This window comes from Electrona antarctica (genome assembly GCF_951216825.1).
Source record: "Electrona antarctica genome assembly, chromosome: 13".
NCBI classification, from domain to species: domain Eukaryota; kingdom Metazoa; phylum Chordata; class Actinopteri; order Myctophiformes; family Myctophidae; genus Electrona; species Electrona antarctica.
The window spans coordinates 36,249,084-36,321,172 of NC_136794.1; the positions used below are offsets into that span (position 1 = coordinate 36,249,084).

General features: G+C 46.1%; 4 protein-coding genes across 4 annotated transcripts in view; all 4 read right to left on the reverse strand.

Moving 5' to 3' along the window:
• Window positions 1-1,489: 1,489 nt before the first annotated feature.
• kiaa2012 (KIAA2012 ortholog) lies at window positions 1,490-36,537 on the reverse strand (the record flags this gene model as incomplete). The annotated part of the gene is made up of 23 exons (XM_079517766.1): window positions 1,490-2,045; window positions 8,877-9,096; window positions 10,361-10,533; window positions 12,138-12,340; window positions 12,593-12,927; window positions 14,886-15,023; window positions 15,185-15,350; window positions 15,887-16,325; window positions 16,648-16,879; window positions 24,914-24,947; window positions 25,128-25,216; window positions 25,484-25,624; window positions 26,734-26,841; window positions 26,957-27,108; window positions 28,141-28,214; window positions 28,459-28,517; window positions 28,990-29,269; window positions 30,304-30,419; window positions 31,225-31,301; window positions 32,103-32,253; window positions 32,614-32,935; window positions 34,025-34,174; window positions 36,499-36,537. 23 exons carry the CDS (start codon window positions 36,535-36,537, stop codon window positions 1,889-1,891), a joined length of 3,855 nt encoding a protein of 1,284 aa, XP_079373892.1. The 3' UTR covers window positions 1,490-1,888.
• Window positions 36,538-39,328: 2,791 nt separating this feature from the next.
• On the reverse strand, window positions 39,329-42,391 carry LOC306934945 (ubiquitin-like modifier-activating enzyme 1; the record flags this gene model as incomplete). Its single annotated transcript, XM_079517767.1, has 1 exon — window positions 39,329-42,391. One exon carries the CDS (start codon window positions 42,389-42,391, stop codon window positions 39,329-39,331), a length of 3,063 nt encoding a protein of 1,020 aa, XP_079373893.1.
• A 3,343-nt stretch (window positions 42,392-45,734) lies between these two features.
• LOC306934946 (NBAS subunit of NRZ tethering complex-like) lies at window positions 45,735-52,967 on the reverse strand (the record flags this gene model as incomplete). Its single annotated transcript, XM_079517768.1, has 1 exon — window positions 45,735-52,967. One exon carries the CDS (start codon window positions 52,965-52,967, stop codon window positions 45,735-45,737), a length of 7,233 nt encoding a protein of 2,410 aa, XP_079373894.1.
• Window positions 52,968-68,699: 15,732 nt separating this feature from the next.
• LOC306935079 (uncharacterized protein) overlaps window positions 68,700-72,089 on the reverse strand; it is a 6,019-nt gene continuing 2,629 nt past the window's right edge. The window contains exons 2-6 of the mRNA XM_079517928.1: window positions 71,774-72,089; window positions 71,248-71,474; window positions 70,632-70,934; window positions 69,789-69,934; window positions 68,700-69,279 (exon numbers count right to left, since the gene is read on the reverse strand). The exon at window positions 71,774-72,089 is cut by the window's right edge and continues 403 nt beyond it. Of these exons, the coding sequence (XP_079374054.1) occupies window positions 69,130-69,279; window positions 69,789-69,934; window positions 70,632-70,934; window positions 71,248-71,474; window positions 71,774-72,089 (1,142 nt within the window). The 3' untranslated portion in view covers window positions 68,700-69,129. The remainder of the gene's footprint in view (window positions 69,280-69,788; window positions 69,935-70,631; window positions 70,935-71,247; window positions 71,475-71,773) is intronic.

The following is a 72,089-nucleotide window of genomic DNA, read 5'->3' on the forward strand; positions in this document are numbered from 1 at the left end:
AGTTAGAGTTAAAATTTCAACATTTCAGGTTAAAATCTCTCTTTTTATGACGGATGCTAATTATGATTTAGACAATATTTCTAAGTTCAAATTAAATAGATTGATAGAAGATGACATACACAGAATAAATATTAGCATATATTTGTATTGTATTTTTGTAGGTGAAATAGGTTATAGATTAACTAGGCTATAAACCCCACACCCCACAGTACAAGGTAGGAAAATGTGCCAAGTGCCCATTTAATGGGGATCAATAGCCAATTTAAATCGGCAACAACCTTTTAGGGCACATACAGTATACAGTGTAAGTACTCTAGTATGAGACACACACACACACACACACAGGTCAAATGTAAACTATATCTCTTGTTGTATTGTTCCACAGAGAGCAGTTGAGACGAATAATCATCTATAATTTATTCTGACCCCTCCCGAAAAGGCCTACCTGTCCTGAACCCTTATCCATAATTCATACATTATGGAATTAGTATGGACTTAGATGGTTCGTCTCAACTGCACTGCTACAATGATAAGGACTTGTCTTTTCTCAACACAAAAACCTCTATTTTTTAGTTTTATTATACTTTTTCATAAAGTAAAGTAACAAGTAACTAGTTACTTTTTAATAGTAACTTGCCCAACACTGGTCCCGACCCACTGTTTGGGAACCCCTGGTCTACTACAGTACAGGGTCCATGGGGTCAAGTAAAGTAAAGTTTTAGACCACGACACAGTCGGGTTAGGGTTTTTGACATTAGGCTTAGTGAGAGGGTTTGTGAGGTTGGGGTTAGGGTTCAGAAATACATTTATCAGTTCTGTATTTCTATCAGAAATGCATTAATCAGATGTTAATTATGTCAGAAAGGCAGTTACCATTGTGGTCCAAAAGTAAACAAACTATGTATCGTTTACGACCGTCAGTCAGTGATATTTGATAGTCTGTTTCTAGTGAAAATTAAACTAATTCAGCAGTAGTAACATTAGCGTCAGTTGATTCTTACAATTTAGGCATTTGGCAGACGCTCTTAATCCAGAGGGATTTACAATAAGCAAGAACAAAAAAGCATGGCAATACATCACATACATAAAAGTAGTTATCATGAAACATGCGTAAGCTAAGAACGTAACAGTGGAATATCTATATAATGAAACTATACATATAAACTATACATACTATATATATATACTATAAAGTGCTATGACTACATAAAAGGCAATTCTAGTGCTGTCTACGTAGCATGCTATAAGTCTGTGTAAAATGCTATCAAAGTCTATTCTTCATATCCATATGAGTGAAAGTGTGAAACGGCCTGGATGATATGTTTATTTTTCAAACACAGTTCTTATATGAGGCGATCTAAAATCCCCTATGGGGATTACAATGCAAATAAAAAGTAAATAAAAGCGCCCTCTACCGATATTGACGTCAGACTTCTGTGCTCTATAGTATTAACCTCGTGTCACCAGGCTATGAATTCTGCCATTCATAGTAGGCTACTGATTCTGTATTGTAATTTCCTGCCAGATGACTACAAATCATTGACTACAACATGACAAAAGTTACCATCCGCTCCCGACCGGATCATAAACCCGAAATGGAATGCTGCCCAGGCTACTATAGAGGGTATGCACATGCATAAAGTGAATGGCAAATCGAGTGGCAAAGTGAGTTTAATGTTGTTTAACGTCATTTAATGCAAGCAGATTTCTGTTTGGATGTATGGGCTGTCAAGGCCAGAAAATATTTTTTTGCCACTCAGTAGGCGTTCCCGCAGAACTTCCGGGTTTGATGATGATGTCACATGCATACCCTCTATAGTATGCATGTCAGAAGCAGTTGAGGGCTGATTTCACCCCGCTGCGCTGTAACAGTACAGGGTCCATGGGGTCAGGGGTCAAGGTCAGGGGTCATTCCTAGCAGCTGTAACAGTGCATAGTAGGAGTAGATCCAGGGTCTGGAGATGTCCTGCGTTGTGTCCAGTCCCTCTGCCTCCACCAGCACACTACGTCTGAAGCACAACTGCTGCTCCAACAGCGCCCTCTGTCTGCAGGAGAGAGACATAACACCGTTGACACTTAAATGAGTAGTTCAACCAAAAAAGTTGTGTAAGGAACTTTAGGTGTATAAGTGAGTTGACTGGGTGAATGGATTAATTTGGAGCATGTATAGCTGCCTTTACTGTGAAAAGTCCACCAGTACTCTCTGATAGATAAATTCTGACATGTTGTTTACACGTCATGTCAAGTTGGCCACTCCATCATATTCTGTTGCTCAACACATATAGAACTTGGGCCCAGTCCGTGTTCCATATAGGTCATATTTGGTCATCTTGCCCTTTTTATCATTTTACTCTTAGCCTACTGCCTGTTTACTCCGGGTTGTTCTCCTTATCCTATTTATGTCATGTCACCATCCACGTGCCTAATCATCTCAGCCCTATATTATCCTTTATATTATTTTATCATATTTATATTATGGATTTCCTGACGCCACATTCAGATTTTATATCATATATCTTGTTGACTCCTTATTCGGTCTCCATACTGTCTGTCCCCAGGCAAGTTAACTCGCATACTGTGAGGCCTATTTTGATTTGAGACATGTATTTGACCTTGGTGCCCAGTGAGAAAGTAGATAGCCGGCCATTTCTCTGTTAAAGAGTTCACAGCTATCAGGGAAAGAATGTTATCTTCAGGTTGCCATAGCAACGCCAGCGTCCACGCTTTCCCGGTCTATGGTCATCAATGACGGAACCAAGGAAGATGTCACGATACCAGTCTCATCATCCATGTGCTGGTCCAATGAGTGCTCGACAACGAGCACCACCGTGGGATATTGCGGAAATGAACAATCTATTGAGCCAATGAACGTTTATCAACAACTGACGTCAGATGCAGTATAAGCCAGGAAGATGCTGTGAAGAGGGGGAGTTCGGATCCATATTGGAACAATTGAATACTCTAAATTATAGTGATGTATTGTACTATTATTATTATTATCTGAACCATGTAGCACATTCTCTATGTAAATTGACTTTATTACCTACTAAAAATTACAGTTAAAACCTTAAACTTCCTCTCAGAACTTTATTTCGTCTGTCTCCAATTCGTTTTTAAGGTATCCTTCTATTTTTTATGGTAGAGTGACTGTCATTCAAGATTTAAAGGGCTACTCACTCATTTTTAAGGTAAATACAGCACGGTATTTGGTCTCCCTGCTGGGTTATTGAAGGTATATATATATTTACAGTCCTTTCTAATTAGCATTACAGAATAGATATAATTTATTTTTATCCATTAATACGATCCTTGGGGTCGCCGGAATTTTATTTCCATCAATTGGTCGATCGAGCCGGATTCAGAACCCTGCAAGTGTTAATCACTAGACAGGGGGACAGAAAAAAGAATCAGTTTTTTTCCAAATTTACAGTTTTTTTCCCCCCATTTTTTTTCCCCCATTATAATTCTTTTTTTAATTAGACATTTGTGTTGCCTCGTTTGAAGAGCTGCTCTCCATCTTGACTCCTTCGACGTGAACAACAATATATTTATTTAGCGCTGTGGCATAGCGTAGCTTTTGCTTTTTACTAGATAGTTTAATGATTATTATGATTCATTTATCTCGTTCCCCTCCTCAGCTGAGACGATTTTTTCCCTGTCCGACTGTTTTAATTTACGCTTTTCTTATCTACATTTGTTTTGTGTCTCCCATTACACTCCCGTTAGCGTGCGCTTACTTTGTAATGCATGTCAGTGCAGTCTCAGTGTGCGTGTGTGCGTGCGTGTCTCTCCCTCCCTGTCCATCCATGCCCTCCTGAATGTGATGTGCGTGTGTGTGCGTGCGTGTCCCCCTCCCAGTCTGTGCTGTGGGAACGCCATCTTGTTTTATAACTTCAGAAGTGTATTAGGAATAGTTATTTTTACAGTTTTTACTGCATTTACATTTTTTTATCATTGCCTTAAGATTACATCTGGATATTTTTCATAATATTACATGTAACATTAGGTACACATTTCAGTGTATCCTATTTTGTGTCTGTATGCCTGAAAGAGCAGCCCTGTCTGTCTATCTGCGTAATATCTCTCATGTGAAATGCACAGTGTGAGAACAGTCTCTTTCTCTCTGTCCTCCCTCTATATGTGAAATACATAGTGTGAGTGACATATGTCTCTGACATATGTCTGTCTCTCTCTATTCTCCCTCCATATGTGAAATGCACAGTGAGAACGGTCTGTCTCTGTCTGTCCTCCCTCCAGGTGAGATTTACGGGGATAACGCTGGGTCTGTCTCTTTCTCTTTCTCTCTCTCCCTGTCTCAGTGTGTGTGAATCCATGCCCTGCTGTAGGTGATGTGTGTGCAATGTGTGTATGTACGTGCTTGTCCATAAGCGTCAGGATGGGTTAATTATAGGAGATATATCGCAGAATGCCCTGAACACTTAAACTAAATTATTATGTGCCAGGAAGGGTCCAAAGTCGAAATTGCTGATATCCTGGTACTAGACTCTAAATTGTTTGTTGTTTTAAAATCCAAGATAGAACTTATTCTCCCTATTTATCATTTTTTTTATTACTACATTTATTTTGTCCAATTTAATTAATTTCATTTTCTCCTGCATGCTAACGAATGGTCACAATAGGTTGTCTATCATATATCCAACTTTGTTTCAGGACATGTACAGGTCCCATATCTATAGTTTCGCTATACCTCTCCTAATTTCATGCTGTGTGTGGCAGAGCTTTGTGCTACAGTTAGCTGCTGGAGTACACTGCTTGGGCCACCTTTTCTTACCATTATATTTTCTGCTCTTCTAGGCCGGAACAGTAGAGGATTAACAGGGTACTTATTTTATCTTAACCGTGACCCTCAACAGTATTTAACTCTTAGTTATTCTCCCTTTAGAATTATTTTCCCCTTAAAGAAACATTTCACCATTTTCCAAAGTGAACAGATCACACTGTTCTTTCCATTCATTTTTTAAGTATATTCTCCTCTCTTTTAACTACAGGAGGGAGATTATGTAGCCCATTTTCATTTCTTTCATTTGAACACTTTCATACCGGCATTTATTTTATAATTTTCTCTCCATTTCATATTTTCCGGCTATAGGCAACTAATGCCTATTTTGCCATTTATGGGTACGATGTCTCTGACATACCAGTTAGCACTGGGGGAATGAGTGTTGAGGGTAGCCATCTCTTCACTCCCGTATACTTTGCTGATTCGTGAACTACGAGACAATTTGACCGTCTATTTTTGGCCATTAAGTGCTAGGAGCCATGAAGTGCTATCTGCTAGTTTATCGAGAGGCTTAACCTGTCACGTGTTTTTGTGTAGGGTTGTCTGATTTTCTTCCTCTGCGAGGAACACCTTTTTATGACTTTTGTGAAAGTCAATTTATAACCGGTGCAAATATTTGTTTAAATTTATCATTTATTAGTCATGTTTTTGCCCATATGATTTAACCTGTCTCACCCACGTGTTATAGTTTTCCTATATGGAATTCTGCCTGCCAGTAAACCCTCAAGTATTGTATTTTTTTTTTTTTTTTTTTTTAAACACCCAGTTACATTGTTATTATACATTCTCACCTGATATTTTTCCCTGTATAATTCTGATATTTTGTTTTCTTTATGGTTCACCCACAGGATTTCAAGAACCACTATCACTGGTATAGACGTGAAGGGCGGGGTTTCAGGAGATCAAGGTGAGTGACATATGCGGGTCATAGTGCACTCTCTTGTTCTCTCTGAACCTCAGCCTTGAGTACTGGAAACCCAGTGATAGTGAGTACTGTCAGTTCATTAGTAATTATTGATTATTGGTTATGTTTTCTACCTCACCATGCCTTTAAGGTTAATTTTATTTCACCATGCCTCTAATGGTTATTTTTATTTTTATTTTTTATTACCCTGATTCAATCATTATTTTTATTTTTGCACCAACCACACTCATACTCGTACAGTTGTTTTTTTGTTTCCCCCCACCCCCTCCCCCCTTCACCCATTGTCCTTCCATTTCTTATTTTCTTCATTTGTTTTTATGTTTTGAGAACACTTGCTTCTTTGTTATATAAACAGCTATCTTATCACCATCCCTCCCAGTTTTGGGTGCATTCCAATCGGGAACGCAGCCTTCCCAACTTAAGGTTAAATTTAGTCCATTCATGACACTCAAGGTTAATTTTATACCGTTTTTGACACTCTCAGTTTTAGGGTGTTTTCCCATTTTTTTACCATGGACATCCACTGTCTCCATAACTTAATGTAACTTATTTTATTGATGTTATTGATTTGATATTAATATTGGGCCTTGGCCAAAGTATTTTTCTCTCCTTTCTCTCCTCTGATATTCATATCGCAGGTAGTCAAAGAAGTCAGAACCAAACCTCTGCTGTGGCATTCCATTGCCATTATCCCATAGTTAAGTTACCATTCTGAATTCAATAATTCTTCCACATATCTCCCAGTTCATATCTCCAAAACATGTTTTAATTTTTCCCCTTTCATTCTGTTCATCCATTCTCAAGGAACTGGTGTGCCTCCCCATTAGGACCGACGAGGACTCAGGAAGTATTGAATAAAGGGAATGAGGAATATACCATCTCATGTGAGTTTTGTCAAAATTATTTTGAGGATACATGGACATAGATCCTATGGACTTGTATCCAGGCCTGTTGGCTATGAGAACCCACCTTTGTGGGTGATAATGTTAGTAACGTTTCCACAGGACCCTAGACTAAATTTTTTGACTTTTCACTAACTTCTCCTGTCATAAGGATAGCCTCTCTTAAGTTTACTGTCGTTTGCTGTTTGAGAGCCCTGAAATGTGACCCACTGATGTGATCTGAAGGAATGTGATTAGTGCACCTGGCTGACGAAGCCCCCATGTCGATGCAGGTCCTGTGGTCCATTTGACCTTTGGCTCCAAATTTTAGGTTGTTTTCGGTCATTCATTTTATAAAGACCCATTTTTGGGTGGAACATGACATGGTATTTTTCTGTTTACCTTAACTTCAATGCCCCTTACCTCAATGTAGATATTTAGATATATAGATATATTTTACCATCCCAATTTGTTCAACACCCAATCCCATTTGTAGCTGTAATCTCATACATCTTTCTCCCCGCTTCTATCTTTCCTATTTTCTTAATCATTCTCATTTTTCAGATCCACCATTCAATCAATAATCAGTTCTATTGTTGTGGTATAGGGAAAGTCATTTGAGGTTTTCTACATTACAACACCTTGTTCAATTATTAGGTACATTTATATAATTATTTTGTTGCTAGTTGCTTAGCTTATGCTTCTATTATTATTATTTTTTATTAAAAAAAAAATAGGTTTTAATTGTTTTATTTTTTTTCCACATTCGGACATCCTAAATTCCATAAATTATAATTTACCTTTTCCCATTTTTAAGTAGGTTTATTTTGTTGCCACCTTGACATTATTTGTAAACTAAGGGCGGAGTTGATAGATAAATTCTGACATGTTGTTTACACGTCATGTCAAGTTGGCCACTCCATCATATTCTGTTGCTCAACACATATAGAACTTGGGCCCAGTCCGTGTTCCATATAGGTCATATTTGGTCATCTTGCCCTTTTTATCATTTTACTCTTAGCCTACTGCCTGTTTACTCCGGGTTGTTCTCCTTATCCTATTTATGTCATGTCACCATCCACGTGCCTAATCATCTCAGCCCTATATTATCCTTTATATTATTTTATCATATTTATATTATGGATTTCCTGACGCCACATTCAGATTTTATATCATATATCTTGTTGACTCCTTATTCGGTCTCCATACTGTCTGTCCCCAGGCAAGTTAACTCGCATACTGTGAGGCCTATTTTGATTTGAGACATGTATTTGACCTTGGTGCCCAGTGAGAAAGTAGATAGCCGGCCATTTCTCTGTTAAAGAGTTCACAGCTATCAGGGAAAGAATGTTATCTTCAGGTTGCCATAGCAACGCCAGCGTCCACGCTTTCCCGGTCTATGGTCATCAATGACGGAACCAAGGAAGATGTCACGATACCAGTCTCATCATCCATGTGCTGGTCCAATGAGTGCTCGACAACGAGCACCACCGTGGGATATTGCGGAAATGAACAATCTATTGAGCCAATGAACGTTTATCAACAACTGACGTCAGATGCAGTATAAGCCAGGAAGATGCTGTGAAGAGGGGGAGTTCGGATCCATATTGGAACAATTGAATACTCTAAATTATAGTGATGTATTGTACTATTATTATTATTATCTGAACCATGTAGCACATTCTCTATGTAAATTGACTTTATTACCTACTAAAAATTACAGTTAAAACCTTAAACTTCCTCTCAGAACTTTATTTCGTCTGTCTCCAATTCGTTTTTAAGGTATCCTTCTATTTTTTATGGTAGAGTGACTGTCATTCAAGATTTAAAGGGCTACTCACTCATTTTTAAGGTAAATACAGCACGGTATTTGGTCTCCCTGCTGGGTTATTGAAGGTATATATATATTTACAGTCCTTTCTAATTAGCATTACAGAATAGATATAATTTATTTTTATCCATTAATACGATCCTTGGGGTCGCCGGAATTTTATTTCCATCACTCTCTGTCTGCAGAGAGGAGATTACATGCACTTACATCAGATGTGAAAGGTCCGACAACAGCACTTTTAATTCCAAAAACCATTAAACTAATGCTCTGGACAAACACCTACTATTACAAAATTAAAGACGCACGCACGCACGCACGCACGCACGCACGCACGCACGCACGCACGCACACACGCACACACACACACACACACACACACTCATTCTTTCTCATGTGCACAGTGCACACATGCATGTGCACGCACACACACACACACACCTAGCAAAGCGTTGTGCTTGCAGCGCAGCCTCCTGCAGGGCCCACAGTTTAGCCTCTTCCTCCCTCAGCCTCCTGTCCTCCTCTATCCTCCTGCTCTCCTCCTGCTGCTCCTGCTGTCTGAGGAGGAACTCCTCCCTCTCCTGCTCCCCCATCTGCTGCAGCATTGCCTCTTCCTCCTCTCTCCTCCTCTCCTCCTCCGCGTGGAGGCGCTCCGCTTCAGCTGTGGGGTAAACACAGACATATTATATCCTAAACCGCTTATGCTTATAACCACAGCCCGCTTCTGTGGCCAACGTGGAAGTGCCTCTCGCCGCTATCCGGAGAACTCGCCAGTTTACCAACTCGCCGCAATTTTGTGCATTTCTTTTTACTTCACATTCATTTAAATTGCATTGAATTGAAAGAGAGTAGAGGATAGTTGTTTAGAGTTAGCACTAGAGAAAGTAGGAATGCTAAAAGTTTAAACACCAAAGTACCGAAACAAATAAACAATGTAATTCATTAGTAAACAATTCCTGAAATGGTAGGCCATGGTATTCACATACTCACCTTTTTATCATCATCTAGCTGACCATTTAATTGCACAAAATAATTTGATCACTTTGGAAATTAACTATAACATCTGTGAGTTTGACATACTACAGTGATGAAGACAGCATGTTAGCATAACGACATTTATGGAGAATTGGCGACTTGGTAAACTGGCGAGTTCTCCGGTATCCCTCGCCTACAACAACTGTGGACAGTTTTTTTGGCCGATTAGGTATAGTTTTTGACTGCGACGGAGGCGCGCCGTCTCAAGCAAACTTGAGCCATGCGAGGCACCACAGATATAGCAAGCTAAAGCGAGTGAGTTGCCGTGCCGAAGGTTGCGAAGTTGGATTGAGCCGACTCAGCGACACAGCTACCAAATTACTTGAATTAGCTCAGTGGTAAAAATGTCCAGCACTTGCGCAGGAGACACAGGTTAAAGGTTAACTCTGAGAGGATACAAATGATGTATTGTGTGCCCTGACAAGGAAAGGACATGCAGGCCTGGAGCGCTTGCAATAAGCTACATCTTCATCTTATATGGCAGTCATTCTCAAGAACTACCAAGGCCAACCGGTTCAAAGCCTGTATGGAAACTATACTTCTTTATAGTGCCGAAACATGAACAAAGAATAAGGAATTTCTGGATCGTCTTGGCGGAACATACACAAGACTCCTCATGCGTGTCCAGATATCCTTGCATGGAAGAACCATCCAACTAAAGCTCAGATTTATAAGTTGGCATCACTCCTATCTCCGTTGCACAAAGATGACTCCACACAGAGCAAAAGACCAGGACCAGGCTACTCTCAGAATTAACACTGTTATAATTTTATGTGTTAACAATTTCATTCAGATTTAGACATAACGTAACGCACATTCTCCGTCATTGGTGCTGAGCCAAACTGTTAACAATTTATCTCTCTGTCTCTCTCTCTCTCTCTCTCTCTCACCCGCACGGTGTCTCTCCTCCTCCTCTCTCCTCCTCTGGAGTCTCTCCATCTGTCTCCTCCTCTCCTCCTGCCTCCTCCTCTCTCTCTCTTGTTCCTCTCGTTCGCGTGCCGTTCTCTCCATCTCCTCCTCCTCGCGCCTTCTCTTCTCCTCCTCCTCTGCGTGCCTCCTCTGTCTTGGAACCAAGGGAGACACTTTAACAACGTGAGCTCTGTGTTATTCTTCTGCCTACATATGTCATGTCCTACAATGAGCAAATAGGGGAAGGGGATCAACGTCACGTGGTTCTTTGTTTGACCCCGCAAAAACTCGGATGTGTGTCTCAAAGAATATGATTATTGGTAGAATCGCGGTAAGTTCAGAATATTTGGTGGCTCCGTTTTCATACACAATCAAAATAGTCAAAATAGCACAGTTGCGTTGTGAGCTTATAAGAACAGAGTCTGAGCTGTGCTACTGAAGCTGTCGGCAGGGCCATTCAGAACAGAAATTCAAAGGATTTCTTTTGTTTTTTGCCAATTGGGTTCCCACTTCTCAGATTGTGAGCTTGTAGATCTGCAATTTCTGCTATAAACACGGGGGTGCCTTGGGCACAAAAAGTTTGAAAACCATTGATATGAAGAATCAATAAAATATGGGGAAATGGTGCCCCCATTTGGAGCTCATGTGTTAGTAATAATAGGGGAAGTCTGCAACAGTATACCCTGCATTCTACAGCAGCCACTTATCCATCAGTTATCACATTGTGACAAGTTGTAATGTATGCTGTTAATCTACTATTATTTACAAATAAACACATAGCTTACATGGCACCACAGTTGTCGTGGCCGAGTGGTTAAGGCGATGGACTAGAAATCCATTGGGGTCTCCCCGCGCAGGTTCGAATCCTGCCGACAACGCAACGTTTTCCACACAGCTGTGTGTGTGTGTGCGTGCGCGCTGGGACATTCTGATCTATAAATAGACCACTGACACAGTCACTGTAATCACAAACTCCCCAGACGGCTGCAGAGTGAGGCTTTCCATGACTGTGAATTACTACTATATTATATCACACATTCTATGTGATATTATGTTATACTATTGTAATAACTATTTACGGATAATAATAATTACGGGTCCATTTGCTTCCATTTGTACACTCAGAATTACGGCCCGATTAGGCTCCATTTGGTTCCTAACGATCAATCATCTAGTATGGGGACCCCACTTTGACAACCACTGCTCTATAAGAAATGTGAACGCCTACTGCTACTGTCTTTTCTACCAATATGCATTGCATTGTATTGTATGTATTACTGATGCATTGACTACAGTGTGATTCTATCGCTTGATAACATTCAAAGCGGGTGGTTTGGAAGCGCTCGTTGGAAATCACTCACCGGTCCTGCGTACCACCGTTTCTAAATTGCACAAAATGCAGGAGGCAGCAGAAAACGAGCGCTTCCGAACTCTGACACTTATAACAATAATCATCTGCATGGAATGTATTGACAGAAAGTAGCTCATGCCATGTCTATGGGGATTGTTATGAAACAAAAACTTTCCGTACAGCTTGTTGGTGAGTTTAACGTTGTTTAATACAATCAGATAGGACTTTGGATGTATGGGCTGTCAAGGCCAGAACGTTTTTTTTGCCAACTTCCGGGTATGATGATGTCACGCACATAGCCTCTATTTTGTGTTGTCCTTTTAGCATAACCTCTGACTGTACTACCTTTACTGTTTACAAAGTTGTTAAGTATTCAATCAATCAATCAAGCAATCAATCAAATGAACCTGGCGGCCTCAGCTCTGTGTCTCTGCTCCTCTTCCAGCTCCATCCTCATCCTCTCCTGCGTCTCCTCCCTCTGCTGCTGCCTCCTCTCCTCCTCCTCTTCTCTCTCCCGCCTCCTCCTCTCCACCTCCTGCCTGCGTTGCTCCGCTCGCTGGGCCATCTCTGCCCTCTGCTGGTCCTGAGGTGCCGCTGCGCGCAACTGCACCTGGAAATAAGGATCCAAAAGTTTAAATTGAGCTTTTAACAAGCACCTGGAGTACCTTTTATTTTCGGATGTGGGCATCTACGGTTAAAAATGCCAAAATATTGTACAAATGGAATTCATAACATCACTGTCCAAAAACGTTGACAAGTATAGTAATACAAACGTGTGTGTGTGTGTGTGTGTGTGTGTGTGTGTGTGTGTGTGTGTGTGTGTGTGTGTGTGTGTGTGTGTGTGTGTGTGTGCGTGCGCGACCTCTGGATCGACTGTGTTCAACATCAGCTGCTCCTCCGTTGCCATGACAACGGAGCATGAGGACGACAGGAGGCGGTTACGGGATGACAGCGGCCACACCTCCTCCGCACAGGAAGTAGTGGATTTCCTGTCAGCTGACTGCTGGGACCTTGCCGATTGGATGTCAGTGACGTCAGCTGACTGCTGGGAGACTTCTGATTGGACCTCAGTGTTGTCAGCTGACTGCTGTGAGTCTCCTGATTGGACGTCAGTGATGTCAGCTGAGTGCTGGGAGAATGCCGATTGGACGCCAGCAGCGTGGAGGTCTGTCTCCATGGCAATGTCTCCATCTTTGTCTGTTGACAGTGGTGGAAAGTAACTAAAGTACTGTATTTAACACATTCTTAATTCAGAGGTCTACGTCAAATGGTCCTTTATAGTGGTTAATGATAGCTCATGGTCGTAATGCTAAATACATTAGCATTGAGTTGCTAGGCAATGCAGTAAATAGAAAATGTACCGTACACAAGATGGCCGCACGTATCCACTCGTCGTTGTAAACATCTTTTCAGATGCCTTTATCTCGGATTCCTTTCCCAGATTGCACCCTTTGTCAGAATAAGCTTTATTCAACGGCCCACAGCCAAAGAACTGACGCCCGCGGTAACACAGTGTCTTCTACGAGTGAAAGTTAATAGTAGAGTCCCTCACAACACACATCGTTAGTCTACATCCGGTTTCCGTGTTCCAGTGGATCCTTCCAAATGAAAAATGCTGGCCGTTAACATAAGAATATGTTAAACAAAAGTAACTTTTTTCTCACTGGTAGATCTGTCACAATAACCATTCCACATAAACGTGCATCTGACAACTTGCCCTTCAAACTGATTAAAAAGCTCACTGACCTTGACATTGACCCCCTGCTCTGTATCTGTAACTGGATCAAGGGGCCAGTGAGGCTATTCAACGTTGAAGCTCTGGGCCCTAGTGGTAGGAGGAGGGACTACAGGCGGACCCGTGGATTCATGACCGGGAAACCCTGTGCAGCTGGGCTTTAACATTGAGCGCTCGGTTGTAGACGTTCTGAGACGGTACTTCCGGCAGTCTTCCGGGTGCTTCAAAACGCCACTGAGCAACTTCCACTGACATGAATAGCTGGGGGGGGGCGGAGCTTCGCGCCAGTTCAGTCTCTATCCTTTTATATACTCTATGAACTGGATCCTTGTCTTCCTTGTGAACGGACCCCAGCAGGTCAGGATAGGTGACCTCACCTCATGGCTGAGGGAAGTAGGGGTGCTGGGGGGGCTGTAGCACCCCCTCCCCCCAGGCACAGCCCCCCCTCGAACAGGAGGGGAAGAAGAAAAAAATATGCTGTATCACAGTATTGGCACCTTATCCTGGTGTCAATTGCCTGTGTCAGTTCGTTCATATAACTTGCGTGTGGAGAGGGAAAGTAAAGGCCACGTTTGCGCGTGAAAATGCGCGAAAATGCGCGTGCATGATGCGTGTGCACGCGCATTTTTGCCCCTGCGAGTGTAAAGTACTTCCCGCGGGCCTGCCTCACCTCCTCAACCATCACCCTGAACACTCCCGCAAAGTTGAGTCTTCTCCTCTACTCCCTCTTCACTTTTGACTGCATTCCTGTACATGGCTCAAACCATGTCATCATGTTCGCAAACGACACCACAGTGATTGGCCTCATCAAAAACAATGATGAACGTGCCTATATGGAGGAGGTACAACACCAGGTGAGATGGTGCGCTGAAAACAACCTCGCCCTTAACACCACCAAGACAAAGGAGCTGGTTGTGGACTTCAGGCGGAGCAGAAAGGGGAAGCCTGCCTCTATCCTCATCGATTGGGTGGAGGTGGAGTGTGTCACCTGCTTCAAATTTCTGGGGGTCCACATTTACGCTGATGGTATGGAAGCGGAAATCACTGCAGAGGGTGGTGAAAACTGTGCAGCATATAATAGGCTCTCATTAACAACAATTGAGTCCATTTACAAACAACGCTGCTGGTCTGCTTAGTATCATTAAGGATGCCTCCCACCCCAACAATAGACTGTTACACCCCTCCCATTCACAGAGGCGAAAGGGCTACAGATGCCTCAAATCTTCTACCGGTCAAATTGGTAGAGAGTACCAGTATCCAACCCTAGCAGGCGCACACCCCACCAGTGAGACACAGAGTGAGTAGGCAGACAGAAATGGTGCCATCTTCTAATAAGCATTTGTGAGGACCAATTATATGAAGATGCTGTTGAAAAAAATGGTATGAAGTGCTTATTTAAGTAAAACAAAATCTGTAGTACCTCTTCCACCACTGTCTGTGCGTCTGTCTGAGTCCGTCTGTCCGGGGGCGGGGCTGAGGTTGAGAGGCACTAAACCCTCTTCCTGTTCCTGCTGTTTGATGTTGTCGCCCTCTACTGGTACAGCATCATTATGTTTACCTGAAATCACTTTAGTTTATCATTTTAGTTTAACCACTTACTGTAGACCCTCTATACTTATAACACAGACCTGAGTTTCACTGTACGTTCACTGCATTCTTCTAAATATAATGTTCTATAAAGTATTTACAGAACTACTGCTATAGATTGTTCAGCTTTACCAACAACAAATTGTTTCAGTTTCTTCCTCCTTTTTGTCCTCTTCCCAGTGGACAACACCTCCTCCTCTGGAAGGGTCTGCCTTGCTGCTCTTCTCCCTCCTCCTCTCTCCGCTTTCATCCCTGGTTCTCCTCTCGCTCCTCTCTCTCCTTTCATCTTTCTCTTCTTCTAAAAACAAACAAACAAACAAAATGTCTCATTTAATGCCAATGTGTAAATAATCTAAAACAGCGGTTTCCAAACATCGGATCAGGACCCATTTTTGGGAAAACACAATTATAAGGATTAAATTATAATTTAAAATAAATCATTTGTTAACAAAGATAAGAAAAAAAGACAAATAAACAAAAATAACTCAGTCATAATTGCCAGCTGCAGCAAGCTCTTGTTTATAATCAGTTTGTGTGCCACAGCCTCTGCCTCAGCAGCTTCACGTTGCAGCGTTTGGGTTTTATGCCGTGGCTTCTATTCAGCATGCAGACTTTCCAGGAAAAGAATGGCTGTAGTTTTTATTAGCTTGGAATTCCCATCAATGTTGTCACTGGTACGCAGGTTTCTGAACTGTCCGTAATCCACCAATGAGACTTGCAGAAATGGTGCTATCTTATAATGAGCATTAGCGAGGACCAATAATTATTATATTAAGATAAAGTTGGAAATGGGTGAAGTGCTTAGTGCTCCTTTACAGAATCAATCACTCGCACCACATTCTGGACTGTAGGCGTCTCCTGGGTCTCTGCTCTGTTGTGATTGGACCTTTCCATCCCCTGGGTCTCTACTGCGTTGTGATTGGTGCTCTCCTGGATCTCTACTGCGTTGTGATTGGTGCTCTCATGGGTCTCTGCTGCTTTGCGATTGGTGCTTTCACTGCTTTCCTTCTCCTGGGATTGGCGCTTTCCTTCTCCTGGGACTGCTGCTTTGTGATCAATGCTTTCCTTCTCCTCGGTCTCTGCTGCTTTGTGATCAATGCTTTCCTTCTCCTCGGTCTCTGCTGCTTTGTGATTGATGCTTTCCTTGTGCTTCTGGCTGTTGATTGGGGGATCAGGATCATTACTTCCTGCTTCCTGTCGCTTGCCGTGTCCTCCCCTACCCTTCTTCTTCTCTTCATTGGTGTTCAAACAAGTCTTCTTCAGTACTCCTCTCCTGCACAGAGAAAGAGTTATGCTTCATCTACTGTTTATCCATTTGTACGACTGTCACACAGTCGTACAAATGGTTGAATAAAAGTTGAATAAAAAATGAACAATGCAGAAAATGCTAGGTTGTGATGTTGTGAATATGGGCGTGTTTGGAAATAGCGTGCTGAGTACACTGTGCAATGCAAACTAACAGGCGATCGCTCTGGTGCGGTATTTCCGAACGCGCCCATAGTTTCATAATGTGTTTGTGTGTTGCGTTAAAAGAGACACACCCTTTGTGTCTTTGGAACTGTGTTGAAATTACCCTAACTGTGACCTCCACTGACCTCTGACCTCCACTGTGCTGCCCTCTGCTGGCAGGCTGGGTTGACTCTTCCTCCTCCTCCACTTCTGTAGCTCCTCCTGCTCCTGGCTCCTCCTCCTTCACTCCTCCTTCCTCCCTCCGGACACGCTCCCTCCTTCTCCCAACATCCTGCTTAGCATCCTTCCTCGTTTCTTTCAATGTATCTGTCCTTGTTTCCTCGTCAGCTCGTGTTTGTGGTTCCTCCTTTTTCGTGGCTGTGAACACAAACCACTATGTGAACATGAGCCAATCGAAACACTAGGCTATGTGAACATGAGCCAATCGAACTTAGGCGCCAAGAGGCGGCAAGAAAACGCCTAGAGCAGGCGCCTCTTCCTTGTTTTTAGACAGCTGGTGGATGGAAATTACGCTAGTGTGCGGCTTCAACTAGTAACGTCGGCAAAGCGTTTCCCCTTTTTGGGGAAGTAAGTAAGTTGAAGCCGCTGTTAGGAGAATATTAATTCTCCTTTCGTTAAATACAATTAATTCTCTATAATTTTTCATTTCATAATGTGTATTGGGATTTCTATATAATGCTAGAGGTTACTGCATGTGTTGATCCTCACATTCCAACATGTCAAAGTACTCAACCAGGCTTTCCGCGGTCTAAAGGTTTATACTGATAAATAAGGACAAGGTCAGAGGCTCTGGGTGAGAAGGGCCACTGCCGAGCGTATATTATTCGGCTCGGCAGATGGGCACCTTTTTCTCAGGCGCTTATCTTATCGGGCCGGGAGACTCCCTGCTACAACTCATCAATGGGTTCCGGCCTAAACCTGCACTCCTTGTTGGGAGCAAATCAGTTGTAATCTTGTAATTAACAACCTGTCATGTAGGACCACCTCTTTTTGAAGAATCCTGTGTGTTTATATATTCAAACCAAAGTGATTTTGTTCATGTTCATGCGGAGTCTCGTTCTGAGAACTCGTGTCTGCATCATTTTGTACAATCTTACCATGGAATAAATATACCATCTCAGACCAGACCATTTCTCCAAGAGCTTTTAATTGTCATCGTGTGCATAATTAATCTTGGTCTAACAATTGGCGCGGCGAGCAGAGGTCATCCAGGTCACCGCCCTCCAGGCCCTTCGGGTGTTTTGCCGTCGGCTGATTAACCATCTCGGAGGCTTTCTGCCAACCGGCCCCGGACCGCACATAGAAAACAGCGAGGGGGAGCCGCGTTTCCAAACACCCGGAGGGGCCAGGAGCACAGCGGACTGGATCTCAAAAGAACAAACAAGACATGCACACGGTGAGGTTTTTCAAAAAACTATAAATCTTGTTCCTGTGAATCGGGGGGGAATATTTAAGGTTGTAAAGATAAATTGAGTATTAACTCATATGTCGGGACCGTGTTTACATATGTCGGTCTGAACGGAGGTCCGTTTCAGAGGTTAGTCTAATGGTCTGTAAGCATTCGAGGTAGTGGTGAAACAGAGATTATTCTAAGGTCCGCAAGCATTCGAGGTAGAGGTGCTGCGAAGGTCAGTTTTCTGATGGTTAGTTAATGGTCTGCAAAGCATTCGAGGTAGTGGTGCCAGCAGAGGTTAATCTAAGGTCCGCAAGTGTTCGAGGTAGAGGCACGCGGAGGTCAGTCTTAATATTTAAGGTGTTCTTGACACTTTAAGTGACTGAGGGTATTTATGCTTGTTTAACCCACGGTATAACCAGCCTAGCTAAATAAATTTAACTAGAAAAGGTCACTGAGATCGTTATCAGTGAGGAATAAAGATGGGCAACCATCGGTCATCATCAAGATTAGGTGATGAGGGACATGAAATAAAACACGGTCCTGTAGTTTTTTTTAGCTGTCTGTCTGAATGGTATTTTATGGGTTTTTGCAATGGTCGGATAGGGCGTAAAACAGTGAGGGACGCGCTGTATGTGCGTGTTAAAAAGAGCCAAGGGCAATTTATGGGTTTTTCTGAGAAAGGTACACTGAGTGTGAACCAAGTGATTGAACTTGGTGAAAAGCTAACCCAGACAAAGTTAAGTCTCTCTAAGTAAAGAGAGCATAGACAAAGTCAAACAAAATAAAAAGTCCTAAATGTGCAAAGTTGATGCAGAAAGAGGCAGTAACAAGAGAGATACTGGATGAATGTGTAATGTGATCTCCATAAAGAAGTGTTTGCAATGTGGATGAAGGAAGAATGAGTGGATGACGGAGCAGAGCTCAGACAGAGAGAATGATGTGAAAGTGATGTCTAAAATAGAATCGGTGATGGATGAGAATTCGCAACCTCCCTCTTTACATTTTTATGGGAGCCCCTACTCGCATGTGTTTTGTCTGTATCACCTCTGCAGGCACTGCTGCAGATCGACCCAGATCTTGGTTCCCCCCCCCCATACCAGCCATTCTACGCCCTGCCTGCCCTGTCCAGCAAAGCAACCAGCATTCCAGCACGAGCAGAGCCCGCAGCCCTCCCCGCTTCACAGCAGCAGTAACCCCTTCACAACCTATGACGGAAATGGACGTGCATCGTTGGGTTAATGCTTCAGCACCCCAAACGATGCCTCTGCACAAAGTGGACAGCAGCAGCCCTGTCAACACACATGCCTGTGACCTCTGCAACCCCACGGCCTCCTACGCCATATCTCCATATCGACGACCCTGCCCACTCTGGAAGAAACACAGTCTGCACAGATGTGGGCTGCCCTCAGCCTATGGACTTGATTCAACTCAATGACGCAGGCGACGCCCAACGCTCGTCCTGCACTGACATTTCAGACCCAGTGCTGTCTAAACAGTGACAGTACAAAAGGGCACACCAACATATTCGACTAACAGCCTATAGAGGACTGGCACGGTGCCCCGATCACAGGGCGCCTCACAAACGTATCATCTGCCAGGTGCTGGGCCCACCTCAAATGAACTGTATCCTGACCCATGGGCCCAGCAAGAAGAGGAGGATGAAACCAACGTACCACCGGCCGACATGCAGACAGCTGACGACAACGAGAGTGGTGAAAAGGGAGGTGAAAAGAACCAACAGCTGAATGGAGAGCGGCTTGCCCGTTACTGAGGGGGAACAGAGGTCAGGGCCGCACGGGGAGGGGTCAGGCGACTCCAAGGGAGACCACGGAGACCAGGGATGATGGAGATGACGGGCGCTGGGCCGGATTGTCTGGTGAGGGGAGGCGGACGAGAGAGCTGGGGCCGATGCTGCACTGTGCGTTCAGACGTCGAGTCAGTCACAGGTTAAGGTTATGCACTCCATACACCCACTCAAACACTACATAAACACGCTCCAAAAGGCACACATACATCCCCACACAACCTGAGAAATAAAACATGTCCCATGCCGTCACGCAAACAAACATCCTCTGAGCCATTTTCATTGCACTATACCACACTTAAATTGCAATCAAGCAGATCATAATCATGCCTTAAAAACACCACACGCAAACAAACACCCTCTGAAACATGAATCACGACCCCACGCCTCATTTCATTCATACACCCCCTGTGCCATGACAATGCACGACACCACCACTTAAGTCTCACACAGAGAAGATTGTTTTTTATTATTATTACTATGTGTTTTAGAATGTCCCTTGTCCACATATGCCTCACAGTGTTCGTTTATAAACTGCCCATGTATTTTTGACCTGGTGTTCAACTGCAGTTGAGGGAAACAGTACTCAAATGTTTAAAGTAAAAGTATCGATACTGCAAAATAGAGAAAAAGGTACATGTTGTTGGAAAGATGGCGAGAAAGGCCATTTTGTTATGTATTTAATGATACGTATTTACCAATATGAATATGAAAAGCCCAATACCATAATGTCGGAAGGGGCAGCGTCTTAAAGCTGCTTTTGGAAACTAAGGGGTTAAAACAGAAAACTCCAAATACCATTTTGGCGTGTAGAGCCATAAACTATTAAGATAACCTTTGAGTTATCAACTAATCAATCATCTGGACTCTGGAGGAGTCCCGTTGAGGAGAATTTGTAAGAAGGTAATAGAGTACAAGTACTCAAGCCAGGACTGTAAAACCTCATTAAACAAGTGAATATTAACTTTATCTTTAATGTTAATATGTTAAACTGTAAATCTATATTAATATCTTTTAAGGATGAATACTTTAGAGGAAAACTACAATACATTGGTTGCTGTCCCTGTCTGCAGCCCACTGGGGCACACCCCCCACACTCCTATACAGCAACGATGCCCCCAAGTAGAAAACACACACAAGCAGCATTCTAACTGTTGTCTGTATTTCTGTTCAGTCTGAGTAAAAGTATCAGAGTATACCAGAATACCTTAGAATGAGTTTGACACAGACGATGAAGGCCAGGAGAAAACAATACTTTATCTACCCGCCCGCTGGGGGGAAGAATTAATACTATCTGTTTTACGCTGGGGCAGAAATGAGATGTAAACTCATGGCACACAGGGCAAAGTTATTGGGAACATGTAACCAAATCCCACAAAATAACAGATCTACAATAATTCAAAATTATCCATCACATGTACTCATTTTGAGTTTCAGATGGTTTATACATGAGGTTCCAATGTCCTAAATGTATTGTAGTGGTTCAAATATACTACGCTTTGTGATAAATATGAAGCTGGAAGTAACTGAGTTTCAGTATAATATTAGAAATATTGAAGTTTGCTAATAGGCCTAGACAAGTTAGTGAAACTGTGGTTTAAATGTTGACAGAAATGTAGGTGCCTCTCTGAGGCAAATAAATTAATAAATAATGACCATTGTGTCTTTAAGGTAATTAGTAAAATTACATAACATATGTTGCAACTAAAGGGAGGAAGGCCTACAGCTGATTCAAGACACATTTTAACCCCCCATTGTGGTAGGGTACTACCCTACCTATCGATGTGTCAAATTAAATTCATATCTATTCCAGCTGGATGATTCTAAATTAGCTTACACACTGCTACATTTGTGACACGCTCCACAGACATGTTTTCGCACCGGTTATGTTCTTCATAGCCACACGGTGACCATGCTCTGGTGTCTATTATTATTGTTAATATATATGTATATATATCTTTTAGATTAATTCTCTTGTCTTTCTTGGCTGCCTGTGCGTCAACATGCAGAGCAATATATTAACTGTTATCTCATAGGAGTATAACCCCCCCCACGCATCCCTGTGTGCTGCAGGAAAACTGGACTGACTGAGGGGACCGTGCAGGCGTGCACAGCCGTGACTGACTGGCAGGTTATACCAGGATCTTGACATTTTATTTTGTTTTAATTCTCCAACGCTTACACGTATGGCGCAGGCAACATGTGCTTTCCTTGCTTGTTTTATCACACCATTTGACAGGCGGATGCATGCCGACAGTGGCAGACTTTGATGGGCACGTGATCATGACCGCTCCTTGAAAACTCCCATGTCCTCTCTGCTGACATGGCGTCCACCAACAGACGCAGTTTTTATTTACGGCTTTGGTGTTTTTCTACTTTCCTTTTTGTCCGCTTTGTTGACAAAATGAGAAGATCGCAGCTGTGTCTGCTTGTGAGACAGCTGTACTGATTTCAAATTACTTTCTCTACCAATTCTTGACTTACAGATTCCGTATGCTCACTTCCTGCTTGAGCAGAAGAAACCTACTACATCCAGTATCTATAGGTAGGTATTGATTAGGTAAGTTATGCGCAGGCGTCCACATTATTCCATAGGCATACCGCTGGAGCCGACCAGGAGGAAACACCGGAGCAGAGGCCAAACCCTTGGCCTCGGAGCTCATAACATATTTGTTCTGCTATAACTAAAAGTCTTTTCAGGATGAATATTGCCCTGCCCACCCAGGGGCCACAGCTGTCTGCATCTCCAACCTGATGACCTCATATTCAAGGATATCACCAAGATTAAAAATCTCTTCCGCGCCCTATTGACCAGCCCATCGGCAGCATGAGCCCCAGAAAGAGAGACATGGAGTCATGCCACACACTACAAAGGATTCGACCCAGGCCTTCCGGTGATTGGCGGCTTCATCGACGAGGAGATTCGTTTCTACTACAACCAACCTGGCCCAGACCCCTGCCCATCCATCCATCTTCAACCGCTCATCCGTAGTCGGGTCGCGGGAGCAACAGCTCCACCAGCTCACCAGTCAAGGAGCTACGATCTGGCTACGTGGAGCCTTGTTGTCATACACACATAACTGCCTACCTCTGAATGTCTACCGTCTCTACCTCTCATTGGCACAACCTTGCACATGCATACATACACATGCACACCCCCCAACTACCTCTCACTGAACTACCTCTCGCTGGCACGTGCGCACACGCACACACGCCTGTGCAAGCCTCTACTGCACACGGAAGCACTCGTGTACTCATTGGATTTCCACACGCACGCCGACCCGGACGGACCGAACCTAACAATATGTCACTGGGATGAATGGTGTACCTTCTAATGTCTTAATTGATGTTTGCATGCATGTCACATGTCCACCTGTAGCTCTGCCTGGATTTGGTATCTTGTTTATCTGGGTTATGTCAAAGGTGATGAGGGAGCGGGCCACATGGCCACAAATGGTGTTTGAGGGTTTTTGATTCAAAGTGATTTCACAAATGGTGTTTGAGGGTTTTTGATTCAAAGTGATTTCACAAATGGTGTTTGAGGGTTTTTGATTCAAAGTGATTTCACACATAGGGCAAATTAATGGGCGTCTTCTCACTAACCGCATGCCATTTTGTTCTGTTTTTTTCCACAGGCCAGACAATGCTGCTCCCGTGTTGTGGGTTCACTGTCTGACTTTAATCTAACTTAATGCTATACTCCTTTCCTGGGTGTTAGACAGGAGACAGGAAGGTCACTGTCTTCACGATGCCAAATCTTCCTGTTTGATATCTGCAAACAGTGTTTGTTTCCCAGGTGGAGATTTACAATGGACTACTGTACGTAATCAGAATTCTACCTCCCACTAGGTTCCCGGTCTGAACGAGAAATTGTGTTGGCAGCGGGCTAAAGGGAGGCCTGTTGTTGCTGGTGATAAATATGCTGCTAGGGTGATGATTTCATTCGATATAGGAAAACTTGCACTTTGTACGAGGTTGCACCTTTACGTTGGGTACTCGCCCCTCTGGTTGTCTTTTGTGTTCCATTTTTACATTTGGTTATTGTTCAAGTATTTTGATTGTGATGTATTTTGCTTTGCTTGAAAACGTGTGGGTGTCCTCTCTTGGTAAAATCAGCCTGAAATGTCCAGCTGTGGTTGATGTGCTCTTTTGCAACCATTGGGGGGAATTCCACTGATGTGTGTCCTACGGCAATCTCCGTTGTAATTGTATATTCACATTTGATTGTTTAGTTTAAGTTGTTTAAATAAACAAAAGGGAGGATTGTTAGGAGAATATTAATTCTCCTTTCGTTAAATACAATTAATTCTCTATAATTTTTCATTTCATAATGTGTATTGGGATTTCTATATAATGCTAGAGGTTACTGCATGTGTTGATCCTCACATTCCAACATGTCAAAGTACTCAACCAGGCTTTCCGCGGTCTAAAGGTTTATACTGATAAATAAGGACAAGGTCAGAGGCTCTGGGTGAGAAGGGCCACTGCCGAGCGTATATTATTCGGCTCGGCAGATGGGCACCTTTTTCTCAGGCGCTTATCTTATCGGGCCGGGAGACTCCCTGCTACAACTCATCAATGGGTTCCGGCCTAAACCTGCACTCCTTGTTGGGAGCAAATCAGTTGTAATCTTGTAATTAACAACCTGTCATGTAGGACCACCTCTTTTTGAAGAATCCTGTGTGTTTATATATTCAAACCAAAGTGATTTTGTTCATGTTCATGCGGAGTCTCGTTCTGAGAACTCGTGTCTGCATCATTTTGTACAATCTTACCATGGAATAAATATACCATCTCAGACCAGACCATTTCTCCAAGAGCTTTTAATTGTCATCGTGTGCATAATTAATCTTGGTCTAACACCGCGCACTATAGCGGGGTGCAGTACTAAGTTCCGACACGCGTTTTGGTCCGACAGTCATTAGACCGACAACCTACCTCTATCCCTAACCTAACCATAACCACAAGCAGGGGAGCAGCGCATGTTCGAGCGGTAGTCCGACCGTTGTTCCCGCATGTCGGACTAATGCTCCGTCGGAATTACGTTCAGATACCCTATCCTATAGCGTCATTCACCAGCTGTTTAAAACCGGGAAGAGATGCGTGGTCGTGGCGTTTCTTGACACTTAAGTGTGCTTACACTCTACTGACATGAGGTTATTATAATGACGTCATAATGTGTTGACTATACCTGCGTCATATTGGTTGGCGCTCCCTCTCATGGCCTGGGGGCAGAAAGCAGAGGAAAAACAGCCAGGTGGGCAGAGAAGTCAAACAGCTCTTGAGTAAATCTAGTGTTACTGAGAAATAGTGGCTCATATGTAGAAGTAAACATAGTCATCCAAATAATTGGACCCTTTGCCCCCCCCCCCCCCCCCCCCTCCGTTGTTATATAGATTGAATACCTTATGTATGGATGGTAGATGTTTCAGGACCTCTGGGTTCTTGTTTATGGATGGAAGATGGTTTAGGTTAGCTGTAGGAACATCTCCCTCTGGAACACGAACACACACACACACACACACACACACACACACACACACACACACACACACACACACACACACACACACACACACACACACACACACACACACACACACACACACACACACACACACACACACACACACACACACACACACACACACACACCTCTAATCCCCTCAGATGACATGTTTTATGCACTCCATTGTTCCCTTTTCTTCAAAAATAGCAGATGTACAAGCTCACATCCTGGATGATGTCGCTACATACATACCGTGGTTTTGTGTGACATCATCAAGGTGCAACAGGTCCTGAGAGAACCCTGCCGTGATGTCATCATACAGGGACAGTTGAATGATTTCCCCATCAGGACCCATGAGCAGACTGCCCAGAGAGATGCCTGCATGATGAAACTCTGACAACAAACAACTTTTAATTAAAGGCATACACATAGCAAAAAACTACCTTTATAGAGCGTCGCAGTCCGACGAGGGCACCAGAAATTAATTCCCCATTCATTTTTCCATAGACGTTTCAAAAAAAAATAATTAACGACATTTAAAGCCTCGGACAAAGTCAACTCGGATGATGACAAATCATGACAATAAACACAATAGCAAAAATGATGTGTCATGATTTGTCATCATCCGAGTTGGCTTAGTTTGTCCGAGGCGTACTTTCTGAAACGTCTATGGAAAAATTAATGGGGAATTCTCTTCCGGTGCCCTCGAAGGGGGGGGGGGGGCTGCAACGCTCTAGGACCAATGGTTAAGAAAAACTTGTTTTATATATTGTCACTGTAAGGTCACTTGTATGTCGAAAACAGTTAGCCTACTTTTCAGGGAAAATGGAAAAAAGAAGCGGAGCGCTCATTAGCACTTCCCGCATTTTTGACACCCTAATGTTGGTTTCCAAATCGAAAAAAATCTGAAGTAGAGTAGAGCGTTCTTCCGGGTCCTTCAAACGCCACTTAGACAACTTCCATTGAAATGAATAGTGGGGGCAGGGCCGTCCGCTCTCTAGCTTGCAGTAACTCTATGACCCTAGGCGCACGTGAAGCCACGTAGTCGGAGTAATGGGATGTCGGAAGTCCCCCCAATTGGTTCAATTTAAATATTTATAAAACCCACAAACATTAACCAATTTGACGCTCAATTAACTTGTTTAGCTTACTGCCAGAATTTCCCTAGAACTGTCACTGCCATAGTTTTTGAGCGCTTTAACAAATCTTTCAAGACCCACAGAATATTTTGTTCTATCATGAGGTAGGTATGAGATGAACACCCAAATCTCAAATTAAAGATTAAAGAGAGCCCGGGGAGAAAAACACCAAATGACGTACGATACGTCAATGGCAGTGTGTTGGATTGAAATGTCACAATGTGTACTCGTGTAGTATCTGTCACTGTAGTATGATAAAGTAGGACATGACTTTACAAAACAAAAAAGCATGAGTTGAAATATGGAGATATGAAGTTTCTGCCCGTCAGCAACTAAATGTAATATGAAAAGAGCCAATCACACCTCTCAGTTCCGCAGGCAACACCCCTCTCTGGGGGTCACTGGACTCCCAGGCATCCTGGAGGTCAGGTCCTGTTTGACCCCTCCTCCTCACTACACTCCTTAATACTCCTATTGGAGGAAAGGATGGGAAAGATTACAGTTTTGCACAACACACACACACACTTATGCACATAGTGTATACAGCATTGGTATTCTGTAGGCTAAAACAGACAGATTGACAGACCTGTCTTGGTGTCTGTTCTCTCTGGCAGTAAGACGGGCAGCACCAGCACCGTTCCGGGTTGGAGACAAACTCCCTCTGGCTTTCTCGGAGCTTGAACCCCAGACGTGTCTAGACACCCACTGTCCCACGAGGGGTCCTGGTGGTCCCAGGACCTGTCGGGCGAGGGTGGGCCAGTTGGTTTCTGGGGACCATGGTGTATAGGCAGTGGTTCTCAGTGGGACCCTCCCCCACCCCCCACCCCCCAACTAGCACTTGGAATTGTGGGAGTTGAGGCATTACATTTTGTTTGACTGGGTTCCACATTATTGTGAAAATAGCCGATCTACAAGCTCACAGCACTTTCTTATATTATATTATATTTCTTATATTGCTAATATTTGACAATTTGGTCAATGTTTAACCATTCTTAAAATGTGCTTAAAATGTGCTTAAATTGGCACTTTAAATGTGCAGATACCCTGTATACAGTTAATGAATGTATGTTGGTTTGTTTACTGAGAAAACAATGTTGCACATTACGCTAATCATCTGGGGAACTCCCAAAATCGTTTGGTGAGTGGTGACCCCTCTGGTGGTCCCGACCCACAGTTTGAGAACCACTGGTGTAAGTACGAATTACATTTACTCAAGGAATATACTTAAAGGAGCATTCAGTGATTTGGGTGATTTGGAGAAGAAAAACCCGGTCTGCCCCGGCAACAAGATGTGCAGATGCACGCACTACAGGGCAGGCCCCTCTCTATCCTGATTGGATGACCGCTGGGCCACCTAGCCAAAAACGAAACCTAAGGTTGTTTTGACCCCAGGGGTTAACTGGGGACAGGGAGGAACTCCTTATATGGTCAGCACACTGTATAGTAGGGAGGATTATCACAACAAAACAAAAAAATAAGTGATATTTGAATTAAGTTAAATCACTGAATGTACCTTAAACACTTTTGAGCCATTTACTTGATTATTTCCGATACTTTATACTTCCTACATACATCCTAGAGGCAAATATTGTACTTTTTATATCACCCATTTCATACCTGCAGCTATTTAAACAAAGTTTGGACATGTTTTTAAATGTTACTTCTACTTTACTTTTGAATACATGGCTTTTATCTTGTAACAAGGTATTTCTCCATTGTGGTGTTGCTCTTTTTATCGAGTAAAAAACAACAACATCTGAGTACCATTACCTGTGGGGTTGGTCTTCCAGAATGGGTGGGAGCAGGTGGTATTTCAGCCCAGCATCCAGACCAGCTCCAAACTGCTGAAGATCCAACAAACACTTTATTACACATCAGGGATCAGACATCAACATTTATCAGTTCAAGGACTCTTTAGTTGAGAGAGAGATATATATAGAGAGATCGTATTACCTAATAAATATTCGGTGACTATACTTGAAAGGTAAGGAAAATGAAAAGTCGCTAGCATCTAGGGGCTGAAATTCTAAATGATGTATTTACTTAATATGGCAGTAAATGAGTTAAGGTCAGAGGTCATATGATTACCATGTCTATTGGTTCCCCCTGGGGTTGTCGCTGCGAGGTCACAGGGGGGAGGGGCGCACCTGATAGAAAGAAAGGAAGAATGAAAGATCCAATGTAGTTATTATTTTGTCACAAACCCTTGTTATGACATTTTGTTGGTTCAATACCGGCTAAGTAGGGCATTTGTTTAGGAAATAAATATAGCAAATAAACATACACAATATGGAATTATGAAATATGGAGATAGGCCTACAATGTTTCTTGCCCGACAGTAATGACATGAACAGAACATAACATTGGGGCCGGGGCGGCAGTGGTTCGGGGGTAGAGTGGCCGCATGGCAACCAGAAGGTTCCCAGTTCGAACCCGGGCTTCTCCCCCATGAGTTACGAAGTGTCCTTGAGCAAGACGCTGAACCCCTAATTGCCTTGCTTGGTTTCCTCCGCCACCGGTTTATGAATGGGTGAATGTAATGCACAAATCTACTGTATGTAAAGCGCCTTGGATTAAGGCATTATTATATAAATGCCCCATTTACAAAGACTGTCTTACCGGCCATGTGGGCCTGTCTGCTCCCGGCCAGGTGCCCTCCATAGTAAGTGACGTGGGACAGCCGACTGTTGGTCCAGGATGAGTCCACGGTGGCCGTGTTCAACACACACACACCGTGGTCCTCCATGTCAGAAGCCTGGTTCTGGTCCTCTGTGTCAAAACCCTGACTTTGGTCTTCCATATCAATGCAGCTGTGATTCAAATCCGCTCCATGTTGATCTGTAGCGCCTGTCTTCATGTACACACAGTACACGTCACCTCCTGCTCTAAGACGAGAATACTGACAGGAGACGAGATGAGAGGAGGGATAAAATGAAGGAAAGAGAGTGGTGGAGAAAAGAGTATACTTTAAGAATACAAAACACAAATGACAGCAACGTGAAAATTAAAGAGAGTCACACTTGATGTGCTTAAAGGATCACCTCAGACCTCACCCATTTTCATATCATCATACAATTGGTACTTACTTACTAACAATATTCATTATAATATGGTAATATCTTTGTCTACTCTGTGTCTCAGAGGAGGGCTGTAGACAGTTCAAACCTGCCTACCAGTGGCATCATCGGTAGGCAGGTTTCCAGCAAGGGCGATTTTTTTAATTTAAATGAATGCAGACAACAATGGCTTCTATTATAGCATGGTAACTTTCCAGGGAGAGAACGCCTGCAGTTCCTGTACCAGTGGCGTATCCAGGAATTACGTTTTGGGCAGGCAAGATCATGTGTTAAATTGTCGTCTCCCCGCGCACAATCGTAGCACTAAAGGTTTTCAAAGAGATATACCTGCCAGACGAGTAGGATACAAAGGCTGAAAGGCATGCATTTACATTCCAATGGGTGATTGGGGGTCGCGCTCTACCGCAACGGCCAATCAGCTGTCCATTAATAGTTCTCAGGTCTTGTTTTTGTCTTCTTTTTTCTCATTGTATGGCTTTTGGCCAGGCCAGAAATGGATTTGGATAGGCGGACGCCTGCCCTCGCCTTATTGTAGATACACCTCTGTCCTATACATATGAGCTTGGATTCCTCATTGATGGTGTCACTGGTAGGCGTGTTTCTGAACTGCTCACAACCCTCCTCTGAGAGAGAGGCCGAGTGGAAAGCAATGGTACCATATTATAATGAACATTATTAGTGAGGACCAATTCTGAAGATAGGTTTGGAAATGGATCAAGTCGTCCTGTAACAGATGTAGGGGTGAGTCTATGAGTTCACTTTAGACCGCTTGCGTTGTCCAAACTAAAATAATCCTCACATTCGTTTAATTTATCCTAACCCAATTTTGTCCCAGTTTGGATGAGTAGCAGATCACCTGAGGCTGTGCTGGTTCACCTGGGGACCTTTGTCCGTGGCCTGGCCCAGGATGGAGCACTCTTTGTGGAATAGAGGTCCTCCTGGATGTATGGAGAACCAGCCCTGGATTAAGCTCTGTGAGTGGGATGGGGTTGTTTAGTTAACAAGAATGAATGAAATCAAATAACACAAACCAGAATATGAAATAAATACATTTTTAAAAACACATTTTAGTTAACTGAAATAAAATAAAATCACACCTGTGTGAAGTGAGGGGCGCTCTTATCATCATACATCATCATGACATAACATTCGTAACATAACAGTCTATTTGCTCAGACACATATGACGTAAATTCTCCATTCATTGTCAATGGGAATTTAATCTTTGTGTAGGACAGAAATAGTTGATTTGCTTGTCCACATATGACGTAAATTCTCCATTCATTGTCAATGGGGGGGGGGGGGGGGGTCATGCTCAGACATCAGCTGCTGCAGGGATCAATAGGTCCTACTCAGGCATAGCTGCAGGGGCCAATAGGTCGTACTTGGACATACACACACTCAGTCACTCCCAGGAGTGCTTGGCACCGTTCAAACAGCTACAAAAACTGAAACTTTGTGCTAACTAAAATCATATAGAAAATGTCCTTAGTTTTAGTCTTTGTCAAAAAATCTACAGAAATATCAGAACAGCTAATCTAAAAGCTCACAATGTGTCATGATGCGACGTGTAGATCTGCTAATTATTTTTTATGACCTTGTTGAATCTTACCCCTGACTAATCCTTATTACAAAAAAACAACTAAAACAAACCAAAATAAAAGTCATCATTTTCACAAAGATAGTAAAAATAAACAACATTAACGTGAAATTGAAAACATTAGGCTATTCAAGAGGATTTATTTTTTAATGAAGTAGAAATTCAAAACTATAATAACCTTGTTGTTGGACATCCGTCACAGAAGTGTGCAGGATTTCTGGTCCAGGGTGGAGCTCTGTGTCTGACATAGCAGTCCTGGATGTATGGAGCAGATCGAGGCATCAGGAGATACAGTGGCATTCCGACTATTTAGCTTCCACATGCGGTTAGAGTTAGGGACAGGATTAGTAATGCTGCAAGTCGGAATGACGATGCGGCGGAATAGCGGGCTTCGGAATGCCTTCGTGTAACCATGGTTAGCCAAACAGTTTTGTTTGATGGGCAGAACATAGCCATTAAACACAAATGTTTGGTCAAACCATGTGACGTCCATTGGAAAAGCATTGAGGCGGCAATCAAACACAGACAGAACACAGAACATGCATTCTGCATGTGTGTATGGGGCCTATGTGTGTATGAGGCCTGACAGAATACCTGGAGGACCTCGACTTTGCGGATAATGTTGCACTACTCTCACATGGGTTAATAATGCGGATAAACAACAAACGCACAAATCCTATAAACATCGAGGACCAGACACTAGAAGAAGTGGACGAATTCACATATAATTCGCAATAACCAAACAGGCATTAACATGGAACCCACAAGGAAAACGGAGCAGAGAGAGACCCAAAAACCTGGAGAAGGAGCACAGAGCTTGATGTTAAACAGAAGGGACTGACGTGGAAACAGCTGGAGAGGATGGCACAAGACAGACGAGGGTGGAAACGACTCAACAATGCCCTATATGTTCTGAAAGGAATATAACGGCCTAATTAAGTAAAGTATGAACATTTGTCAAGACGGAAATGATTATGATGATTATGCAACATAATCGCAATCATCTCAAATAGTTGCGATCACACAGTTATGGAATAATTATTGTGACAGGCCTACCCAGTCTGTGGTTCAGTCCTCCTGTATGTGTGCAGGATGTCTGACCCAGGACGAGAGTCTGTCTGTGGGATATCAGTCGTGGATGTTTGGAGGACCAGCTCTAACCTGATTAACCTCCGCGCCTTGTGCCCCTGATGCTCCTGCTCCACATCTGTCAGGAGACACACGTGGATTCTTTGTTTTCATGTATTCAAACTCCAAGCAACAACACGTACTCTCACTCCCAAAACCAACTGCAGTGACTTCTGTGGGGCAAATCTGACAAGACGGAAAACGTTTGACGTAACGGGGGTCCCCTGCCGAATGTTGCGATGTCCGTTCAGTCGACTCAGGCAGAATATTGTCCCCCGAGACGTCATACGTTTGCCATGTGGTCAAAGCCGCCCCAAGCCGCCACCTGTTTGTCGTCTTGAGAGAGAGAATACGTTACTACCAGCTGTTTACTTTCATTTAAGTGGCTACTGTAATGATATATAATTAACCAAAAGTTATTATCCATCCATCATTTTACCTCCATGGTATTTCTGTCCATGGGGTCTCAGAGGTTGCGGCTCAGGTGGGTCAGAATTGGAGTCCTGTGGGACCCGGTGAGGTCTGAGATGGAGCCTGGACTGGCGGGGTGAAGTTCTGGGTGTTCTGGGGCATGGAGGTGGGGTGCTGGGTGGTCTGGGGCAGAGAGGTGGGGTGCTGGGTGGTCTGGGGCAGGGAGGTGGGGTGCTGGGCGGTCTGGGGCAGGGAGGCAGACTCTGTATAGGTGTGGGTGGGCAGCCATGGTGCAGGAAGGTGGGGAAGGGCAGGAGGAAGGGAACGGGATGAGAGACTTCTGCTCTGAACTGTGAAAGAGTGAGAGAGATGGATATAAACAGAAGCCAAATTCCAATACAACACTTGCAAACTCCATCTGCGACTTATGTGCCATTTAGATGACAACCAGGAAAATAAAATAGATGTGCCTTCTGTATAGACGGAAACAGCATTGTCGGGGGTTGAAACCACAAAAGGTTAAACACCCTTCCAGAGTGGAAATCTTTGAAAAGGCTCTGCTTCACGTCTCCGTATAAATGGTAAAACGCTGTGATGTCTTGGCTCATGTTAGCTCACGCAGCGATTCGCGAATGATGTAGCCTAAACAAACAGCTGTGATAGGAAGTAGTAGGGAAGTGGTTCTATGCGTGACTGATCTATCTGGCAATTATGCATCACCACGACCTAGCCACCTGGGATGGCATGCACACGGACGGCTGTGGCTCAGGAGGTAGAGCAGGTCGTCCAATGATCCATGGGTCAGCGGTTCGAATCCCGGCTCCTCCTGTCTACATGTCGAAGTGTCCTTGGGCAAGACACTGAACCCCAAATTGCTCCCGATGTACTGGTTGGTACCTTGCATGGCTTCCGCCGCAATCGGTGTATGAATGGGTGAATGTAATGCACAATCTATGTAAAAGCGCCTTGGATAAAGGCGCTATATAAATGCACCATTTACACTACAGCATTTTTAGTCACTGTTGCATCTCCTTCTAAGCGCAGAATGAAAAGTGAAAACGCAACAGCACTTTGCAGTTTTGTCGTCTAAACGTAGCAAGGACTCAGGAGGTGAGGATTAGTTGTGAGTCCAGAGCAATCATGTAGTAGCCACATTCCAATACGTTTCTGCCTACTCACTCCTCGTTCTGGACGCAAAGTTTTTCTTTTGAAAATGCTTGTGAATTGAGCTGTATGACGTGCATCCTAGCTCCCAACACCTATACACAACAAACCGTACCAAAGTTCTATTTGTACTCTCTCAGAGTAATGGGGATCCTTGAAATTACAAAGTTTGAGAACCACTGTGCTACACTAAATGTACAGTATATTGGACTGGAAGACAGTGTGGAGTGAGCAGAAATTAAGGTATTGGAATTAATTTAGTCTTATGCTTCTACCTGCTTGTTGCCGTAGGTCAAGATGGCTGCCGTCAGCTCCCTTAAGGTGCTCAGCTGCTGCTGATCCACTTCCTGTCTGGCCTGCTGCAAGCCCTCCCTCCTTCTGTTCCTTGTCTTTGATTGGTAGGCGGTTGCCAGGGAGACCAGGTCCTGGAAGCCGAGGAAGACATTCTGTTACAGTGGTTGAGTGTTGACTATATTTGTATAATCTCCAATACCTTTAATAATAATGTTGTAGCTACTTTTGATGCAATTTATATCAAAGTAAAGCTATACTGTAGCTTTGCAATTAAAGAAAAGTTATTTTTTATATAATCATAGTCAGATCAACATATGGAATGAATTCTGTACTGGCCACGGATATATGGAGCGTGTCTTGAGTGTACAGGGTTTGATGAGGTCAGATAAACAGGAATGTCAGAAGGTATGGTAATTTTATTTATAAAGCGCCTTTCAAAACAGTTGTTACAAGGTGCTGTACAATAAAAATAATAGGAATAAAACAAGAACATCACAATCAAAGATAAACCAACAATGAAATAAGAAACAGAGCAGCAAAGACGGTACCTAGAAATAGATAAAAACAGAACAATACATAGAAATCAACAAAAGATTGAGACAATCACTGGAGCAAACCAAAATGTTTGCGGTACAAATGATTTTAAGTAGCTTCTTAAAAATCTCAACAGACACTGCATTTCTCAAGTAGAGTGGTAAGTCATTCCACAGCGTAGGAGCAACAAATGAGTAAGCTCGATCTCCTTTGGTTCGCAGCTTAGTGGCGGGGATAATGAGAAGACCTTTGTCTGAAGACCTAAGGTGTCTCATATTTACCTTAGGGTGCACCAGTTCACTTAAATAAATAAACAGTCTAGCAGCTGCACAGGTTGGAGGCGGTGTATAGAGGAGCGACTCAAAGTTGTAAACAAAGAATTACAATAGTCTAAGCGGGACGAAATAAAAGCGTGGATAAGTTTTTCCAGGTCTTGTGGTGTTAATAACGTCTTAATTTTGGCAATGTTTCTCAATTGGAAAAAACATGTTTGTACAACCTTTTTTATATGTGGTTCAAAATTAATTTCGTGATCAAATAGAACACCTAGATTTTTTGACACCTTTGTGAAATTTGCTGTTATACCCATAGATTGCTGTATTTCATAGTGGGTGCTCTCGGGTCCTATAATTAGGATCTCAGTTTTGTCAGGGTTTAGCTGTAAAAAGTTTTGGGACAGAACAGGTCAGCTCCATATATGGAGATCTAAGGGTGGCAGCGGGGGTAATGTCTTGAGTGTACAGCGTTTGATGAGGTCTGGCCATATATGGAGCCATTGGAGCGTGTCTTGAGTGTACAGGGTTTGATGAGGTCAGATCAACATATGGAATTGGAATGTCAGAACAGGTCAGCTCCATATATGGAGATCTAAGGGTGGCAGCGGGGGCAGTATACAGGATATGATGAGGGACCAGGTAGGGCCGGGCCTTAATTTCCGGGCCTGTTGAGAACTCTACTAATAACTTTGGGGCGGGCCCGTCTATAATTTGAATGGACAGGTATCAGTCAAAAGGGAGACATCGAAGAGGAAGGACGGGTGGGGTAGGACTGATCAACATATGTAATGTGAGAACAGGTCAGCTCCATATATGTCAGATGCAGAGTTGCTGGCCGGCTCCATATGATCTAGGCGATGATCCAGTCTTCTCCATGTATGTCTATCCAGGGTTTGATGAGGTCAGTGTCGTGATCTTCATATATGCGGAGACGGCATGGAGGCGTGACACGAGGTGTGACACAATGCACTGACTGACTGACTGACTTTTCATAGTAAACGCGACCTATGGTCGCAATAAAATTACATATTATATTACATATCATTTTGCCCCCCTAACTTCCATAAATGCTATTTCATAAATGCTAAAGTGATTTTTGACAAAACCAGCTAACTCCATTGGATTCTCAAACTGTCTGCTAAAGACAGCTAATTCCACAATAAATCTGACAATAAAGTCACAATACCAACTTTTAACAATCTTCATTTAAAAAAGCGCGCACACACGCACACACACCTGTGAGTAGAGGATCAGGGGTCCTTTGCGTGTGCTATAGGTCTTCGGAGGGGCGGGGTCTAGCCCACCCAGCAGGCTACCGCTATTGGAAAGCCGCAGCAGGGAACCATGTGACCTCCAGATGTAGTAATCCTATTGGTCGAGAGGGTGCAAGGTGAAGGCTTAATTTGAATACTCTTTGAACAGGAGCATACTTGAATTAAGTTGAATAAAAGTAATCCAGTGCAGTGATAGGTCGTTGAGACATGGAAGAAGGTTAATTTTATAATTCCCGGGACCCCCTTCATTCATTCTGTAACAGTAATTAATTCTGCTCCTTTAAATCAGTGCTTCCCAAACTTTTTCATGTCAAGGACCCCCAAAATGATGGACGGACCCCCCGATTTGAAAATATATGCCATAAGACATACCAAAGTCATATACTCACAGGCCTCTGGGGCTGGCCCCATTGGCCCGTCTGTACCTACAGGCCTCTGGGCACTGGCCCCATTGGCCCGTCTGTACCTACAGGCCTCTAGGGGCTGGCCCCATTGGCCCGTCTGTACCTACAGGCCTCTAGGGGCTGGCCCCATTGGCCCGACCTCTTTCTGTCCAGTGTTGGGCGTTACAAAAACTGAAACTATACATTCTCTCAGGTTATCCTCGTGACACATTCTGTATCTTAGAGGGAATGATTTACAGTACATATTTACGTACCGTACTATGACATAAATGTAATGTTCTATAAAGTAACAATGTAATTCAGGGGTGCCGTGGATTCAAAAAGTTATTTACTGCATGATGGGGTGACCCAGTGGCGTATCCAGGAATTACGTTTTGGGCAGGCAAGATAAGTGTTAAATGCCGTCTCCCCGCGCACAATCGTAGCACTAAAGGTTTTCAAAGAGATATACCTGCCAGACGAGTAGGATACAAAGGCTGAAAGGCATGCATTTACATTCCAATGGGTGATTGAGGGTCGCGCTCTACCGAAACGGCCAATCAGCTGTCCATTAATAGTTCTCAGGTCTTGTTTTTGTCGTCTTTTTTTCTCATTGTATGGATTTTGGCCAGGCCAGAAATGGATTTGGACAGGCGGACGCCTGCCCTCGCCTTATTGTAGATACGCCTCTGGGGTGACCTGTGACAAAACAGTTTGAGAACCACTAGTCTAGACGTGTGTCGTATACCTGTGGTGTGTAGCAGACGTCTAGACGTGCGTCATGGCATCCTGTGTTTTTGTGGGAGAACACGACCCGTCCACAGCCTCTACTCAGAGCTGAAAGAGTTAAATCCTTCATTCTGAGTCTCTGAAACACAACATACATCATCATATCCATACAGTATACAACTCATTAAGGATGCATTTTTAAAAAAAATTAACAGTGTTAAATAGCTCTTTATTGTGAGAGTAATCATTGCTATATTATTTGTTCAGTAACAGTGTTAAATAGCTTTTTATTGTGAGATAAATCATTGCTATAGTATTTGTTCAGTAACAGTGTTAAATAGCTCTTTATTGTGAGAGTAATCATTGCTATAGTATTTGTTCAGTAACAGTGTTAAATAGCTCTTTATTGTGAGAGTAATCATTGCTATAGTATTTGTTCAGTAACAGTGTTAAATAGCTCTTTATTGTGAGAGTAATCATTCCTATAGTATTTGTTCAGTAACAGTGTTAAATAGCTCTTTATTGTTAGAGTGTTTGTTCAGTAACAGGGTCATTGCTATAAAGTGTATATGTTTGCTTTTTTTGAGTGGTGTAAACCACTCCTACAACTGGCTTTTGTGTGCAGAAAAAAATGAGCATGGTTGCTATGTTCAAAATAATTTCTGACGTAATTAAATCACACCCGGGTGAACTGGATGACCGTAGCAACCATGCTCATTTTCTCTGCACAAAAAAAGCCAGTTGTGAAATCACATCCGGGTGTGATTTCATTACGTCAGACATTACGTCAGACCACAGCTGATCATGCTATATAAAACCTTACACCACTCAGTTCACACGGGTGTGATTTTTTAAGTATATTTTGATGCTAATGCTTTTGTAGCCAACTTTTACTCAAGTCCAATTTGAATACAGGACTTTTACTTGTAAACAGATTAGTCTTGTGTTGTGGTATTGATACTTTTACTCAAAACTCTTTTTTCATGAATGAATTTCCTAATTTGTCAAACAAAACTGTCATGTATGCAAGGTCACACCGTGTAACTTCACGACATGTCATGATAGTAGATCAACACTTTTTAACATTTTGAAAGTAGGTTTCCACATTCCACCCAACAGTGACGATATACAATACAAGCTCTAGAACTACTGTACAAGCTAGTACTGTCTGTCTGTCTGTGTCATGAGACTATAAATGTTTTATTTCTAGTTACATGTAAGTCTCGTACCTGAGATTTGCTCTCAAAGACGTTGTGGCGCTCGTCCTCTGCACTCTTTCTCTCTCTCTGTGTGTGTGTGTGTGTGTGTGTGTGTGCGTCAGCTGATGCCAAGGTAACACAAACACAGCCACTTTGACTCCATCCCTAGCAACAAGACCTCAAAACACACAACACACACATGCTGAGAGCATAGCAACAATTAAAGCCTGTGTGCGTGCGTGCGTGCGTGCGTGTGTGTGTGTGTGTGCGTGCGTGCGTGCGTAAATAATAAATAATATATTGTATGCTCAGAGTTGTTCTTCATATGGGCACTATAGGCCAATTGATTGATTTATTAAACTCATGTTTATTCATTTTATTAAGAGTAAACAAATAAACTACCATCATGCAAAATGTTGGGAAAAATAGTTTATATCGAGGTGCTCAGATGTCATATTGTGCTCACCTATCTGGGGCTCAGTGGAAGGTGTAGTGGATGTTGGGGGTGGGGCTCAGTGGAAGGTGTAGTGGATGTTGGGGGTGGGGCTCAGTGGAAGGTGTAGTGGATGTTGGGGGTGGGGCTCAGTGGAATGTGTAGTGGATGTTGGGGGTGGGGCTCAGTGGAAGGTGTAGTGGATGTTGGGGGTGGGGCTCAGTGGAAGGTGTAGTGGATGTTGGGGGTGGGGCTCAGTGGAAGGTGTAGTGGATGTTGGGGGTGGGGCTTAGTGGAAGGTGTAGTGGATGTTGGGGGTGGGGCTCAGTGGAAGGTGTAGTGGATGTTGGGGGTGGGGCTCAGTGGAAGGTGTAGTGGATGTTGGGGGTGGGGCTCAGTGGAAGGTGTAGTGGATGTTGGGGGTGGGGCTCAGTGGAAGGTGTAGTGGATGTTGGGGCTCAGTGGAAGGTGTAGTGGATGTTGGGAACGTCCACATCTGAATGCGAGAGACACATCACAAACACCAGGGTCGTGACGTGCTCCTCCAGCGGCTTCCTGGACACCTCGGCAACCAGCTCCGTCATGGGCAGCTCCAGTCTCCTCTCCAGTTTGTCTGGGTCCATAAACGACGCGTAAACCATGGAGTTTCCCTGGCTGAGTATGGTGATCTCCAGCTCGTGCTCCGTCCTGAAGTAGTCCAGGAACTGCCTGAGTGTCATCTCGTCGCCGCCGGGCCGCACAAGTCCCCGGACCTCGAAGCGATCCCACAGCGTCCAGGTGGTCTGGTGGTACGTGCGGCGGGTCGCGGCGATGGGATCGCTGAAGGTGAAGAACGGCAGAGCCAGGTTCATGAAGCTGTTCTTGAAGGACTCCAGCCTCTGGTGTCCCTGAACCACCTTGATGAGCTCCAGGCTCACCAGACCGGCCACCGAGGCCGTGGTGGTGGCGATGGCCGGCACGATCTTGCCGGCGATCAGTTTGCTCTTGTGCCGATCGGCTGGTGGGATGTCGTAGTTCTCCGCCCTCAGGTTGGACGCTGCCATGACGAAGTCTATGTGGCGGTTGGCGTCGTCGTCTTTCTCGAAGTCGATGGGGTGGAGCGTGAACCGGCAGGACGAGCGGGCGGACGAGAGGAGCATGATCAGCTCCTCCAGGGCGGAGTCGTCAGAGACAGATGCGGCAGAGTTCTCCTGCGGATCTTCTTCAACAGAATCGTGGATGGTAACACCGGAGCGAGGGCGGAAGGTCGCAACGCTGACATCCTGCAGGATCCTGGTGACGGCTGCACGGTCGTCGCTGCCGGACAGACCGTAGGTCTGGGCGAACAGGTTGGCCGTTGCCATCACGTAGTCTAGGTGCAGCTCGTTGTCGGCGCTGTAGTCGTGGGCATGCGGACATCTCTTTGGGCTGGCCCAGAACGGGGCGCCGGAGCTGGTGAGCTGATCCGGGGGGATGTTATGTAACAGCTGGTGGATTTTGTCACTGTATTCACACTGCCAGTGGTTGCGTGCCCAGGACACACAGTCGGCCCAGCCTCGGGGACGGTCTGTGACCAGGCACCGGTACACCACATCCAGCACCTCCAGAGGCTGAGCTCCGGGTAGTTTCAGAGTGTCCATGAAGTTGGGGTCTGTTAGGTACTGAATGGCCTTTTCCGATGGTTGCTTGAACAGTCCATCAAACTGTTCGCGGGCCCAGTGTAGCGTATGTTCGATGACGTTAGGGAAATTCCTGACAGTGCAGCTGGGGATGGTCTTCTCGGCGGGGTCGTGGCTGGAACTGTAGTCCTCTGTGAGGAAGGGGATGACCACCTGCACATTGGCCTTGGTGCCCAGAGTGCCGGACTCTAGCAGAGGCTTGTAGTAGTGCACGCATTGGCCGTCCACATACTTGCGTGTGCTGACGTTATCCAGCGCGTTGGCCACGCCGTCGAGCCCCTCGAAGAAGTGGTCATCGTAGATCCTTTCGCTTTCGTACCCCACCATGTTCTGGTGAGCAGTGATGTTCATGGACGGGTTCATCTTCTTCACCGCCGCGGCTGCCGTGTCGCTCTTCATCTCGCCGACGTCCGACGGTCTGTAGAGGAACTGCCTGTTTAGGTTGGACTTCTCTATGGTGTCCATGTCCGTGACGATGACCTCCCCGCTGCCTCCGCTGGCCAGTCCCATCATGGCAAAGTTCTTCATCAGTTCGCAGCCAATGGCGCCGGCCCCGACAAGGAAGTAGCGTTGTTTGGCGAGTGCGTCCTGCAGCTTGGTGCCAAACACCGCGATCTGCCCATCATAACGGCACTTCCTCGGAGCGCAGTCCTCCTCTGGGAGCACGTCTTCCCCTTCAGGCAGGCACTCCAAGGCGTCAAAGTAAAGCCACTGCATGAGCGGTGTGAACTTCCCCGTGCATGCCTTCATCACTTCCTGTGCGGCCAGTCCACCAATGAAAGCGTTGACGGGTGCCAGGTCACCTGCGGAGACGAAGGCCATTGCCTTGATGATAGCTTCATCGAGCTTCTCTACTTTAGCTAAGCCCATCTGGGCAGAGTGTACATCCTGAGCCAATGTCACCAGCTCGTCACCGTCAGCCTGGTTCCAGGGTTTGGGAAGGCGACCGTTCTTCGCTTGGAAGGCGTGAAGAGCCTGGAAGGCGATGTGCAGCTGTCCTGGACGATCAAACTTAGCATAGTCTGTCACGGTGAACTCTGGCTCAGCCATGGAGGCAGAGAAGGATTTGAAAGAAACTTTTTTGGGCATCTTGACCTGGGTGACGATCCCCCCGCTCAGATAGTCAGAAAAGTCTGTAATGTCGCAACAGATGCTGAAGGAGTCTGGATGCAGACACTTGATTTCAACGGGCGGGCAGCCATTGAGCTCCGTCATGCCCTTGACCTCGGAGAAGGTGACGTAGTCTCCGCTCTCGAACCCATGGCGATCTTCCAGACATGTCACAATGCCGCCGGCGGTGTCCTTGGTTACAATGGAAACCAGGGCGGTCAGAGGCTGCTCTCCGTTGGCGTCGTACACCGTCATCTCCTCGCCAAAGTCGCAGAACAGCTGGCCGAACAGCCCCCGGGTGTCAGCGACCACCAGCTTCACCCCTCTGCGGTGGCAGAGCTCTCCTACCTGCTGCTGCTCCTCCAGTGTGGAGTCTGTGAGCACCACCACCTGGAAGCCCATTAGGTAGTCCTCTGTGAGCGCCGCAGCGGTGTGCGCCGCCACAGGGACGTAGCTGTTGAGCTCGGCCAGGCGCCGCTGGCTCACCTCGGCCCGGTTCTTCCCCAGGTCCTCCTCCCGCAGGTAGAACTGCGAGGAGAGGTCTCGCCACTCGGCCACGCCCCGGTCGTGCACGGCCACGCTCTTGACTCCTCCCAGGATGATGTTCTTGGCAATCTCCACGCCGAGGCCTCTCATGCCGGAGACGAGGACGCTGGCAGTCTGCATGCGCATCATTGCGTCATGGCCGAGCACGTATAGCTGTCTGGAGTACAGGCCTTCGTCCAGATCTGCGGTTCTTCCGGTCTCAGCCATGCTGTCGACAGCGGGGTGGGTTGGAAGGTTAGTTAAGTTGTGGTGAGATGTGATCTGTTTGTTAGTTGAGTTTTGGTGAGACATGATCTTTCTGGGAGTCTTCGCGTTCAGAGTTGTCCAGCTGTTCACTGCACCGTGTTTCATGACAAGAACGACATGTGAAGCAGAGCAACCATCTCTTAAATACCAATAGGTCACATGATGTGATGTCGCTGATGTTCCCATATATGGTGTCAACCCTGGCCGGGAGCACTTCACAGTGCTGACTGACTATGGTTGTTGTTTGAGAAGTAGATCTGAGTGTAATGGAGGTCAATGTTTCTCAACCTTTTGAATTTCAAACACCCAAATTTCAAACCTGTTGAGGTTTATTAGACCCCCAATCAGGGCCGGATTAACACCTCTGAGGGCCCCTGGGCACTGAAGCTCGAAGGGCCCCCCTTCACGCGCGCGCAACATTTTTGCGGTTTTGGAGCCGTTTTGGGCCAGTTTTATGCCGTTATATTGGCCTATTTCCGGTCGCCTACCCCCACCAGAGTGACAGCCAATCTAGCGCATTGTTGCTGCTTTACACACAATTGCACTTTTCAGCTGCCCTTCTCACCAACAATAAAACACTAATCTTTTTAGACACCATTTATTTCATTCGTATTAGCAGGGACATTTTCTGTGGAGCTAAAAAAAAAAGGGGGGGGCCCCTGGTGCCCAAGGGCCCCTGGGCACGTGCCCAAAGTGCCCATATGGTAGATCCGGCCCTGCCCCCAATTGATATCTTTGATGGATAGATACATATTTGCATACCGTTAATATGACAAAAGGTGCTATAAAGTAACAATGTAATTCATGGATGAAAATGTACAGGGGTGACCTGAGACAAACATGTTTGAGAACCTCTGCATCAGACCCCATTTTGATACCAGCCGGGGTGATCAAGTCCCGATTTACGTCCCAGTAGCTACCCTCAATCAGTCCCACTAGGGCAAAACCAGGGCCACACCGTTGGAACTACTCCAGAACTACTCTGCCAGGGCTGGGAGGTACACTTCTGGTGCATGGAAGGACTAGGCTCTGTGGGTTGTCTCCTGTCCGGGCCCCTCCTACGTCTCACCAGGTCCACTCCTGCTCTCACCAGGCCCAGGACCTGTGCGTTGCACCAGAGTCCCAGCACCAGACAGTTCATTCAGGAGTGGTGGGCAATGGTTCCGTAGGGAAATGGTGCTGCGGCTCCGCTTGCTGCTTGCATGGCCCTCCTAAAGGCCTCATCGAGGGTTGTTGGGCTTCCTCCTCACGGAGGACACAGGCTGAGAGCCTACTGTTAGCTGTCCAGCAGTCCAAATATTAAATGCGTTCGGGAAACCCAGCCATTGTCATTGTGTCAAGCATCCAGTCAAACCCTATATAAAGAGTTATAGGAGACTTGGGAGGAAGGCAGCATTTGCGTACGACACAGCAATATTTGGCCTTACAAACCAGATATCGTTGTGTCAGAGATTTCGTCATCCCGGTTAAGTTCTCACCAGTCACCACTGTGTCGGGTCCTAACCCAGACAACCAGCCCTAGTTGAGTAGTATTTTATATCATCTATACTGTAAAATCATCAGTTTATTTCACTCTGTGAGGGTACAAATTAAACCAAATGGACCCTTACATTTGTATACTCTCAGAGTTACAGACCCGCGAAGGTCCACCAAATTAAATAGAAACCCTTGACACTACTGTTTTACAATAGAAATACATACATATTTTACTGTTATTCTGTTTTATTTTGAAAAAAATTAAGTGGTGCAACCACTTCAAGGATCGGCAATGTCTGTCTGTCTGTCTGTCTGCCTGCCTGCCTGCCTGCCTGCCTGCCTGCCTGTCTGTCTGTCTGTCGTACCAACAGGTGCAAAAGTGGCACTGCTGAGCTAGAAACAGAGAGAGAGTGTGTTGCACTGTTGTGCTAATTACAATGAGGAGCATGTGTGCATGCGAGAGAGGGAGGGAGAGAGAATACCACACTATTACTTGTGAGAGAGAGTGATGTCTGCTAATTCCCCCACACAGTAAGTGAGTCTGTCCTTTCTCAACCGTTCCGGACACGGGGCGGCTTATAGTGGACACTATAACCTTAAGGCCACTGAGCTGGTATGAAAAAGACTGAATTACTGAAATTAAATTGATTGATTAATTGAGTTGTATTGATTATATTTTGAACGCTTACTTAAAGACAGGATTAATGAAATTAAATCAATCAATTGATTCATTGATTTACACCTCTTAAACAAGATTATTAACAATGTAGTTAAGTCAAAGGTGATGCTAAAAAGGATAACACAATGTGTTGGAATGGAATGCATGGTTTCCATATGTGCGTGTGTGAGGTTGCTGCCAACTTGTTATGGGACATGGTGTTGTTTTCACAATGTCTCTATTAAACCTGTGCCCGTCAGGCACCAGCCTACTTGGGAACAATGAAAATCGGGAATGCATACGCCCCACGCTATATGTCCGTTATATCCGTTGTCATAGCACCCGTTTTGCACGCGCAGATGAAGGCGTTGCCTAGCAACCTGGACAGCACTACAGGTCTGTTTTTAGCTTTAGCCGGTTGATATTGATTTAGCTTATAACCCGCGATATCTGCCCTTTGGCACTTTGAGTGTTAATGTCCGCATGCTGTTTACATTTCAATGCATGGATTTTGAAGATTATGTCATATGGTAGATAAGTCTATGGGATTTTTAATGTTTGTTTAGAGCACTTAGAGCACTTTTCTATGTATTTGATGTATTACCATGTGTTGTTCTTGCTTAATTAATGTAAATCGCTCTGGATTAAGAGCGTCTGCTAAATGCCTAAATTGTAAAGATGGAAGGAACACGTTATTCCAACCAGTTCCTTTCAGGTGCCCTGGCTGACCAGCCGGGGAGCTGACCAGGATTACTGCATGCAGAACACAGGGAGAACATGCAAACCCCACACAGAAAAGCCCTTTCGCCAACCCCACCTACGGCATGGGCGCTGATGATGTGGAGGAGAGAACATGCCACCAGCGTCCATGACGGGAATCGAACCTGGGACCTTCTAGCTGTGAGGAGACAGTATACCGACTGCGCCACTGTGCCCCCTGCTGTTAGGCCTACATTTCTGACAAAAAAATAGTTAAATCAAAAAATAATCAAGACATACAATACAAACAATAGTCTGTCTGTAATAAGATGTCCGGAGTCCATGGCCTAGTGTGTATCAAACCTATATATAGTGTGTATCAAACTGGTTAAAAGCCATCTGGGTCCCGCCCCTATCAGTACTACCGGCACTCCTACCAGTACTGCCAGTATTCTACCAGTACGCATTCACTCAGAGCCACTTCCTGAGGACGGCCAGCGCAGAGCCAAAGGTTCCATGTTCCTGGTGGCTCCTCCCACGGTGAGCCAAGAGCAGAGACCCCGCCTCCGGGCCATGTCCTGCCGCCAGGAGCTGGGAAGCCACCTCCTCCACATCCCACCTCCTTATCCTCTCCTCCTGCTGCTGCCCAGCGAGCAGCAGGGAGACCAGTGCAGGGTACAGGGCCGAGGAGACGCAGGCCACCAGGAGGCCGGCGTCCAAGAGCAAGGAGAGAAGCTCCTCGTCGGCAGCGTCTGGCGTCATGCCGTTGACCTGATCCAGGGTCAGCTGGAGCAGCTGCTGATCTCCGCTCTCGGCCATTAGCTTGAGGGCGGCCAGCCGGGAGCCTGGTTGATCCAGGAGCATAGCGGCCACCTGTCGAACGCACGGTGTGGGGAGCCGGTGTCCGGTGCCATAGAGGGAGCGGATCATGGCCAACACCCGCTCATCCCCGTCCACTTCCCCCCTCCAGGGGCAGTGTGTGAGCAGGGCGGAGGTCAGCTCCACCCAGGGATTGAACAGCTCCTCCTTCATCGTCATGGGCGGCCACACCCGAAGGAGGAGCACAATCAACTGAAACTCCTCCCATTTTCGGGCGGCCTCCAGCAGCTCCCGGAAGAGGGCATGTCGCTTGTCTTCATTCTCAACATCCTCCATCTGGACCACTCGTCGTCCGTCTCTCAGGACGTCCCGGGTCCTGTGGAGCAGCAACAGAGCGATGTCTGCGTCTCTGAGGCTGAAACTGCTCTCTAGGATCTGCAACACGTCGCATCGTGGCCGCACAGGCAGTGCATCATCGCCGCAGAATGGTCGCAACCAAGCTACCAGGTGGTCTGAGGTCACCGTGCCATAACCACTCTCTGTGGCAGAGCGCACAGCGCTCACCATGGCCTCCAGCACCCAGAGGGGTTGTGGGTAATTCAACAAGGCGTCTGTGTGGCTGCTGAGCGCAGACACTAGTCTCTGCACCGCGTCCTGAACGACCGTTCTGACCGACAGGTCCGGGAGGGGTGTGACGGACAGTAGCTCCCCGATCAGCTCCAGGGGCTGTCCGTCAGTTGCCATGGTAACTGCCAGCTCGTGCACTCTGGATCTCTCGGAGCGGGAGAGGTCGAACGCCCGGCCGTAGCCTTGTAGCTTTGCCTGTCGGCTGTCTCTGAGCGACACGATGAAGGCGTGGCCTAGCGCATCCAGGTGGGCCTGTGCACGTTTCAGGTGGGCAACGGCCTGCTCAAAGGTCGACACAGCTGCCTCTGTCCCCTCATGCTCAAAGGACAACACAGCTGGGTCTGTCCCCCTCCTGCTCAAATTACTCTCTATTGGGTTTGTCTCCTGCTCAAAAGTCAACACAGCTGGGTTTGTCCCCTTCTGCTTGCCATGGTCCTCTTCTCCCCTCCTCTTCCACTTCTCCCCCAGCTGACGCAGGGCAGTGTCGGCTCTCCTGACCACCTCACAGCGAGCCTGGACACTCAGCTTATCGGCCGCCGCGGTGGACAGCGTGATGTCGTCCAGGAAGAGGACGATGTCGGCAGGGCTCAGTCTCTCCAGGTATCGGCTGCAGATGTCGTACGCATGAAGGAAGTCACGGTCGCCCTGCGGGGGTCTCTTCAAGAGCTGGGGGTCTCCGTTCCAGAAGAGCCTCTGCAGCCACGCGGTGTGCACCGCGCTGGCGGTAAGCGTTGCCCCTCCCATGGCGCCGCCGGGCATGGGCAGGTGGTGGGCCAGTTTGGAGAGCGACAGCACGTTCTGGCTGGTTAGGACCGGACCCAGAGCGGTCAGCGGGTCCGAGGATATGTCTGTCAGCTTGCTGTAGTCCAGTCCATCGGCGACAGCACGGAGCTTCCTGAGCAACTTGACGTGGGAGTCAAGGCTAATGCGGCCGATGATGAAGGCCTCACAGCCGGCGGCCTCCAGCAGGGTGTAGTAGTAGAGCAGGCGGCCCAGGTCGGTGCCCTCAACGGCAGGCAAGACATACTTCATCATGTGGTCGTGGAAGGCCTGCGGTTCTGCCTTCAGCAGCTCAAACAGCCCCAGAGACTGGCTCCGCCTCTCGATGTCCTTGGTGGAGAGGCCGCTGTCCGTGAAGAGGAACTCCAGCTGTGTCATGTAGACGTCCCACAGAGGTACGTCGTAGCGTTGGGCGAGACACAGAGAGGTCCTGAACACGCTGTCCTCCAGCGTCTCTGCCAGACCCAGAATGCTTTCCTTCTTGTACTCAGTGTCAGAGTTGAACCGCTGGACGTCCACACCGCGGCACAGACCTTGGATCGCCTGGGTCTGAGTCAGTTCTGTCAGACGCTCATTGTACGCAAGCAGCTGGCCTATCAGCTTCTCCAACTCCTCAGGCCAATCCGAATGTGCCGAGACGTGTCGGGTGACCAATTGGATCAGCAGTGTGGGATTGGCCTGATAGAGGGTGCGACTCTTGTCCTTGAAACAGGGCACCAGGTGGGCATAGATCAGCAGGGAGTAATAGTATGCCGCCAGCTGCAGGCACACAGACGACTGGCTGTGCTTCTCAAAACACCTGTTGGCATCCAAGACCTGTGGCAGGGCCAGTAGATAGGCCAGAGCCAGCGTCAGGTCCCTGGGGAGCGCATCACCGGCGAGCTGCAGCAACACCTCCGTAGAGGAGAAGGGCGACTGTCCTTCAGTCTTCATCTCGGCCAGTTTGCCGGTCCTCAGCAGAACCTCTGTGAAGTTCTCCTGAGGCATGCCGCTGCCAAAGGACACAAATACGTCCTGACTCGGGTCTACGTACGGGTGGTCAAACAGCTCCTGGTAGAATGGGCTGCAGCCCTGTCTCTCCAGGTCCGCGTTCTCACCCACCACTTCCTGGTTACCGGAGCCGGAGCCGTGACACTGAATCGGCCGGGGATAGTTGAATGAGTCTTTCAACCAGCAGTTGTCTGTGATTCCGGTCAGGGCGACCTTGGTGGTTAGTCCCGTGGTGGCCAGGACTTCGATGGTTGTGGCTATGGCGGTCTTGTGGAGCAAGTCCCCCCCTGTTCCGACAGAGGACGCCAAGCTCGGGGCACCAATCTGGGGGAAGTTGGTCTCGTCTACATCCTGTCTTGTCTGGGCGTCGGTGGGATCCATCTGGTTGTTGACCGCCCGGTATAACACCCGGGCATGAAGATCGCTGGAGGCAGCCAGGAGGCTGTGGATGTCGTCGGGGGGGCAGTGGGCGAGGGAGAAGCCCAGCAGCTGTTCTCGAGCCCCCAGGTCTGTGTAGGCCTCGCTCTGCCCCAGCAGACTGCTCACCTCCCAGCCCAGACTGTAGCCTGTGGCCATGAGGTCCCGACAGTGGATGTAGGAGGCCTCAAAGTCCAGGCGCCGGAGAGCGTGCTCTGCCAGCAGGGTCAACACTTGACCTGTTCGCTTGACCTTGTCGTCTCCCGCCACCCGGAGGAGCCTGGCCAGATGCAGCATTGCAGCAGATTGTTTGTAGGCTGTAGGACACTGAGAGACGCAGTCTTCCACCACAGACAGGCGATTTGACCGCAGGCGCACTTGAAGTGGCAGCATGTTAACGCTGAGGTCATCCAGCTGACAGAGGGCACAGATGAGGTCCAGTTCCTCCTGAATCGCCGGGGGACAGTCTGTAATGAGCTGGAGACCAGCCCTGGCCAGGTCCATACAGGGGTCTGGCGATGAGGTGGAGGAGTTGAAGTATTCTCTGGCTGCAGCCAGCACCAGCTCCACACTCCTGTCATAGGCCACTTTCAGCACTTGACCTTTTCCCTGGAAGGCGCGGATGACTGGTGGCACGTTGCAGCTGACCTTTGAGCAGTGCATGAAGTGTCCCGCCAGGCGGATGTTCTCCACACGGCCCGAGCACAGCAGGGATTCCACGTAGACCTGGAGACACGTCTCTACCTTCAGGCAGGTGTAGATGTCCCGCTGCATGTCCAACATGTCCTGGAGGAGACCCCGCCACTCCGCCTCGCCGACCGGGGGATCTCTGCGTCCGATGTGTCTACAGAGCGTGAACATCAGGTGGTAGGCTTCCTCTTCGCTGTCCTGACTGTTTTGCACGTAGGAGACAGGTTTCTGAAGGCCATGCTTCCCCAGCACCTCTAGCACGCCCAAATGCTTCTCCAGGCGGTCCACCCGGTCGTGGAGGGACGAGGTGAGGTCAGTCTCTGGCCCATAGCCCCTCTCCGGCAGGCACTCCAATATGTCGTAACACAGGCTGAGCTGATCATGATCATCTCTCTCACTGTTGTAAATGCACTCCAGAGCCAAGGTCATCAACTGGTCCGAGTGCTCTATGATCATCTGCTGGCAGTCGGGCTTGGAATGCTGGAAGACGGTCAGAGGCAACGAGAGGTCTCGCCGGGCCAGGCCGACCAGGTACTCCCTAAGCAGAACGTTGCACTCACCGTCCACCCGACTCTCACAGCGGCGCAAGAACGGCATCATCCACTGGAGGACGTCCTTCACGTAGTGCTCCTGGCTGGAGTAGTTCATGAGGAGGCAGAGCTTGTCGATGTCCCTGAGCTGGCGTAAGTCCCGAAGTGTTACACTCGACTCACACGGCGTCTCGTATATCAGGGTTTCCATGGTGACCAGGTCATCGCACAACTGCTCCAGTCCGGGAATTCTGTGCTCCTTTCCCAGACTTACAAGCGCCAGGGCACAGTCCACCTGACCGGAGCTGGACTCAATGGCCTGAGCTCTGCTCAGGTACCAGTCGGTCAGCAGCTGTATGGAGGGTGTGAGCGTACGGAACCTCAGCAGCTCTGGAGCCTCTTCATACAGGAAAGTGTAATCATCATCACCGGACAGTGTCTGGTCCAACACTGCTCTGCACTCCTCAGCTTCACACCAGTCCACGTCTCTGTGTCTTTGCGCCATCCACGGAGCAAACAGCTTATCTCCATTGTCATCCAGACAGGCCTCTGGCAGCAGAGCAGCATACTCGTGCGGAGAGGTGGTTTCTGGGAGGTTGCAGAGGATGGCGAGGCGATGTTCCAGTAAGTCTGCTCCGTGATACGTGAACAGGACATGCAGGGCCTGCACGTCACTCTCCCTGGCATATTTTCTCGCGGAAAGAACGATATTCTGACTGCGGAATTCTCGGAAGAACTCCGCGTCAAACCTCTCCTCGGCAGTGTGAGGACCGCCCAGGATCTCTTCGTACGTGGCCAAACGGTCCAGGTACCGGAGCAGCGTCAGTCGGTTCAGACACAGCTCCTTCTGCTCCAGTTTCATCCTGCTGAAGTCCACCTGGGCTTGCAGAGCTCGTCTCCTGCTGTTCTCTCTCTCCTTCCTCTCCATTTCTCTCTCCTTCCTCTCCAGCTCCTCCTCAGCCGAGAGGAAGTCCTTGTATGGAGGAAGGTCATTAAGGTCTGCGTCCTCAGGTATCACGAACCTGCCCCCATCCTCTCCGTTGCCTATGGCGATAAGGGCCTCCAGGTCACTTCCTTTGAGTCCGTACTCCAGCAGCTCCTTGACCGCGTCCACGTCCCCGGGCACTCGCTCAACGCACTCGCGCAGTACCGTCAAACGCTTCCTGATCTTACTCAGGTAGTCCTGCATGGAGGCGATGCCGGCGGAGCTCTTACTCCAGCGTCTCTGGTACACCAGGTCTGTGTCCAGGTCGTAGGTCTGTGCCACAGACAGGGCTTCGCCATACTCCTCATGGTCGATCTTCCTCTCGTAAAGCTGCATGGGTGTGGTGGACGTCAGGCTGACCAGCCGGTAGTTCTTGACCAGAGTGCGTGGCCGCTTGCGCCGTGGTGGGGAAAAGCGTTCCATCTCCGTCACGTAGTACAGGCCCTGCTTGACGTAGCCGAGGCAGCGGTCCTTGGGTGATGACTCAGCATCAGAGTCAGAGTCTGACTCCGCCTCACCTTCACCGCCACTCAGGCTGCTGTCCAGATGGCTGCTCTTCTTCTGCACTTCACACTCCAGGCCGAGGAAGTGACCACCGTGTGCGGCGGTAAGGCGTGGCACAGGTTCTAACCATTCACAGGACTTTCCCAGGAGGTTCTGGAGGGTCCTGACAGAGGAGATGCTGAGAGACCCAGAGCAGCGAGCAAGGATCAAGGCCTCGTTGCTCCACCAGCTCACATCCGACAGTGGGTAGTACTGCTCCTTCTCTTTTAGTTTCTTTCTCTTCTTCAAGGAAGCGTTCCAGTCTGGGTTGATGTCCTCATAACCCGGCTGTTGTTCCTGGCTCCAGGCGGCTCTCTGTCTGAGGGCGGGGACCTCCCACAGAGACAGGCATCCGGAGAGGTGAATCACAGCCAGAAGTCTGCCATCAGGACTAAGGCTGAAACGGAACACGCCGTCCTGTTCGACACCTTGTCTGGAGAAAAACCTAAAGCAGGGCAGGGCCTTCTTCTTCTGAGTAGCACTGACATCATCTTCATAGCTGGGGATGTTCTTGTAGTACGGAGACCCAGACAGAATCCTCCAGGCTGTGATGCCACAGCGTGACGCCCTGGCCACGCTGTGGTCCCCAGACTCACAGCCTCCGACCAGCAGCATCCGATGTCCAGGGTGGTATACAGCCGAGGTGACACCGTGGGAGTAGTGGGTGCTGAAATTGAAGCTGTGGTTCTCCCGGATGCTCTGATTGGTTCCAACGGCGACCAGGTAGCTCTTCAGCCCACCACCGTACGTGATGACAAGGAGCTCCGTGGACCACCGGGTGCTGGCCGTGTACTCCAGGAAGACGAGGCCTGCCGCGGCGCAGCTGATGTCCCCCGGGAAGCTGACCCCCCCGGGGGGGATGGTAAAGAGCTCGTTGCCCATCAGGTCAAAGATACGAACGGTGCCCGCGCTGTCGGCATAGGCCAGTAGGGTGCAGTCGTGGCTCCATGCCACCCTGCGCCACTTTGGACGGGGGTCCTCGGGCACCCGGCACTTCCCGACGGTTGATCCAAAGTCATCCCTGGCAGATCTGATCTCCACACATTGGTCCTGAACAACGGCCAAAAGTTTGCCATTACTCGCCAGATCTAGCTGCCATTTGATCTGCTTGTCGGCCAGCCTGACGAGACTGTGAGGCAGATGGGAGGAGGCGGAGGAACGGTACGGCAGGTAGTGAAGGAGTGAACGGAACGCCCCCGTCACTGACTCCGCAATGACAGAGGTCGTCTGCTCCTTGTTCGCTGGTAGCTGTGTGTCCGTTTCCGGTGGCCATTCTGCATTGATCAGTAAATCATATAAAATGTTTTCATCTTCGTAGGCCATGTTTACTATACCGACGTTCTGTTCTGTCTGTCGTCCCTCTTCTTGTCTCTCTCTGTCTCTTTATGTCTCAGTTTGTCCCTCTCCATCATTACATCTATCTCTTCCATTGTATCTATACATCCATCATTCATTTAAACGCTGTAAACACTCAGACACCTTATATAGACAGACACACAATACAACACAAAGCATTGTCATGCATTTCTTATATGATGTCAATTTGCGCAGGTGTTCTTCTCTGAACCTGACGTTCCTTCAGGTAAATACTGTAGTACTACTAATGTAAAGATCACACCCGTGTGAAATGAGGGGCGCTCTTGTCATCATACATCAATTTATGTTAGCGGACATTTGACATTGCTACATAAGGTACATAAGGTGGTCCCTTATTGGCCAAGCGCTCCCACCAACATGTGATTGGTTAGCCGATTTGCTCGTTTACATATGACGTAAGTTTTCCCTTCAATGTCAATGGCGTTTAATCTTTGTTTAATTTACGTCATATTCTCCTCTGCGTGCGTCATCAGTGCCCATACCTTCCACACATATACTAGCCTCTAATCCAGACCTTCAACACATATACTAGCCTGGAATACAGATCTTCCACACATATACTAGCCTTTAATTCAGACCTTCCACACATATCCAGACCTTCCACACATATACTAGCCTGGAATCCAGACCTTCAACAGATATACTAGCCTGGAATCCAGCTTCATTCACTACGTTTGTGTTTTTCTTTTGACAGTCTTTTGACAGTTTGTGATGAATTCCGGCCAATCACAATTTGCATCCTCACCTTCGTCTTCAATATTTGTGTTTACACAATGTTTGTGTTTATGTGGCGAGGTTAAAAAAGTATAATAATTCAAAGTAGCCGACTACGCCACTTGGAGGCTGTGGAGCCCAGGACTCCACTTAAAATCACTTCAAGACATTACATTAAGACACACAGGTTCTTTTACCAGGGTTGAGCAGAGTGAAAAAGAGAAAGGTCAAGGCCGCAATAAACAGATTTATTGCAAAACACAAAAATGATTAAACATAAAAATGCATGGTACTGGATCACTTGTAAGGGAGTAAGACAATGTTCATTCCATTCTTTCTCCTGGGGTAGGAATTCAGTCCATATATTCCATATAGCAGCATTCAGTCTTTAGTTCTTCTGGGGGATCCTTAAGGATCAAACAACAGTTTGTTTTGTCTATTATTGCCTATTTGGTCTCTCAGTTGCAAAACACCACACAAAACAATAAGAACTAAATAAAAGTTACAATATAAAAACATGCACAAACGACCAGGCCAATAAAAGATTCCAAACAGTGAGTAATTAATTGTCCCAAAAGGCAGTGGCTGACAAACAAAAGATAAAACTATAACTAAAATCGTCCGTTAAAACAATAATCAGGTTGCACAGTGTACACGCTGACAAGTTCAACTTCAAGGTCTATAGAGGGGTACTTAGCTTTGAAGAGGGGCTAGTCGAAACTTGGCCCCTCTGCTGCGTTGAATCGGCATCCCCTCTTTCACCGTCTGCCATCTCTCGCTGGGTCCTCTCACTCGGGCCTTCCTCCCCTGGCGTCCTCTCCCAGCGCCTCCACAGACGGGTCCTGCCACGGGCGGACAGGGCACACCCCGCCTGGTGCCAAGCAACCATTTCCCCGGCTGGGCCCCGACAATGGCCCCCGTTCATGGCCGCTCTCCTTCCAGCCAGCCAGCTCCTTCTGCCCTCTGTTCCTCTCCACAGCTCTCTTCTCTGTACTGCTGCAGCCTGCCTTTTAAAGGCTCCACCAAATTACTCAGGTGCAGGTGATTTCCTAATTAGCAGCTTCTCAAACACCTTCAGACACCATCAAAACCGACCCTGTCACATTGTGTATGTATGTATGTATGTATGTATGTATGTATGTATGTATGTATGTATGTATGTCGGGGTAAGAATGGTGGTCCCTTATTGGCTGTTGATGTTGACATAACTAAGGTACATATCAAGTTTGTTTGTGTGGCAGGATGGGCGTGAGCGTTCCCACGCTGTCACGGCCCGTCCTCCGCCCACTGCTTAATGGATTGATTTGTGGCATTTATAAGTCTTCCGTGTGCATTAGCTGTCTGTCTCTCCTCCGCTCTGTTTGGGAACGCTCTCTACGATCGGGAGACATTCCTCTTCAGTCGAGGCGGTCATTCTGAAGCGGCTGTTCTGTCGGGGAACAGCGCGCTTAGTTGACACATCTGTGAAGGTACGTTTCTCCACATTGCTGTGTATTCTAGTGCCTGCCTTAGAAGTTGAACGTGACTGTGACCGCTTGTTTTGTTTCTAGCCTCGGGGCTACACAGTGAACATCTCCTTCTGGAGTTCTGTGTGGTGAACTGGCACAACGCCACCCCGGTACGTTATTGGTGGTTCTCCTACTCTATATATATTAATTTGGTGTCGTTGATGCCAGAGGAATATAAACAGGCTTTTGTTGTTTACAGTTCCTCTTTATCTACCTGGCTACCGCTGCGGTGAAGCACAACGGCAGTACGCCTTGGCCTCATTACAGCTGGTGAGTCCCATTGTGCGCCTCTCTGTTCTTGCCTCAGCGAACTATAGTAGTTAAGTAGTATCTTAATACGGCCGTTTGCGTTTCAGGGCCAGCACCACACCTGCTGCTTTGCTGATATTACCATTCCACCCATTCTCATGAGCCACCGAGTCTGAGAACAATCACACAGCCACGAATGGTCCCAGTGTTTGGATTGCTGCTCGCCTGAGTCTGGGCCTGGTTCATTGTAACCCTTCTTGTTTAATTCTATTCCTCTATTATATTGTATTCATGCAGTGTCTGGGCGTATATAGGTATATATAAGTGTATTGTGTATTATATCATATATATATATATATGCACTTATATTTATGTCTTATACTATATATATATACCATGGTGATTTAGATACGACCGGCTGAAGTGAATACTGTCATTGTAGAATACCTCCCACTGTGAAGTGCTGATATATATATTTATCTTCCTTATAGGTCCGGTGCTGGAGCAGCTGACGGCCGTCCAGTGGTGGTGGTAATGCCCCTTTTCCCTTAGTTTACTTTTCCTTTGTGGTTTATTTTGAGTTGCTGTGTTTTGTTTGTGTATTGCCACCACCCTGGACCGGTGAGCCTGCCCAGCTCCCCTCCTCCCCCCAGTACTGGCTTGTAGTGGTGTGATATCCCTAGCTCTAGGCACTTCATAGTCACTTGCACTTTAACCCTGTTGTTGGATATTGCTATATTTGCACCGTCTTATTGATAAATGAAATGTCTTCTTGCTATGCCATGTTTTAATTACTTATATATATTGCTAAACCAACTATTTAATAAAGTGTTTTGTATATTGGTTACACACGTTTCTGCCTTGCCTTTATTGTTACTGAATCTGTGTTGGGGAGTCATTACGTGCTCCGGGTGTTCAGTATTAGTATAATATTCCTGGGGTGCAATTCCCCAGGTGGCGTAGTTGGCTACCTTAATCAATACCACCCCGCCACATTTGCTATAGTATTGAGATTCACCTTTATTAACCAATTCACATCACTTTTAAATCAGTTTAACTGTCTCGCGAGGCATTGTTACATGCCTAATCCTTAAATTTACAAAAAACTTTTATTTGTAACACTTTATATTTGAGACAAATCTCAAAGATCTATATGGCAAAAAAATAAAATGTAAAAAGATAAAATCAAGATTAAAAAGTAACATATTAAGATTATAAAATAAAAACATTAAATGCTGATCAACTATACACAGCAAATATTTTTGCTGATTAAGATTACCCACAGGCATCTGAGAGCACAACGGACTGTGGTGCTCTCAGATGGTCAGGGAGGGCATTCCACAGCCGAGGAGCAGCTGAGTAGAAGGCCTGGTCCCCCATCGCGTAGAGCTTCGTCATGGGGGTGTTCAGTGTGTCTGACTCTGAATTTCCAGAGCAGAGGGAGTGGGTGGATGTGAGAGGTTTGAGGAGTTCCTTTAGATAAAATGTATAATAATATATAAAAAATAAAAATGAATACGCCAATATCCAATGGACAATTTAAACCTCCCTACCTCACTATGTAATTGTTTTTAACTTATTCACTTTCTTGTTTTATACCTGTATATGCCTTAATTGTTGATTTTGCAGCATTGTAAATTAAGGTGAACCTCAATGCTCTTTGTTTCAATCAAGCAATAAGGGTTAGTGATGTTGATGTGGATGCACTGATAGGTAAAGAGGGAGACCTTGTCTCCTAAAGTGACAAAAATCCTAAAGTGGATGGGAAGCCAGCATAGAGAATGGAGTATATGGGTGTGATGTTTTCATATTTCCGAACTCTCAGGATCCTAACAGCACTGTTCTGACTGTACTGGAGTGCTTTGCAGTAGTCAAGCCTTGCGGAGACTATGGCGTGAACAAGTGTTTCACCATCTGGCAGGGGGATTGTGGGCCATCTGACATCTGGTTTCCAAGGTGGAAAAATTAGGTTTTGCACAGGTGTTTAATGTGGACATTTTGTCAACACATGATTGCAACACTACTGCATCTATAGTGCATACATGAATGAATATGCCTCTTCTGGTATCTTGAAAGATACTGATGCTCGTATTGTCCTACCAGTAATGATAACAAAATGAATAATACAAGATTAGGAGCAATCATACAAAGCCATCACAAGTCATTTTGATGCATAAAGAAATGATGAAAATCTAATACATTAATTTAAATGTGTTAACTCATTCTGGAGAGAATAACAGGCAAACGCTGATCAAAATAACAATTCCTCTACATTCTATAATTGTGTAGACTTCTTGTAAATTAAGTAATGTAGATGTTTAACAATAATTTAACTCTTGAGAGCGTAAAGGGTTAGTCCATTTGGTTTCATTTTCCTTTTGGTTACCAACCTCTCCATCATTTAGCTGGGGACCACCTGGAACCTCCTCAAGGACCACTGGTTAAGAACCACTGAATTAAAAGGTAAGGGAAAACTGAAAATCGCTGGCAGGGGGTGAATTATGTATTTATTTACCTCATGTGAGACTGCAGGTGTTTTGTTCTCAAAAGAAAATAAACAGCTGGGCCTCCTTCAATTGTGGCATACAGGAGCGCTAACGCTTCTCTCTCTGTGTCTTGATAAGGCTACTCATCCCCTGCCGCTGTGTCTAATCTCTCTCTCTCACACACACACACACACACACACACACACACACACACACACACACACACACACACACACACACACACACACACACTCTTCCTTCAAGGCTTGTCAAGGTAAACTTGGCTGCAGCCACACATAAAACATCAGTGACAAACAAAAATACATAACGGAGGGAGACACAACATTACACAAGTGTACACAGTGTGGTTAATCTAACCTTTCACAGTCACTACTGTTTCAGAGCCTCGTTAAACATTTTAGTTGACGCTGGTACAAACGACTTTTTAAACCTGACTTCCACTTTGGTTCTTTGTACCTTCTCCCAAAGGGCAGAAGTACAAACTCTCCATTTAAAACATGGGTAACATCACTGACCATTTTTTTAGCCTGTTTTAGTGTAGCCTTGCGTTGTCTTACCCCTATGATCTTATGAGATTACTGAACCAAACTGTGATGCCAAATCTGACCAGGCTTTCCAAGACCACTCGATAAAACACTGACATAGGTTTTTAGTCAACACCATGAACCCTGAGACGGCGGAGGAAGTGCAGTCTTTGCTGTAGTTTACTACAGAGACTGTCTACATTCCACATTCCAAGTCAGTGAGTTGTCAATACAGATACCCAAGTATTTATATGAGGAGACCTGTGAGATGGTGGAGTCATGAGTGACCACAGGCCTGTGATCACTAATACTCTTAGGGTCAAACACTGATGGCGCAGTAGAGTACAGTAGCAATTCACAAGATTTTCTCGTGGCAGCACTGAGTGGGTTAATATTAATAATATTATTCAGTAACAACTTCTCTTTTTAAATGACATTTTTTATTTGATATTCAACATTAAAACATTTTCATTTCCCCATACCTTCCTCCCCAGCACAAATACAAATTAATTATTCCCACTCCCTGTATGAGTATTCAAGTGTCTTTGTAAATGACCTGTGCTACAAACTGTACAAGTGAATGGCTTTCCCCTGTATGAGTCCTCAAGTGTTGTTTAAGATCACTTTGACTAAAGCATTTGCCACATACTGTACAAGAAAAGGACATTTACCCTGTATCAGTCTTCATGTGTTCTTTTAGATGACCCATTGAAAGCATGCAACACAAATTGTATAAATGAGGGCTTTTCCTCAGTATGAGTCCTTGTGTTTTTAGGGTACCCATATGACTAAAGCCTTTGCCACATATAGTACAAGAAACCGGCTTTTCCCCTGAATGATTCCTTGTGTATTGTAGGTGTTGTGTAAATCTATAGCCTTTGCCACAAACAAGTGTATTTTTAGAGCACTCTCTAAAGCCTCTGCCACAACCCATACAAGAAAAAGCTTTCCCTCTGTATGAGTCCTCATGTGTTGTTTAAGATTACTTGAGTTGACACATCCTTATGTGTTTTTTAAGTTGATGCATTATTTTATAGCCTTTGCCACAAACCGTACAAGTAAATGGCTTTTCCCTTGTATGAATCCTCAAGTGTCTTTTAAGAGCACCCTTTTCACTAAAGCATCTGCTACAACCCGTACAAGAAAAGGGCTTTTCCCCTGTGTGAGTCCTCATGTGTTGTTTAAGATTACCTGAGTTGACGCATCCTTTGCCACAAACTTTACAAATAAAGGGCTTCTCCCCTGTATGTGTCCTCATGTGTACATTTAAATCACGACTAAAGGATTTACCACATACTTTACAAGTAAGGGGTTTTTCCCCTGTATGAGTCATCATGTGACTATTTAGAGCACTCATTTGTCTAAAGCATGTACCACAAATTGTACAAATAAAGGGCCTTTCTCCAGTATGAGTGCGTTTGTGTGTCTTTAGTGCACCCCACTGACCAAAGCCTTTGCCACATATTGTGCAAGAAAAGGGCTTTTCCCCTGTATGAGTCCTCATGTGTGTTCTTAGTGTTTGCATTAATCTACATCCTCTGCCACAAACCGTACAAGAAAAGGGCTTTTCCCCTGTGTGAGTCCTTTTGTGTTTTTTTAACATGTCATTATGAGCAAAACCTTTTCCACAAACTGTACAAGTAAATGGCTTTTCCCCAGTATGAATCCTCATGTGTAACCTCACAACAGCCGCTCGACAAAAGCCTTTGCCACAAATTCCACAAGTAAAGGGTCTTTCCCCTGTGTGAGTCGTCATATGTAGTTTTAGATTGCCTTTATCATAAAAACTTTTGCCACAATCTTCACAAGTAAAGGGCTTTTCCCCTGTATGACTTCTCATGTGCATTCTTAGCGTTGCCTTTCGACTAAAGCCTTTGTCACACACTTTACAAGTAAAGGGCCTTTCCTCTGTGTGAGTTAACCCATGGTTTTTTAAGGAAGCCTTTCGATTAAAGCCTTTGCCACAAACTTTACAAACAAAGGGCTTTTCACCTGTATGAATCATTATGTGATTATTCAGCTGTCCCTTAAATTTAAACATTTTGCCACACTCTGTACAACTAAACATTTTCTCCTCTGTGTGACTACATATCATATGTTGTTTCAGATGAATCTTTTGAGTAAAGCTTTTGACACATACTTTACAAGTAAAAGGCTTATCCCCTGTATGACCTCTCATGTGCAGTTTTAGCATTCCCATTAGTCTAAAGCCTTTTCCACAAACTTTACAAGTACAAGGCTTTTCCCCTGTATGAATCATTATGTGATCCTTCAGCTGGCACTTAAATTTAAACATTTTGCCACACTCTGTACAACTTAACATTTTCTTGTCTACATCAGCTTGTGTTTTCATGTGTTGCGGTGAAGTGCTGGCTACAGGCTCTCTGTTTTCACCAACATTTTTCACTATTAATAATGTCTGTGTTGACCAATCACCCTTCTCTGGTCTTTGAAGTAGTTCCTCCTGTTCCTCTTTAATGTGTGGATACTCCTGGACCAGACTGGTGCTCCTCTTTTCAGGGGACATTTCCTCTTTACACACAGGCAGGAATTCTATGCATGAGAGAAAAATCACACCTGTGTGAACTGAGTGGTGTAAGGTCTTATATAGACTGATCAGCTCTGGTCTGACGTAATGAAATCACACCCGTGTGAACTGGGTGACCATAGCAACCATGCTCATTCATGCACAGACAGACAGACAGACTAACAAAGCCAGTTGTAGGAGTGGTTTACACAACTCAAAAACTAAACATTACATGTTTACACTAAGGATGTAAGTAGAGCTAAACGGTTCAGTCGGACGAGTGCATTTTTGTGGAGCTGCCAGCGTCAAGAGTGGCGGGACGGCAGTAAAACCTGACAAAGTTACTAATTACTTGCGCAAGCAGAGTGCGCAAGTATTGTGGTCGGCTGGAAGTATGCAGGTATGGTATGCGTGGTAGGTATATATATACACTGGATGTTGATGGTGACGTAATTAAGATACAGTATGTTTCAATGTCCCTCTCCAAGGACCATCACCTTATCGTGGTGGAGAGGTTTGAGTGCCCCCATGAACCCGGGAGCTGTATTGTCTGGAGCCTAGTGCTCCTGGTAGGATCTCCCATGGCAAAGTGGTCTCGGGGAAGGGGCCAGACAAAGCATGGTCCAAAAGCACTCATGGAAGAACAAGAGAGAAGAGATGCACCCGTCCCGGAGGAAGCCCGGGGCACCCCTCTGGAGCCAGGCCTGGAGGGAGGGCTCGTCAGCGAGCGCCTGGTGGCTGGGCTTACCACGGAGCTGTATTGTCTGGAGCCTAGTGCTCCTGGTAGGGTCTCCCATGGCAAAGTGGTCTCGGGGAAGGGGGCCAGACAAAGCATGGTCCAAAAGCACTCATGGAAGAACAAGAGAGAAGAGATGCGACCCGGCCCGGAGGAAGCCCGGGGCACCCCTCTGGAGCCAGGCCTGGAGGGAGGGCTCGTCAGCGAGCGCCTGGTGGCTGGGCTTACCACGGAGCCCGGCCGGGCACAGCCCAAAAAAGCAACGAGGGCACATCTTCTCCGCCACGTGGGCCCACCACCCACGTCAGGAAGCAGTGGGGTCGGGTGCGCTGCCAGACGGGTGGCAGTGACACTGGAGTGTTTGGACGGACCAGACCCGGGCAGCAGAGGCTGACTTTGGTGAACGTCACTACACTGGTGGGGAAGGAACCGGACCTGGTGCGGGAGGCTGAGTGCTACAGGTTAGACCTGGTGGGGCTCACCTCCACACAGTAAGGATTCTGGAACCAAACTCTTGGACAAGGCGTACACCTTGTTCTTTTCTGGAGTTGCCCAGGGTGTGAGGGCTCAGGCGGTGTGGGGATACTCACAAGCCCCCGGATGAGTGCCAGTACGTTGGAGTTTACCCCGTGGACAAGAGGGTCCCTTCCCTCCGCCTTAGGGTTGGAGGGGGGAATACTCTGACTGTTGTTTGTGCGTACGCACCGAACAAGAGTACAGAGTATCCGGCCTTCATGGATACCCTACATGGGGTCCTGAATGGGGCACCTGTGGGGGATTCCATAGTCTTACTGGGGGACTTCAATGCACACGTGGGCAATGACAGAGATACTTGGCCTGGCGTGATTGGGAGGAACGGTCTCCCGGATCTGAACCCGAGTGGTGGCTTGTTATTGGACTTCTGTGCTAGTCATGGACTGACCATAACAAACACCATGTTCAAGCATAAGGATGCTCATAAGTGTACTTGGTACCAGAGTACCTTAGGCCAATGATCGATTTTGTAATCGTGTCAGCTGATCTGAGGCCGTATGTTTTGGACACTCGGGTGAAGAGAGGGGCTGAACTGTCAACTGATCACCATCTGGTGGTGAGTTTGTTTCAGATGGCGGGGGAAACCTCTGGACAGACCTGCCAAACCCAAGCGGGTAGTGCGGGTGAACTGGGAACGTTTGGAGGAGACCTCTGTCCGGAAGGACTTCAACTCCCACCTCCGACGGGACTTCTGGCATCCCTGTGGAGGTTGGGGACATTGAACAGGAATGGGCAATGTTCAAAGCCTCTATTGCTGAAGCTGCAGCTGTGGCCAGAAGGTCATAGGTGCCTCAAGGGGCGGTAACCCTCGAACTCCCTGGTGGACAGCGGAGGTCAGGGAAGCCGTCCGACTGAAGAAGAGGCCTACCGGGATGTTATCCCGGGGGACTCCAGAGGCAGTTGCAGGGTACCGACAGGCTCGTAGGGCAGCAGCTGCAGCTGTGACTGAGGCAAAGCAGCGGGTGTGGGAGGAGTTCGGGGAATCCATGGAGAAGGACTTTCGGGGGGCACCAAAGTTGTTCTGGAGGACCGTACGACACCTCAGGAGGGGAAAGCGGGGAACCATCCAAGCCATGTACGGTAAGGATGGGACTCTGCTGACTTCAAATGAGGAGGTCGTAGGGCGTTGGAAGGAACACTTTGAGGAACTCCTAAACCCAATAACATCAGACCCACCGTCCCTGACAATGAGGTAGTTAAGCAGCTCCACTGTGGCAAAGCCCCGGGGGTTGATGAGATTCGTCCAGAAATGCTGAAGGCTCTTGGTGTTGAGGGGCTGTCTTGGTTCATACGCCTTTTCAACATTACGTGGAAGTCTGGGGCAGTGCCGAGGGAGTGGCAGACCGGGGTGGTGGTCCCACTGTTTAAAAAGGGGGATCAGAGGGTGTGTGCCAATTACAGAGGTATCACATTACTCAGCCTCCCTTGGAAAGTCTACGCCAAGGTGCTGGAAAAAAGGGTCCGGCCGATAGTCGAACCTCAGATTCAGGAGGAGCAATGTGGATTCCGTCCTGGCCGTGGAACAACTGACCAGATCTATACTCTTGCAGGAATCCTGGAGAAGGCCTGGGAGTATGCATATCCGGTCTACATGTGTTCTGTGGATTTGGAGAAAGCATATGACAGGGTCCCCCGGGAGGTCCTGTGGGAGGTGCTGCGGGAGTATGGGGTGAGGGGGACCTTGTTGAGGGCCATCCAATCTCTGTACACCTAAAGCGAGAGCTGTGTCCGTGTGCTCGGGAGTAAGTCGGATTCGTTTCCGGTGGGGGTTGGCCTTCGCCAGGGCTGCGCATTGTCACCTATCCTGTTTGTGATTTTCATGGAGAGGATCTCGAGGCGAAGTTGTGGCGGAGAGGGTATTCGGCTCGGTGAGATAAGGGTTGCATTACTGCTTTTTGCAGATGATGTGGTCCTGATGGCACCATCGGTCCGAGAGCTTCAGCTCTCACAGGACCGGTTCGCAGCAGAGTGTACGGCGGCTGGGATGAGGATCAGCGTCTCCAAATCTGAGGCCATGGTTCTCAGTAGGAAACCGGTGGATTTTCAAGTATCTCGGGTCTTGTTCACGAGTGAGGGGAGGACGGAGAAAGAGATCAGCCGGAGAATCGGAGCAGCAGGGGCGGTATTGCAGTCGCTGTACCGCACTGTTGTGACGAAAAGAGAGTTGAGCCAGAAGGCAAAGCTCTCTGTCTACCGAGCAATATTCGTTCCTACTCTCACCTATGGTCATGAAGTGTGGGTCATGACCGAAAGAATAATGTTGCGAATACAAGCGACCGAAATGAGTTTTCTTTGACGGGTCCCTGGCATCTCCCTTAGAGATAGGGTGAGAAGTTCAGTCACACGAGAGAGACTCAGAGTAGAACCGCTGCTCCTTCGCCTGGAAAGGAGCCAGCTTAGGTGGTTCGGGCATCTGGTTAGGATGCCTCTCGGCAGGCCCGGTTCTTCCTACAGGCCGACGAAGCAACGGCTTCGAGCGCCATGGGGGAGGGGCGCCAAAAAATAAAATAAAAAATAAAACATTTTTTTTTATTTATTTTTTACTTTTTTTTTAATCTGTCCCAACTCTGTCTGCACCGTGTCCCCCCAGTGCCCCCCCAGTGCCTCCCCAGTGCCCCCCCAGTGCCTCCCCAGTGCCTCCCCAGTGCCAGTGTCCCGCCAGTGCCTCCACAGAGCCTCCCCAGTGTCCCCACAGTGCCTCCCCAATGGACCCCCAGTGCCTCCACATTGTCCCCACTGTCCCCCCAGTGCCTCCACAGTGTCTCCTCAATTTTTGGGACAAAGTAAAAAAAAAAAGAAAAAAACTTTTTTTATTTTTTTATTTTTTGAGGGGGGGGGGGGGGGGGGGGGGGGGGCGCCGCGAAAAATCCTGCTTGTGGCGCCAGATTGCTCAGGACCGGCCCTGCCTCTCGGGCATCTGGTTAGGATGCCTCTCGGGCATCAGGTTAGGATGCCTCTCGGGCGTCTCCCTAGGCGCACGTCCCACTGGGAGGAGACCCCGGGGCAGACCAAGGCGCAGTTGGAGGAAACACATCGACTCACTGGCCTTGGAACGTCTCGGAATCCCCAAGGGGGAAGTCACTAATGTTGCTCTGGAGAGGGAAGTCTGGATCACTCTGGTGGAGCTGTTGCCCCCGCGACACGACTACGGATAAGCGGTTGAAGATGGATGGATGTTTCAATGTCGTGTTATAGCTGGCTTTTGATGGTGACGTAATTAAGATTACATACATGTATACATACAGGCATACATTTTATCCACCCGACATTGAAACATATCCTAACTAAGTCACCATCGACAGCCAGTTATAACCCGATATTGAAACATATCTTAATTACATCACCATCCAAGTATATATACCTACCACACATACCGTACATACATACACCAGCCGACCAAAGTATACACATACGTTACCTGTTACCCAACCAATATTGAAACGTATTGCAATTACATCACCATCAACAGCCAGTTATATAATACGTTTCTTTAAAGGTTTATTTGTTGTTTTAGTATTTATTTTCATATTCAAATTTCAACTTGCGCGCTCTGCTTGCGCACTATGCAAAGTTGGCACTCGACAGAGTGCAGTTCTAGTTACTACGAGTAGGCACCAGTAGGTAGTAATAAGTAGGTACTACAATAAGGGTTTTTGTACAACTGGTGAGGTGTTTGAGTACACTTCATATAGGAATGCGGTCTAGTCTAACTTGGGGGGTGGACGCCTCTGCCTTGCATAGTCCCCAGTGAATAGGCAGGTTGCCCTTCACTGGTAACCTTACTTTGGATTTTAAATATATGAAGGATTTTACAAAAAAGCCCCCCTTTTAAATACATACATACATACAGACCTACATACATACATACTTATAAGGTATGCCATCTGGTGGCTAATGAACCAAACACATTCTCAGAAGTTGAAGCAGTTTTAGAGGACCCACTTTTAGGCCAGTGCAGAGCATGCTTTTGCCTTTTTTAAAACCTTACCCATTTTAACCAAATACATACATACATACATACATACATACATACATACATACATACATACAAAGACAATTTTTCGGTTTCTATTTTTCGATTTCTATTTTTGAGTTGAGATGAGCATGAGTCGAAAATCATTTCGCCCTTGCCCCCCTTCTTCTCACCTTTCTTTTTTTATGGAAATAACAAAAACAATAGGGCTTGCACACAAAAAAATCACCTACTGTTGTGACAATAGTTGATTCACATTCAAGTCATTTGTAAACAAAACAGTACATACCCATCCTGTACAGCTTTACTACGGGTTGCAGCATTGCATCAAACGGTCCACACCCCTTGTCTATCTCTCGCTGTTCCTCTGACAAAGTTGAATGTCTTTTGGAGGCCATCTCTCTAGATACTGTAGACCTCTCCCTGTGGTAGTCTGTGGAATCACCAGCTGGAAAAAAATATATAATCTATTATTAAAGGGTTAGTTCAGATTTATTTTTCTTCTGTAGTAGTAAATACCCTAAGTCCCGTAGTGGGAGTTCTCGTCTGGTTTTGGTGAATATCAAGTAGTTCCGGTCAGTTGGTGTAGGTCTGGGGGCCTCTCATTAAAAATAGATTAATCCACAAAAGTAATTTGTATTGTTGACCTATTTCTACCATATTGCACAACTTTCGTTTAACTTTGACTCCTCTTTCACATTTTTTTGCATCCAATATCACTATGGTGATACACCAGGGTCACCTGCAGGACCTGTGCGTTGCACCAGATTCCCAGCACCAGACACTTCATTTGGGAGTGGTGGATTCCGCAGGCTCCACCGGCAAGGTGACAGTGGTGCCGCAGGCTCCACTTGTGGCTTGAATGGCCCTCCTAAAGGCCTCATGTGGTTTTTTTGGGTATCCTCCTCACGGCGAACACAGGCTGGGGCGCTAACCCAAACTGCTTACCCGGGTGCTGTCTACATTCCGGCTGCCAACCATCTCTCGGGTGGTCACCAGACTATTCCCGGTTGTCACATAGTCTAGTCCTATGAGTCACTATAAATAGAAAACTAAGAACTAAAAAACATCTTACTTTACTGAAACTAAATGGAATATTATTTTAAAAACTATGATTAAAGATAAATAAAGACTTGCTGTCAAAATAGCACTGTTGCTCAGAACATTACGTTCTTATATTATTTTTATTCATAGAGCAAACATGACAAACATGATTAACATTCAGTTTACAATGCACATTTTTTCCCCTTTTGAGCTGCCAAACAGACAGACAAAACCTAGTGTCCAAAACAGTGTGCCTTTGCATTCATCCACCTGGGGGACGGCAGACTGCTGGGCGAGCGCTGGCGCTTTGGCATGGGGGGGGGGTCAGAACAACATAATGGAATGAATTCTGTACTGGCCATATATGTAGCGGGTCTTGAGTGTACAGGGTTTGATTAGGTCAGATCAACATATGGAAGGTCAGAACAGGTCAGCTCCATATATGGAGATCTAATGGTGGCAGCTGGGGTAGTATCTTGGGTTTGATGATTTTTGGATGGGAGAGGATTTTTGCAACCACGTGGTATTCAATCCCTCGCTTCACTGGGAGTTAAATGTTGGATAATAGGTTAGCTAAGACCAGTACCATCTAGTGTAAAAACTAGGCCTGTCAGTCGATTACAATATTTAATCGCGATTAATCGCATGGTTGCCCATAGTTAATCGTCGATTAATCGCAAATTAATCGCATATTTTTTATCCGTTCTAAATATACCTTAAATCAGTGGTTTTCAAGATTTTTCTTATCAAGGTCCATTATTTATTCTGCATTTGAGCCACGGGCCACCATTTGATGACTAAAGAACTGTATGTTGGTACCATTAGGAGAGATAACAGGCCAATGTTGATCAAAATAACATGTTTTCTAAGTTCTCTAATTGTGTAGACTTCTTGTAAATTAACTTAAGTAATGCAGATGTTTAACAATTCAACTCTTGTAGAATTAAACCAAATTTACCCACTTGGTTTCATTTTACACTCTCAAGAGTTAAAGATCTATAAGGGTTCATTTGGTTACCAACTCTCCATCATTTAGCTGGGGGCCACCTGGAACCCCCTCAGGGACCACTGGTTCAGAACCACTGCTTTTTAAGTTTGAAATACTCTTATCAACATGGGAGAATGCTTGCTTTATTGCAAATGCCATGGAAGAGGGAAACAAAATCATCAACTACACACACACACACACACACACACACACACACACACACACACACACACACACACACACACACACACACACACACACACACACACAGTTTTGCTTTTGCCCAATGCCCACTTCAAAGAGCTTCTAATCTAACACATCGTGGAGCAAATTAATTAATAACGAGCCCAACGGAGGCATTCAGCCTAGCTGACCCAGCCACACTAGTACACTCCGCACCCCGGCTGCACAGGCTGTCTGACGGAGAGGGGGGAATGAGAGAGAGGCGGGGCTATTGGAATCTCTGGCTGCATGAATGCATGTGAATTTCAGATGCGTCTCTCAACCGTTCTGTCAAACTTCACCGCGCGTTAATCGCGCGTTAATTAAATTAACGCCGTTAACGCAGACTTTGCGTTAACGCACGATTAACGCGTTAACTTTGACAGCCTTAGTAAAAATTAAAAACACAAGACGTAAAAGACGTCTTTGGCGGTGTAGGCTTTAAAAAAATATATGTAAAAAACCTTTTTGGCGTTGTATACCGGTATGTATATATTTATGGGGATAGTTGGTATTCTTTTCTTTACAGGATACAAAACAATTTACTCTAACTACATGTTTAAACCACCAGTGAATGAAACACTACATACATATCCTGTACAACTCTACTACTGGTTGCATCATTGCATCGAACAGTCCAAATCCCTGGTCCATCTCTCGCTGATACTCTGACAACGTTGAATACGTTTGGGAGGCCATCTCTTGATACATTGGACCTCTTCCTGTGGTCATCTGTGGAAATCACCAGTAGAAAATACAAACAGTTATCATTCAACAACCGTATTACCACATCACTGAAGAGCTTCTACAATTGTAAGCACTGAAGATATCCTACACTATTTCTATACTAGATTCTCCTCAAATGTTTGGCTTCTAACTAATCCTACATACTATTACATTCACTTAGAAAGTCCATTCAAACTGTAAAAGATCCAGCTTACTGTGGACACGTATGCTTGTACCTTTCACTTTGAAATGTTTTTTTAAATATTTAACTTTTGAACCTCCCTCCCTATTCCTTCATACGTCCACATAGAAACTCGATGCACAGCAATCAAAAGAATCCCCCTTACTGCTCTAAAATACAATAGACAATAAAGTTTGATTGGCCTACCCTAGTATCTAATTTTGGGCTTATTGTTAGAGACCTCGTTTTCTCTAACTGGCAACATTGCTCATGAAGGGAAAATGTGTGGCGGTGAGAACAGCCAGACACACAAACACTGGCTAATGCCCCATACCTTTTTGGGTCCACTGAAGATCTTTTTGGGTCCACTGAAGGTCTGTTTGGGTCCAGCGTCCTTGGATTTGTCACCCGGGCTCCCTGAGTGGCCCTTCTGGACATTAGTGACCCCAGGGCTGCAGTCGTCAGAGAAGTCAAGTGCATCTGTCCAGAGACTACAGTGTCATTTAAGGGCCTACATTTAAAGCAGTACTTGACCCACACACGAGCAAGCAACAAACCTGGACATGGCTATCGGGTTCAACGGGCACTCAGCACACACGCACACGCTCGGGTTCAACGGGCGCACACACGGGCGCGGGCGCGCGCACACACACACACACACACACACACACACACACACACACACACACACACACACACACACACACACACACACACACACACACACACACACACACACACACACACACACACACACACACACACACACCTTATGTGTAGGCAGAAGAATTATCTGAGTCTTCCTTAGTTTTTGCATTCACTACTTACAGGGTATCACCCATATGTATTCAATATTCATTATGTATTTATTCCAGTTGTTTGATTGCTGGTTTCATCAAACATTATACAAATGTGTCATCGTCAACAGCCGTTATAAGGTACCACACCAAATCTAGTGACGTACAATGTTGGATTTTTTCACATGCAAACATGTTGGAGTGAGGGAAGACATGTCCTTTCATTTGCACGACTGTGTCACCACTCACCACCAATTGAATGGGATGATGCCCACCTAGAAAAGTGTGTTCTTGCATGTTATACCGGCATCCATAGATTCCTCATTGCCCCACATTTTCCACACGTTAGATTTTAGATAGAGACTTTAGATGAAACTTACTAGTGTCCAGGTGGTCTTTGGGTTCCCGTTTAATGTGCTCTTTAGGTTCCTGTTTAATGTGCTCTTCAGGTTTCTGTTTAAAGGAATCTTCAGAGTCCTGTTTAATATGAACTTCAGGTTCCTGTTTAAGGTGGTCTTCAGGTTCTTGTTTAAGGTAGGCTTCAGGTTCTTGTATGAGATAGTCTTCAGGTTCTTGTTTAAGGTAGGCTTCAGGTTCTTGTTTAAGGTAGGCTTCAGGTTGAATAGAAACCGTCCTGGTTGGATAACACATCTGAACCTTCAGGATGGACTCCACAGACTGGTCTGGAATGTAGAATAATGACTTTAATCAAAAGGACTTTGATGTGACAAGGGTTGTAGATGGACTCTCTCCCTCTCTCCCTCTCTCCCTCTCTCTCTCGTTAATAGATAATTCATAAAGCACAAGTTAAATATGTGTTAACAGTTAGTTAAGGAGTTATATAACCATGCCTGGTAGTTATCCCAAACTATTAGTAAACGTATTAATACATTTGATTAAATTAATTTCTGTGATTAGTTGATACGATAATGTGATGGTACAATTTTAAAATAAAGCGATGCGAATCGTGACTACGTGGCAGAGATGGCAGCACACCTGTGTTGATGCTGGTCTGGGGTTCTGGGGTTCCCAGCACGGCCGCTGCCTCCTTCTTCTCCTTAGCCTGGGTGTTCTCACCATCGCTGTCGCTCTCACTCAGGTCGTCAAAGCCAAAGTAACTGCTGCTTCCGACAGCTCCCCCGCTCTCCAACCCCTCCTGGTCCTCGAAGCCAAAGTACTCTAGCTTGGTCTCCTTCTTGGTCTTAAACTGGGTGGGCCGGAACCTGTTAAGAGGAGACACAGTGGAGGGGTTACTTTATTAGGGTTTATTGGCAAATGGCTCCAGTTAGTGTGAATGACTGCCGTCATATATATATACAGTTGTCAAAAGGATGACTTTAGGATCATGTCTACAGTTAAAATATATATGTACAGAAGTCTATGTAGCTTTAATATTACAGCATATATGGCAATAATACAGATTTCTTTTTAGCAAAAGCAGATAGTTTGTCTGCAAAACATGAGACAGGAGAGAGAGATGTAATTTAGCGGGTGCCTTTGTCCGGCGGAGCATCCAACTTACTTCTTCATCTGGCCCGCCTTTTCTAGGTCCGTGGCAGCTGGGGTGGCCAAGCTGCGCCACAAGGGGTCCTCGATGGTGACACTGGTTACCGACGTGGATATCGGGTACTGCCGGGTCTTGTATTCGTATTCCCACATGCTCTGCCTCCCCTTGACAGCCTGTGGTGCTGCTGCTGGGGCCAGCTTTGCTGCTACAGCTGGCTTAGCTGCTGTGTTGCTGGTATTGACAATAGTATTACTTGCGCCGGCAGCAGAGACACTGCAGACTTTAGGAGATATCACTCCGGGCAGCTGGCTGCCGTCCACTGTGTCGGAGG